We start from the raw sequence: 72,089 nt of genomic DNA on the forward strand, positions 1-72,089 counted from the left end.
AATAGTGGACATCACATTTGGACCTGCTGTTTTCTCACTAACCGGCCCACTATCAACCGCCCCTTTTGTAATCCAACCCAACACCCGATCAACCAACCCTCAATATTCATATGATATTTCTAGTACTCGGTTTGCATTATTGATCAAATAACATGCACTGTCAACTAATATATTCAGCCATCAATTAACAAAAGTGTATACAAGTCATCGATTTATCTCTTCTAACAATTCTGTTTGTGTTATGCAAGTGTATACAAGATTTCTTACCACAAGGTCATACAGAACATTAACCCACATATTATCATATGCAAACCTAAACCACAACAGTCATGTATCGATGCCCTAATCAACCAAATCAAATAATCATCACAATTTCTCATCACAGTTCATGCACATGATCATGTTCTTATTATCGTGACTTCTAACATAAAGAAACCCTGATTCGTTTATAAATTTCAATCATCACAACTTTAAAACAAACCTTACACATCTTATTCATTCATATGTTCACAAACAGATTTTAAAACAATTCACATGCGCACATACATAACATATAATCAACTTGTCTTGTCACGATCTCGCCTAATATTAACAGTAGCTTCATATATAAATCCTATTTCGTACAATTATTCTTAGTCGAGGACGAACCGCAACCGAAACCAAGGCGATGAAATCTTAATTAAAGACTACGGAGAGAATTGTACTAACCGATTACGTTGTGACCTTGGGACCTGACTTCCGTCAACCACAGCGTGAGAGGGAAAAGAGGAGCAGAGTCGAAAGGAGGAGAGCTTCGGGTGCTTCCGGCAACGCCTTCGTGTCTTCGGTGAGTCGTGTTTCATTGCCGACGTGAATAGAGGTGTCATTAAATATTTAAGAGTCAAAGAATGGTTACCGTCGTGATCCTCCGCGTCTCCCGACAACTTCACTTGCTCCGATAATACTCCGGTAACGGGTGGATGATCATGGCGAGGTTGTTAACATGTAATAGGAGAGTGCAAGGTAGTAAGCATGACCAAGGGCTTGAAGAAATTACTGTTGTTGATGGCTGCTACTGATGATGGGATGATGGGGAGGAGGAAACTGCCGCCAATTGCATGAGGAATAGGGTTTCTAAGATTTGGAATATGCTAACAACTAATGGGGATCAGGTCACGCATATGATGTATATGGCTAATTAAAGGGGATCTGGGCTCGGGCTGGGCTAATATAATAGTTGGGCCGATGAGAGTCTCTATACCCGAAATATATATACGGCTAGATGAACATGTATGTTTAATATATTACAACAACAAGTAGGATGTACAACTTACAAAAAAAACCACACCTGCAACCCCATAGACTATTAGATGTTTAATGCAACACATACATGATTAATAAATGATGAAGCATAAAAATGCAAATAAATGCAACATAAAATGTAACGTGCCAACTAGGAGTCGAGGAACCAAGAATTACTAACATTAAAAGTTCGGGTTGTCACATCATCCCCAACTTAAAAGAAATTTCGTCCCGAAATTTGATAAGTAATCCAAAAGTGGCGAGGTGTTAGATCAAGATGACTGTGGATTTTTCTCGGGTGCCACATCATCCCCAACTTGAAAGGAAATTTCATCCCGAAATTCGCCAATGACATCAGGATTTGCTTCTAACGTTTGAACAATCGAAGGTGGTAGAACTTCATCTTATTTTTGCGTTCCCACGTGAACCCCAACCCACGTCTTGAGTTCCAACGAACTCTCACGATTGGAATTCGACGGTGCTTATGAACCTTAACTTCCCGATCCATGATTTTGATGAACTCTTCGACAACCGCCACCTATTGTCAACTTTCAGTTCTTGTAACGGTATTGCAAGTGTTCACAAACACTTCTTTTGGTTGAGACATGAATGACATCGCGAACGTTACCCAATTCGCCAGTTAACTCGAGTTTGTAGGCCATGTTATCGACTTCCTCCAGAGTTTTGAATGGCCCAACATAACGTAAATTTAGCTTGTTACGCTTCCCAAAGCGCACCGCACCCTCCAAGGGTGAGACGTTCAACATGGCACGTTCGCCTGCAGCGAACTCCCGGTGTTTCCTAAGTTTATTGGCTTTTCTGGCGGTCACGCGTTACCGCCTTACGATTCACGTTTTAATCAACCTTCTCATAAGTTTCAAGTACAAGCCCTGGGCTTGTGATTAGGCTGTCATCCACCTCAGCCCGGCAGAGAGATCGGCATTGTCGCCCATGCAATGCCTCAACGGAGCTGTCTGAATACTATCATGGTATCCGCTGCGGTAGGAATCATCCAAAGGTAAGTGTCCCTCCAATCTTTACGAAGGTCATTCACACATATACCCGCAGTATGTCTGCAAGTGTTGGGATGGTTCGTTTACTCATACCGTTTATCCTACGATGATAAGCAATGCTCATGTCTAGACGTGAGTCAAGGGTGTTGTGTATTGCCTGTCATGAATCAGGTATAGTTCAAAATCAGAGGTAACAGGAGTTTGCACCTTGTGCCTAAAAGCCGTCTCTCTCAGAGGAATATTCACAAGCTGTGAAGACTCGTCAGTTTCCCTGATTGCAAGGTGTGCTGGTTACATGAGACAATCAACGATCACCCAGACGATATTGTCTCCGTTTCGAGTTGTAAATAGACTAGTGACAAAATCCATGGCTGTCTGTTCTCATTTCCAAATGGGTGTTTCTGGTTGTTGACACAACTAGAAGGTTTCCAATACTCCACCTTGACTTTCCCCCAAGTCGTACATCATTCACATACATCGCTAGGTGGGCCTTCATGCCCGATCACCAGTACAAGATTTATAGATCCTAATATCTCTCATCAAAACCCAGGCGACTAGAATATCGAGGCTAGAGTGCCTTGCTCAACACAAGTTCCCTATGGTTGTCGTATAGTGAGACCCATATTCGTTCCATAAAGTAGCAAATATTGTCCGACTTGCCCAAAAGTTGTTTCTCCATGCCCCGCATGGACCCAACTTGAAGATTCTCTTACTTCAGTGCTTTCGGTTTGAACAGAGCGAGTCTGATCAGTTAGGTTAGAGTTAATAGTGAGTTGCAAAGCTCGTACACGTTCAGGTTTCACCGTCGTAATCATTCAAAAGTTCCATCCAAAGATGTCACTACACGTTTTAGCTCTTCCGAAACAAAGGTATGCGGGAGGCCCTTGTGATCGGTCTAAGTAGTGTATTTGGTACCGTCCAAGTAATGCCTCCATCTTAAATCCAAAGGCCACGGTTCCCACTGCAGGTTGTGACTCGTGTAATTCCCCTTCGTAAGTCCACTACGTAGGTCATCACCTTCTCGTGTTGCATCGGCGTGTAACTGGGATTCTGATTTCGAACCACCATGGTATACCGCTAGATCACCCGTACCCCTGGGTAAAGACGATACTCAGTGCATTATACAGTTGGATTCCAAAAACTGAAACGGTGTTCACCTATTCTATCTCCCAAGAACATACAGCACCCCTGTTGTGCTAAAGATGTTTAAACTGCGAAATCCTCAAAAATTCTGTGGTGAATCTACGATAGTATCTAGCTAGACCAAGAAACTACTGCATCCCCGATGGACTATTTGGTGCCGATCAATATCTAATGAAATGGACCTTTAGCGAGATCTACATGTATCCCCACTTTGTTGACTACATGACCAAGAAAGTGTACCGCCCAAATCCTGAAGCCACACTTAGGTAGACTTCGCGTGAAGTTGCTCCTCCCCTAGGAGCTCTAGGACAAAATACAGGTGCCGTTCGTGGTGTTCCTTTCCCATGGTAGTGATTCAAAACGTCATCAAAACACGATCGATTCATGTGATCCGTAAAGCTGTTGATGTGTTGATTACCCCAAAGGTCATGGAATACGAAGTCGTATGACCATACTGCGTTTCATATGCCACTTTAGGAACATTCTCCCCTTGGACTTCCACCTGATGATAGCTCGCTCGCTAGTTAACCCTCGAATAGAAGTTCGACCCCCGCAACGGGTCAACAGTTTGTCAATACATGGTCGAGGCGGGTGGTTCTTGACTGCTACCTTGCTGAATTCTCAATAAACAGTACACATACGAAAAGGCTTATCTTCACTGATAAAACTCGGGCTCCGCAACGTGAAAAGAGCTAGGTCCAACAAAACTTTTGTCCAACAACTTCCTGTAGTAGATTTACAGTTCTTGCAACCCTCCTGGTGCAAGATGGTAAGGCGTACAAGTAATCAGGGTTGCCTCTGGCGCGAGATCAAACTGAGATTCTGTCTAACAGTTGTGGAATTAATCCTAGAAGTTCTTCGAGTAGCTCATTGGAAGAATCATAAACAGTTGATGAATTCCCGATCCACTTTTCCTTAACCTTAACATCAATAACAGTTGCCAACATAGCGGGGTAGTCTCTCCGTAGACGCTCCTGGCTTTCATTGCTGAAATAATACTAACCTTTACACCACACTGATGTTTTAGGGCAGACGACGATTCCTCACAAGGTATATTCGTGCATTATCTGGATAACCAATACACACTAACTACTACAACAAAACTATCAAGGGTAGATGTTGAACACTTGCCTCACGAGGCCGAGTTTGCATCCCAACGAATATAGGGGGTTTCCATTGACTTGCCATCAGTCGGTTCCACAACAGGTTTGGTTTCCAGAGGCATCAGCGCTAAACAGAAGAGAGACGAAGCGATTAGCTGCTCATACTAGCTACCATGTTGCTATCATGCCTGGCGTCGCTCATGCCAATCCTAAATGCCCTCCCGTAAGCATCATTTCCAGTGTTGTTGTTTTCGTTGCGAGAATTCCTAGTACTGTCTTTGTTCCCTTGGATGTTGGCACTTTGACTTAACACAGTCAATCCTTGTCGAGGTCATCTTCGTTTCCATACTGTAAGCTATGATTACGGGTTCCTGGATATTGCCGTGACTGTTGCCTCTTCTGTCGTTGCTTGAGCCGAGGCCCTAAAAATCTTTCACAAACTGGGTCCATCTTGTCACATTTCCATGTCACGTCCTAAGGCGTTACTCCTGGTGCGGGCAGCTACACATTCCACCCTATAGTCAGTTGTCATCAATTATGTAGAATGCTCCCGATTAATTCGTAAGTGTTGACTCCCACAAGTTGCTTACTAGGGTTAAGGATTCAACTGAAGCCAACTTGTTGGTGTTCGTTGCCAGAAACCAAGGCCGTTCTAATACTGAAGTCGTTGAGATACTACGATCATCCTTTTGCCCACCGATGCTGCAAGTTGCTTGGGTAATACACGGTCCATTACGAGAGTGTTGTAGAAGTGATCGCACTTCGGAATCTAAGACGTCAATACATTAAGTTTCGGCAAACAGAGAGAAGTGAGGGAGGTATAGGCCAATCATTCGACGTTGTGACATCCAACTCAGGGACGTCCGTACAAGCACCTAGCATTCTACACAGTTCTCTAGACGTTCAGATGGGTGTTCAGGTATATTCGATAGCTTCGAGATTCGCAAGAATTCAGAGTGGAGTGAAAAGATCATGTTCGAGTAGGAGACAATCACTGCTATGACTCCTATAGACTGCTGAGTTCTAACATAACATCAATTAACAGAGCGGAACCCTTTTCACACTTGTCAAGTTTCACTGATACTCACATGCACCCCACATTATTATTATGTGTGCACCCACAATAATAATCCAATTTGCATGTTCATCTCAGCTCCACTCAATTCGTGTTAGAAAGGTTCCCCGAATTCAAGCAATAAAGTAGGTGACACTACAACACAGACCATGAAAGTTCAAGGAAAGTTGCACTCTTAAAACACGTAACGTGGATTATCATCATATAAGTTCATACTGTTGTGCCAAGTGTACATTCACATGTAATGTTATCTAATAGTAAATATTAGAGATAATGTGCAATAGTAAACAAGAGACGAACCTTGCAGTCCGGAGCTGAGTGTCATGGTCGATTTCGGATCAGTTCGGTTATAGTCTGGTTTTATAAAAACGTTTTAAAATCAAGTTCACTATAACCAGTGGCTCTGATACCAAACTGTCACACCCTCAAATTACCACCTAGGGAGTGTCCCTGTTAGGCGTGTGACTACTAGCAATGAGCCACTAATTACATTGAATCACAAGTTGTAATAAAGTTCCATCATTTAAGTTATTCAAAATCACAAGTTCAGCGGAAGCATTAAAGTATCATAAGGTAAATACGAATTCAATCATAATAAATAAGTATTTGACAAATAATCCCGTTGGTATGACCATGACCACTCTTGCTCTCCAGCCAGCAAGCTCCTGTTTCAATCACCTAACGACCTGCGAGCATGTAACAAGTGTATCAGACGAAGCTGGCGAGTCCACAGTTTAAGAAAACGTTTGTTACCAGATGAATGTAAAACAGTTCGATAACCAATGCAAGTAATATTGTTAATATTCCAATTCCGAACAAGACGGCTCCTGAAGTACATGACTGCCCTTTCCCACGTACTCCTATCCAGTACTGGGCCCGACTGGGTCATTAGTTCACATCCGTCCTCTCTAGGAGCGGTGTGAGGGTGCCAAACCTAAGTAGCGCTACCAACTAACACCCGTTACCCTCCAGGTAACATAATAAGGGACTTACAAGAATGATAGGTGAGAATATTAACCAATATACCCGTTTTTACCCAAAAGACTTATCCCTCCACGGGATACCCACTGACTGTCCCCAACCACTGGGACGCATGCTCGAATGTAGTGAACTCACCTTCGGTTTGCTCGGTTAGACTTAGTGCTTGTTTAACAGTTAACCAATCGAATCCTACCAGGTTTACAAAGGCAGTTAGTTCCATGTATTCACGCATGTTCACATGTAAAGTTCAAACGTATTCATGTAACACATATTGACACACACGACATGCAGGTACTCTGATCATAGGCTATTCACAATGCTAATTAATGTATCACACTCACTCCACATTCGGATCATATGTGTTCCACGCTGCCATATTTCCGAATAACACACAATGTGTTATATAGATTCGGTTCATCATATAGCTCCCAAGTCAACCGGCCCAGTCGTTAAACCTGTTCGGTTGGGCCGTTCCATTCATTTAACCCAACTGGTGCACCCGGCCCATTAACCAAATTCAACGGATTCACCAATTGACTTGAATCGGGCCCCAAAACCAACCTACCAGACCCTGTGTGATTACTTATATATGATACAATTTCATGCGGCCCAACTAGCACCCTTATCCATTGTTTTTAATTGATCAAGTAACAACCAAAACCCAATCAACACAATAGTGGACATCACATTTGGACCTGCTGTTTTCTCACTAACCGGCCCACTATCAACCGCCCCTTTTGTAATCCAACCCAGCACCCGATCAACCAACCCTCAATATTCATATGATATTTCTAGTACTCGGTTTGCATTATTGATCAAATAACATGCACTGTCAACTAATATATTCAGCCATCAATTAACAAAAGTGTATACAAGTCATCGATTTATCTCTTCTAACAATTCTGTTTGTGTTATGCAAGTGTATACAAGATTTCTTACCACAAGGTCATACAGAACATTAACCCACATATTATCATATGCAAACCTAAACCACAACAGTCATGTATCGATGCCCTAATCAACCAAATCAAATAATCATCACAATTTCTCATCACAGTTCATGCACATGATCATGTTCTTATTATCGTGACTTCTAACATAAAGAAACCCTGATTCGTTTATAAATTTCAATCATCACAACTTTAAAACAAACCTTACACACCTTATTCATTCATATGTTCACAAACAGATTTTAAAACAATTCACATGCGCACATACATAACATATAATCAACTTGTCTTGTCACGATCTCGCCTAATATTAACAGTAGCTTCATATATAAATCCTATTTCGTACAATTATTCTTAGTCGAGGACGAACCGCAACCGAAACCAAGGCGACGAAATCTTAATTAAAGACTACGGAGAGAATTGTACTAACCGATTACGTTGTGACCTTGGGACCTGACTTCCGTCAACCACAGCGTGAGAGGGAAAAGAGGAGCAGAGTCGAAAGGAGGAGAGCTTCGGGTGCTTCCGGCAACGCCTTCGTGTCTTCGGTGAGTCGTGTTTCATTGCCGACGTGAATAGAGGTGTTATTAAATATTTAAGAGTCAAAGAATGGTTCCCGTCGTGATCCTCCGCGTCTCCCGACAACTTCACTTGCTCCGATAATACTCCGGTAACGGGTGGATGATCATGGCGAGGTTGTTAACATGTAATAGGAGAGTGCAAGGTAGTAAGCATGACCAAGGGCTTGAAGAAATTACTGTTGTTGATGGCTGCTACTGATGATGGGATGATGGGGAGGAGGAAACTGCCGCCAATTGCATGAGGAATAGGGTTTCTAAGATTTGGAATATGCTAACAACTAATGGGGATCAGGTCACGCATATGATGTATATGGCTAATTAAAGGGGATCTGGGCTCGGGCTGGGCTAATATAATAGTTGGGCCGATGAGAGTCTCTATACCCGAAATATATATACGGCTAGATGAACATGTATGTTTAATATATTACAACAACAAGTAGGATGTACAACTTACAAAAAAAACCACACCTGCAACCCCATAGACTATTAGATGTTTAATGCAACACATACATGATTAATAAATGATGAAGCATAAAAATGCAAATAAATGCAACATAAAATGTAACGTGCCAACTAGGAGTCGAGGAACCAAGAATTACTAACATTAAAAGTTCGGGTTGTCACAACGTTTACCTCGTCTGACACTGATCATGAGTCTGAGTTAATCAAAAAGGTGGTCGATCAGGTGTTGGATACTGATGAGGAGTCTGAGTCAAAGTCTGAGTCTGAAGGGTCAAATTCATCAGTCAACAGTCCAAAGTCGTCGGTTAAACGGTCTTACAGTAATGAATTTTTATTATCAAAGGCAAATTTGGATGATGAAACATTTGAAGTCGCATACACTTTAAATGATTCTGACAAATTATACTCTGACAAAGAGTTTCCAATAAGAAGTGTTTGTTTTGACATGATCGAAAAGGTTTTCAAAATGACAGAAATTAATATTTCTAAAATAAAAGATTTACATCTTACTGAAAAACCTAAAAAATACACTTCAAGAGTTCAACAACGTTTAAACAAGAAAAAGGGTTACAATTCTGGTTCTGGTTTTCAAAGGAAACCAAACCAAAATCGTAGCTACATAAAGAAATATTTAGGATTTATTCCACCAGAAAATCATAAAAATATGAAAAAATCTAAAACAAAAACAGAATTTGTGTCAGGTGGAAGTGCAGAAGAGGAACAGAAGAAACCGTTCTGGAGATAGACAAACCGGGAGTTTCTTGCTGAAAAGAAGAAGAATGGAACTGCAATATCTCATCCAAAGGAAACTCGAACCTGTTACAAGTGCAATGAAGCTGGTCACATTGCATGGAATTGTCCGAAAAATGCCAGATCAAAACAGGGAGTTTCTAAGAAATTGAAAGAAAAAGTTGTTGACGTTGAACCACCAACCGAAAAATTTAAAGCTTTTGAAAACTCAACTTATGAGGTTGGTGAGTGTTCTAAAAAGAATTTTGACAAAAAGAAAGACAACCAAGTGTGGGTTGTTAAGAAGGTTGAAGAGAAAGTCGGCGATGAATCTGGTTCCACAAAGCCAGAAGAGCCACAGGTTGAGGTGAAAATTTCAGTAAATGATGATGAATTTCCATCACTGAAATTTGAACAGGTTAAACAAAAGGTTGGAAAGGTTGAAATCTCGAATCAGTTTTATACCGAGAAAACTAAGTTTGATGTCGAGAAAACATTCAATGGGAATGTAAAGAAATTTTTTGGGAAAATGCTGAATGGGAAAGCAAAGGGGGTTAAAGATTTTTATGCAACTAAAAAAGCAACGTACAACCCCACTGCGCAAGAATTGAAAACCATCAAGTCTGAGAAGACTTGGATGGAAGTTTGTTTCCTTGAAGTCTTAGGACTATGCCAGAGATCCCAAGTTTATATCGTGGATCAGGAATCGGTATCATTCATGTTTTATGAGAGTTGAATGAATTTGAAAATGTTTAAATTTTACAGGTGAAGGACTACGCCGGAGCTTCCAGGTTGGTAAGTGTGAAGCAGGAATCGGCATCCTGATTGGTAAAACGATTCATGTAGACGTAACATTCCTACAATTGGTATTGTTTGGTTATACCTACAAGTGGTATTGTTTGTGATCTTACAATTGTATAGAGGTTGCTTGAATGAAAAACGGTAAATCAGGGACATTAATTTGTACTTGATTTATTACACAAGATTAAAAATAGACAAGATGATGAACCATATCCCCGATTTTAACAAGTGGTTAATCTACAAGTGATAAACACAAACTCATTTTCCGAAAAAATCATTTTGATTAAAACAAACTTAAGTGTTTTGAAATCTAAATGAGAAAATGGTTTGTGAAAGGGGAGTTCAGATTGTTTATGCCTTAGTGGATGGCGAATTGATGCAATTCGATGTCAGTTGTCAAGTTTTTGTACAGTTTGGTTTTACAATTGGGTCAAAAGCTTAGTTGTTTTCAAATTTATCTTTAATGTGTTTGCATTTTAGGGGGAGTAGAAAATTTTTCAGAAAATCCAAAAACATTAGAAAATTTGAAAAAGCCAAAAACATGATAATATCCAAAAATGAGTTTTGCTGTGAAAAAGAGGAAATGATAGTACATCTGTAGACTGTCACAACATGCTAAGGAATTGTAATATGAAAAATGTGATAAACAATCTCACTGAGGATATGCCAGTAGGTTTTTACACACTTAGTAAATTGTGACGAGATATAAACCTAAAATTTCAAACTTGCTTGTTATGTGGGTTAACAACTTCTTGGATATATAGGTAACCCCTGAAATCTTGTTTGAAAGGTCCCTTATTCTGAGATACTAGGTCTTTATGCTCAGTGATATCTGGGGTATTATCCCGGGACTTCTGCTGTATGGAAGTACTGACCTAGTCCCCGGATAATGCTTTCTGCAAAAGCTTTGAAATATAAGCTCGCCCTCAGCAAGCTGACGAAACAATAAAATTGATAGTCGCTGCTGTTGTAACCAAAAGATCCTCTAAAGGGGACATACCGAAAAGTCGAAGCCGTCATCTCTTTGCGTATACGGAAGTATCGACCTGAGTTCTCACGGCCCTCGCATTTATCCCCTGACAGATATCATCTGTGGTGTACTCACCTGTAAGACTGAATATTGGGATCTGGATATGGGAGTATATCCAAGTTAGTAGGACACACGGATAAGTTCAAGTAATTAAAACATTAACATCGTATCTCGGATCAATTGAAATTTGTGTGAAAATTTATATGAACAAATATGCTGTCAATCTAGGTGAATTGTGTAGAACTTAAAATGTAATGCAGCTTAACGGTGTTAGTGACATGTCTCATAAACTGATATGATTCTCTTACACAAACTCACAAAAATATTGTTTGTAAATATTTCATTTCTGCATTTTGTTGATTTTACAAGTGGTGTCATTTACTTTCTTTCAGAAAAATCCAAAAAGATTTTGTGTGTGTTTTAGCATAAACTTTTGAAAAAGACAAAAAGATTTTCGACAACTGATGTTGGAAAGTTGATTTTCAAAATTCCAAGTGCTAAACATGATGACATTGTTGTGAGGGGGAGTGTGCTTTGAATGGCAAAATGTTTGTTTTAAACCAACAAGTGGTTCATCAAAGAGAAGTTATTTTTGAGGGGGGGTCAGTGTTGGTGCATGCATTTATATTCTGAGAAAGAGTGTATGTTGATGCATATGTTTATACTCAAATTGTTAAATGTGTAAAACTTACTTTGAGGTAGACTTTTTGCAGGATAAGATGAGCCAGGTTATTCGATCCTGATATCCAAGCTAGATGAAAGCCAGGTTACGATACCTGAGGACTCTGATTGAAGAAAGCCAAGTTTCGATTCTGTGATGAAAGTTAAAGCCAGGCAACCATCTTGGACTTGTGAAAGCCAGACAATGATCCTGAAGTAGATATTGCTGAAGAACAAAGGAATGCCAGCAAATCGAGAGGGGGAGTCTGAAGATATTCAAGTAGATATTGTTAAAGGGGAGTCTGTTGATGAAGGTAGAGAGAGAGAAAAGCCCAGAGACTGATCAAGACTGAAGAAGTGAAGACATGATATTGTCGTGACTCGATAGTCGACTCATCAACATCTGAGGGGGAGTCTGTTGGTGCATGCATCTGTCGACTTCGTCTTGTATCGAGTCTTAGATTGCATTGAATAAGATTAGGGCACGTTTTACGAGAAAATGAGAAAATGTATGTATTTTAGTGGCTGATTTCGCTCATAGGGTATTAGGTAGTGATTTCGCTTTTGTGGTCATGTTCTGATTTCGCTCTTGTGGCCCTGTGTCTCTTGGGGCGAAATCTCAACACTATATATAGGTGTCATGAGCGAAATCACATTAAGAATTGTACGATTTCCATACCGAAGTGCTGCCGGTGTGAAGACTGCTTGTATTTGCTTTCAGATCAATACAATCAGTAGTTAAAGTGAAGAATCAGTTGTTTCTAGCTTTGTTTCTTGTTATTCCACACCTGAAACAGAGTAGAACACCTCTGAACGACTCATTCGGGTCAGGTCACCGATCCTACACATCTTCGTTGGGTTGAACTCTTAAATGACTGCGACTGTGTAATCAAGTATCATCCATGCAAAGCTAATGTTGTAGCAGATGCCCCCAGTCATAAGGAAACCAAACCTAGACTCGTTCGAGCTTTACAGCTTACTATTCATTCTAATCTTCCTGACCATATCCGTTCTACCCAAACTAAAGCATTAAAGGCCTAGAACCTTCAAGCTGAATCCATGTGGGGCATGGAGAAGCAACTCGTAACCAAGTCTGACTATATTCACTTTTTCATGGAGCGAATATGGGTCCCTTTGTACGGAAATCTAAGAGAGCTTATGTTGTACGAAGCACACAAGTCTCGCTACTCCATTCATCCAGGTTTTGATAAGATGTATCAGGATTTGAAAGTCTTATACTGGTGGCCAAACATGAAAGCTAACATAGCGACGTATGTGAGCAAATGTTTGATCTGCGCGAAAGTCAAGGTGGAATACCAAAAACCGTCTGGTTTGCTTCAGCAACCAGAACTGCCTATGTGGAAATGGGAACTGATTTCCATAGATTTCATCACCAGCTTACCCAAACTCAAAACGGAAATGATACCATTAGGGTGATCATTGACCGTCTGACCAAGTCCGCGCACTTCCTTGCGATCAAGGAAACCGATAAGTTTACCAAACTTGCTAGCATCTAATTGAAGGAAGTATTTTCTAAGCACGGGGTGCCAAACTCCATCATCTCCGATCGTGACCCACATTTCACGTCCGATTTGTGGCAAGCTATGCACAAATCATTCGACTCATGTCTAGACATGAGCACCGCTTATCATCCTCAAACGGATGGTCAAAGTGAACAAACCATCGACTTTGGTAACGGTTGGGAAAGAAATCTGCCTTTAGTGGAGTTTTCCTACAACAATAGTTACCACTTTAGCATTCAGGCAGCCCCGTTCGAGGCGTTGTACGGATTGAAGATCTCCTCTTTGTTGGGTTGAGGTTGGGGACAGCCAAATCACGGCTCCAGAACTCATACTCGAAACTTCTGAAAAGATTGTTTAAATCAGAAATCGTATGGCAACAGCTCGTGATCGCCAGAAAAACTATGCCGACAAGCGTAGGAAACCCTTGGAATTCGCCGTGGGCGACCGTGTTTTATTGAAAGTCTCACCCTGGAAGGGTGTGGTTCGTTTTGGGAAACGAGGCAAGCTTAATCCATGTCATGTTGGGCCATTCAAGATTGTAGAAAGAATCGGTAAGGTGGCTTATAGACTTGAGTTGCCTGAGGAACTCAGTAGCAGACATAATGTTTTTCACGTCTCTAACTTAAAGAAGTGTTTTTCTGATGAAACACTTGTGGTTCCTTTCAAAGAACTAAAAATCGATGACAAGTTGCAATTTATCGAGGAACCTGTCGAAATCATGGACCGGGAAGTCAAAATCCGTAAACACAGTCGAATACCAATCGTGAGAGTTCGTTGGAACTCAAAGCGTGGATTGGAGTTCATGGGGGAATGCGAGGATCAGATGATGCTCAAGTATCCTGAAGAAACACTTGATAAATGACCGGAATCAAATTATCCAGGGGGTTAGGTTCTGCATAAAAGGGTGGTTCTCTCTCGTTTGATTCAAAGGGACGGATCTTCTTCTCCGATGAATACTGCAAAACAGAACACCGTTAGCCTCGTCACGGGGAGAAGGGAGGTTCTCTCCGTAACCAGACTCCGGCGTGAGAATAAGTATGTGTTTATGAAGAAGAAGACGTGTTACTGAAGTGAGTGTAACTTGAAGTTCATACCTGAATTACTCTCATATTTATAGCCGGGAGTTTGGGCGGGAAAACTCGTTGTTGAAATAGTAACGGAAGATGCTAACTTCGTAAGCGGTTATTTTCCCTCCGTTAACTCTCTTGATCGGTGTGAGAGCACACGGATCGCGATCTTAATTAAAGGCTGGGGAGTTGCCACGTGGAAAGTGGGCAAGTGGAGGTTTCTCTCCAATTCCATGCCATCATCATGATTTCAGGGTTGCCTGGGATGATGACACGTGTCCCAGACGGTTATAACCGTCTGGTGGTGCATGATTGAGTCTTCTAGAAGATTATTGCCACAATCTGGTGTGACTCCTTATCGTATGGTATCAGTTTGGTAAATAATATCCAAGTTTGGGTATTATTTTAAGCGGGAGTATTTGCTGGGATTTTTATCCCTTTGTTATGGAGAATTGGCGCAAGGACTTATGAATTTCCTTTTAGCACGCAGGTGTTGTCTGCTGTCTTTCTTCTAAACTCTTTGTAGGACTAGTGCGTGGCCGCACAAGGTCTAAAGAGGGTTAAAAGACGAGGTTGTGGTAAGGTCCAAAGTACTTGATATTAGGTTTTTGGGACCTTACCCCTTCAAGTCCCCCCAGTCTAGTGTTGCTCTTATGCAAATAAGTGGAGCACTGGACTATATGAGAGAAATGCTTGTAAGTTTTTTGGGCGCGAAAGTGGGGAATCTTTTATGAGAAGATACACTTTGCTTATTATGCTGATGTTTGAAGATCTTTGATTTTGAGTAAAGATGGAAAGTTTGTGAGGAAAGATACTTATACCTTTGTTTATTCTGAAGTGTTATTATCTTGGGCGAAGAGTTTGTGTAATTATGAGCTGACGATTGCTTACGTCATTTCTATAGCTTGTGCTGACCCTTCGTCTTCTGGTTAACTGTAGTTTCTGGGAATGCGTGTGGACCCTGTCAGAGGGTTTTAAATGGGATGTGACGTTTGCAGTGGCAACGTCGTTGTTTAGTCAGGTGATTTGATACTTAATCATCACAGTTCTCTTCTCGATGCTGACACTAATCTTTTCTGATCTATATATTCGTATTGGGTGTGACATTCTTTTCCTAATTTTGGAAAAATGGACAATAGGCGACCGATTCGGTGGAGAAGACTTTCTGAGGTATTGAAGGTTCTTGAAGCTGCAGACGCTTTGCTTTTGCTTTCCAATCCGTTGACTGATCTTATTGTTAGAGATGAAGGTGTTAATGATGCAAACCGCTGGGATGCTTTGGAGGATCGAATCTGTCTTCGTCTTGCAGATGACAACAACGGTGGGGTTACCAGGCTGTCTGCACATACAGTGACTCGCTTATTTCTGGCTGACCGGAGGGGGGGGGGTTATTCGAATGTCTACTAGTGACGTCCCCGTGTTGTTCCTCCGGCTACGATATCTGGAGATGGTGAAGATGTTAACCCTTGGATTGTTGATCCCCGCCCCTTGTCGGAGTACGGTGAGGTCCTCCATACTCCGTATGGGGTTTTAGATATGCTTTCCTAGTTTGTAACTAGTACTTTTTACTTTTTTTTTTTTTGAAGAAACACTGTTGTGGTTCTTGTAAATGGTTTGTTAAAGTGCTTTTGCTGCACTAATGATATTTTTTGGTGCACTGCTGTGCATATCTGCCTTGGTAATTTACAAGTTTGTGTTTGGATTACAATATGTTGCATATGCATAATTACTTTGTTTAGGTAGAGCGAATGAGAATGGTGTTGTGCCCAGGTTTGAACATAGGTCTAAAAATGTGCGCGGTGTTGTGCTTACTTAGACTGTTCATGAGGCGTACAATGTTCACCATATTGTTTTCGCGTAAACCAAAAGAATTGTATGCAATTTGTAACAAACAATAACATGTGTAAGGATAACTTTTGCATTAATAAGGCGCAGAGCCGATAATACAAAGTAAAATAGAAAGATACATTGCCTGTATAAATCTGATTTGTTGAACAGCTCCGCTATATATAACACTTGCGCAACTGCTGTGTGTTCCAAGTGCGGGGAACGGATGTCCCATCGATTCTTTCTAGGGTATATGCCCCTTTGCCTAGAACCTTGTTGATAATGTATGGCCCTTCCCATTTTGGCGCTAGCTTGCCCGGTTTTTCTGTATTGGAAGCTTCGTTGTCGCGTAAGACGAAGTCTCCTGGAACGAAAGTACACATGCATACACGCGCGTTGTAGTACTTTTCCAGTTTGGATTTGTATCTCGCTTCTCCGATGGCATCGTTCTCGCGCCTTTCTTCGAGAAGGTCTAAATCCATTCTTTGCTCTTTCTCATTGTTTTGCTTCTCCATGGCAAGCATACGCGGCGATGGAAGGCCAATTTCGGCTGGGATTACCGCCTCTGATCCGTACACAAGGCTGAACGGGGTTTCTCCCGTATTGGTTTTTGGCATGGTACGATGAGCCCATAGTATGCTAGGGAGCTCATCGACCCATCCTCTACGCGCCGTCCTGAGTCTTGCCTTTATGCCGTCAACTATTTGTTTGTTGACACTTTCAACTTGCCCATTTGCCTGTGGATGCGCCAAAGAGGCAACGTTGTTTTCAATTTTCATTTCCTTGAACCACTTCTGAAGATCTTCGGGGCGAAGTTGGTGCCGTTGTCGGAAATGATGCACAATGGTAATCTGAATCTGCAAATAATATGTTCCCATATAAATTTGCGGATCACCATTGCTGTGGTTGAAGCTAACGCTTTGGCCTCAACCCACTTTGTGAAATAGTCTACTGCCACAATAATGAACTTCACCGCGCCAGGTGCGTCAGGGAATGGCCCAACAAGATCGATGCCCCATTGCTGAAAAGGCCAGGCGGATGTGACCGGTACGAGTGGATTCTTTGTACGGGGGGTTTTTGGCGCGTGGCGCTGACAAGCTGCGCATTTTCGTAATAACTCTACCGCGTCCACGTGCATCCTCGGCCAATAGTAGCCTGCGCTCATGATCTTTGCTACTACCATTCGTGGTCCAGCGTGTATCCCATATAAGCCTTCATGGATTTCCCTGACTAAGTATTGCGCATCTGTTCTGTCAACGCAGCGTAGGAGTGGTCCCATAAATGACTTTCAGTACAGAATTCCATCTGCCATTTCGTAATTTATCGCTTTGTTTTGGATCTTCCTGGCTTCCGCTTTCCCTTCTGGAAGTTTTCCATGTTGAAGGTACATGATGATCGGGGACATCCAGGATGGGTTGCCGACCTCAATGATGTTTACTTGCTTAAGAGGAACAGAAGGATTGGATAATACCTCGATGCGCACCTCTTTTGCTAGATGCCTGAAGCTGGTGGCAGCCAATTTGCTTAGTGAATCCGCATGCTTGTTTTCGCTTCTGTTTATGTGATTTATTTTGAACATTTGGAATTGGCTGATTAGCATCCGCGCTTGTTCCAGATATAACGCCATAGCTTCACCTTTCGCATCATAGTGCCCATTAACTTGCTCGGCCACCAGTTTTGAATCAACGTTAGCTTCAAGATTTTTCGCTCCCATTTTAAGCGCTAAACGGAGGCCTACTAGAAACGCTTCATATTCCGCCTCGTTGTTTGTGCTTCGGAAATCCAAGCGTATCGCATATGTAAGCTCGTGATCGTCTGGGCTAACCAATCGGAGGCCTACGCCTGCTCCATCGTCATTAGAAGCCCCGTCTGTGTGCAGAGTCTAGACCCTGTCGTCATAAACGGGAACAGGGTTTTGGATTGTTTCACATTCATGCACTTTGTCTATGGGAACTTCTGTGGCGAAGTCTGCTAAAACTTGCCCTTTGATTGCTGGCCGCGGTCTATACAGGATATTGTATCCTCCCAGTTCTATGGCCCACTTAGCCAGTCTCCCCGCGACATCGGGTTTGGATAAAATTTTCCCCAAGTGATAGTTAGTGAGAACTGTAATAACATGACCTGAGAAGTACCGGCGAAGTCATCGAGATGCATGTACTAGTGCGAGGACCAGTTTCTCTATCATTGAGTAGCGTGTCTCTGGGCCAGTGAGCATCTTGCTAATGTAGTAGATTGGGGTCTGGACTTTTTCTCTTTCTACCATTAATATTGCGCCGACCGCTACCTCCGCCGCGGATAAATACAAGATTAGCGGTTCTTTTTCTCACGGCGTTGTTAGTGTTGGCAGCTGAATTAAACACTCCTTCATTTGCTTGAAGGTCGTTTCTGCTTCTGGTGTCCACTGGAAGTGGCTTTTCTTGGCACAATTGCTCAGTGTGCTAATGAACGGGTAAGACTTTGCAGCATGATTTGCCAAGAATCTGTTCAAGGCTGTTAATCGTCCCGCGAGTCTTTGCATTTCTTTTACTGTTGCAGGTGACGACATCAGCTGGATGGCTTGCACCTTCTCCGGGTTAACTTTAAAGCCGTCTCTTGTTACTATAAAACCCAAAAATTTTCCTTCTTCCATCCCAAAGGAGCACTTTGTTGGGTTAAGTTTCAGGTTGACGCTGCACAAAGAATCTAATGTAAGCTGAATGTTTGCAAGCATGGTTTCCTCTTCGTGGCTCATGATGACGAGGTCATCCATATATACTTCGATTGTCTTACCGATGTCTTCCCCGAAGACTGTATCCATTAAGCGCTGGTAAGTAGCTCCCGCGTTACGGAGACCAAAGGGCATTTTTGTATAGCAGAAAATTCCCTTGTCTGTGCAGAAGGCAGTCTTGTCTTCATCCTCCTCTTTCATTTGGACCCGATGATAGCCCTTATATCAGTCAAGAAAGCACTTCCAGCGAAAAGATGCTAGAGAGTCAACTTTTTTGTCTATTTCTGGTAGCGCGTAGCAATCTTTTGGGCAGGCTTTATTGAGGTCTTTGAGGTCGACGCACATTCGCCATCCACCGTTGTGTTTTTGGACCATTACTGGGTTAGCGACCCAGGTATGGTATTGTACTTCGTGCAATATCCCGGCGTTGAGTAACTCTGTTACCTGTTCGTTCATTGCTTCCGCCTTTTCTGCGCTGAGAATGCGTCGCCCTTGCGCGACAGGCTCTGCTGAGGGACGAATGTTCAAGCAATGTTGTGCTATATCCCGCGGAACTCCAGTTATGTCTGCTGGGCACCAGGCGAATATGTCTTTATTGTTTGAAAGTAACTCTTTCAATTGTATGCGTACTGCTGGCGAAAAAGCGTGTCCCAGTGAGATTGTTTGCTCAGGATATTCTTCGTTAAGAACTCACTTTTCTTGTTCGTTTGATGTTGAAGGTTTAGCAACCTCTGCTGGTGGTTCATCATCTACGTACATAAGTTCCTTGCTGGAATACAGGATTGCTACTCCAGTTTTTGTTGGAAACCCGCACGCAACATGTGGAATAGAAGTAATCATGCTGAATTCTCTTTGTGATCTTCTTCCTAGCAAGACATCGTGGCGCGATGTTGCTGGCATGACCATGAAATTTACTGTGACTGTGCGCGAATGCTCGCGATCTGATAGAGTCACATGAAATGCAATTTGTCCTAATGGAAACACGGCTTCGTTGCAAAAACCGGTGAGAGGAAAATCGACCGGCTCTAGACGTGTTTTGTCTTCTGGGTCAAGCTGTTTGAAACACTGTTCATAGATTATATCCATCGAGCTTCCTGGATCTATGAACATGTAATCGGTTCTGTAATGGCCGAAGATACCAGTGATAATTACTGGCCGTTCTTCCTGAGGTCCTCCAGGAACAACAGGAAATACGACTTGTTGTTCTCTCCTATGTTGATTATGGCTCCGTTTGTTGGCCTTCGTGAGGGGCCTCCTTGCACCATGTTTATCTGCTTGGATCCGGCTTCTTTGGTATCTTCTGATTTTCGAATTATCTTGTCATGACTCCTAGATTGGATGTACCACTGATTAGGTGTCTGTGGGTCCAATATTGTAGTGTCAAATTTCTCTTTACCTTCTTTCAGAATATCAGATCTGACACTTGGTAACTCAGATCTGATGTTTTGTGTGAAAATTTGGTTCATAGCGATCTGGAATCTGTTGAACCAGTATTCCAGAGTTCTTTCCAAGAGTTGATCTGAACAATTATGAACTCTTGTTTGTACTATGGAGTTATTTCCTTCTGAATAATTGTTGTTGTATTCTTTAATTCCCATGATTCCGTCGATCTGGGCATCTTGGGCTGTAAAACCCTTGAATTCAGATCGAGGACTTGATGAGTGGAATGATGAATTCTCTGCCATATGAAAACAGAGAATGACGGAAAACAAATCGAAACGAGACAAAACATATGAAACAGAGAAATCGGTGGGTGCCAATGAAGAAACACTGGATAAATGACCGGAATCAAATTATCCAGGGGGTTAGGTTCTGCATAAAAGGGTGGTTCTCTCTCGTTTGATTCGAAGGGACGGATCTTCTTCTCCGATGAATACTGCAAAACAGAACACCGTTAGCCTCGTCACGGGGAGAAGAGAGGTTCTCTCTGTAACCAGACTCCGGCGTGTGAATAAGTATGTGTTTATGAAGAAGAAGAAGTGTTAATGAAGTAAGTGTGACTTGAAGTTCATACCTGAATTACTCTCATATTTATAGCCGGGAGTTTGGGCGGGAAAACTCGTTGTTGAAATATTAACGGAAGATGCTAACTCCGTAAGCGGTTATTTTCCCTCCGTTAACTCTCTTGATCGGATTGTGAGAGCACATGGATTGCGATCTTAATCAAAGGCTGGGGAGTTGCCACGTGGAAAGTGGGCACGTGGAGGTTTCTCTCCAATTCCATGCCATCATCATGATTTCAGGGTTGCCTGGGATGATGACACGTGTCCCAACCGTCTGGTGGTGCACGATTGAGTCTTCTAGAAGATTATTGCCACAATCCGGTGTGACTCCTTATCGTGTGGTATCAGTTTGGTAAATAATATATAAGTTTGGGTATTATTTTAAGCGGGAGTATTTGCTGGGATTTTTATCCCTTTGTTATGGAGAATTGGCGCAAGGACTTATGAATTTCCTTTTAGCGCGCAGGTGTTGTCTGCTGTTTTTCTTCTAAACTCTTTGTTGGACCAGTGCGCAGCCGCGTAAGGTCTAAAGAGGGTTAAAAGACGAGGTTGTGGTAAGGTCCCAAGTACTTGATATGAGGTTTATGGGACCTTACCCCTTCATATCCTCACTTATTCAAAACCGATGAACCTGACACTGATAAGGCTAGCGAATTTCAGGACGAAATTCCCTTTTAACTTGGGGATGATGTGACTGCTTACCAAAAAAAAAACAAAAGTTTCAAATCCAAATATTCAAAACAACAACCAAAAAACCAAAGTACCAAAGTCTTAAAAGCATTCAACCATCGGACTCGTCATTAACTTCAAACACGATAGGATCCCCACCTTCGTTCATTAGGTCTTCATCGATCAACCTTTTTTTTCTTAGACGCATTTGATGTTGTAGCTTTTGAGAATGTTGCTCTTGTTCTTCTTTCCTCACCCGCCCCGATAGCTTCCCCAACAAGTGTCCATGTCAAATTCCAATCATCATCAAAGACTCTATCTTGATCCATCTCCCCGGTTAGCCATTCGTTGCTGTCATCAATTTCATCCAATGCAATTGGGTCATAAGCAACATTTGCATCTCTTCGAAGTTTAAGCATCTTGTTATACTTGACAAAAACAAGATCATGCAACTTTTGATGTTCTAACTGGTTCCTTTTTTTTGAATGGATCTATTAAAAAAGACTTACATAAGACAATGAAAAATTAAACTTGATAACAAGATTTAAATAGTATGACGTTTTACATGCTCGAAAGTGCTCCAATTCCGCTCACAACCAGACGAGCAACATGTCAAACTTAGAACCTTAATAGCTATCTGTTGCAGATTAGGAGTTCCCTTCTCGTACAGTTTCCACCATTCAGCTATTACATATCATCAAAATTAATACGTAATACTTATATATACATAAACTTAATAAATAAACTAAGACAACATACTGGGAGCAATTTTACCACGTTGTACCTTTGGTACTTCTAATCCAAAAAACCCAGCTTGATTCACCCATTGTATCATCTCAGTCATGATCAATTCTTGTCTCACTTTGCATGGGACAAGCCTAGAAATGCATGCATGCAACCCCTCCGATACTTCTCTATCATTCTCGATTTCCTCATCGACATAATAGAATTCAGGATTGAAATAATAACCAGCTGCATGCCATGGTGTAGTGTACAATCCCATCTTTTATCGATTATGGCGGACATAAAAATGTACTCATCACTATCTTTTCGAAAGGCTGCTTTAATCGTAAGTTTCGCTCATTCCATTGCTCCGTAACCCATTGCAGGTTTCTTTTCATTGTCAACTATTCTAAGTACTTGAACAAGCGGCCCCATGACTTTAAGAATAAAATTCACGTTGATCCAAAAGCCAGGTGTAAAAACGATGTCGTTTGCTCTTTTTCCTTTTTGTTCTTCCGCCCATTTACCATTTGACCATTTCTCACTAGCAAACATGTTTCTTAAATCCGACTTTTGCTTGTGCAAACTTTTTAAAGTGAGAAATGTTGTTGCGAACCTAGTTACTCCGGCTTTTGTTAACTCATTATTGTTTGTAAATTCTCTCGTAATGTTTAAAACAACGGTATGGTTATAAATATAGCCAACCAAAAAAATACCCTTCTGAATTGTTTTTTTAACTATGTCAATCTTACCGATGTCTTCTAGCATAAGATCCAAGCAATGGGCTGCACAAGGCGTCCAAAATAAATTTGGTCTCTTTGTCGTCAACTTTTTGCCTAAAACATTACGTAAAAGCTTAATTAAAACATGGATTGTTTTAAAACTTAAACATAAAAAATCATAAAGTAAATAAACATACATGCTGCCTTGAAGTTACTGCCATTGTCTGTTATGATCTGCATAACATTTTCCTCGCCAACTCGTTGAACAAAGTTATCAAGAAGCTCAAACACTTTGTCACCTATTTTCGTATAAGAACTTGCATCGACAGACTCCAAAAACACGGTGCCCTTAGGACTATTGACATGAAAATTAATGAGCGTTCGTTGTCTCCTATCAGTCCATCCGTCCAACATAATTGAACACCCAAACTTAGACCATCTAGAATTATGGCCTTCAACCCATTGTTGCACAGATTGTACCTCATTTCTTAGCAGTGGAACACGTAGCTCTTGGTAGCTTGGAGGCTTAAGGTGCGGGCCATAGCTTCCAACAGCAGTAATCATCTCTTTGAAACAGTCCATGTTAGCAACATTGAAGGTGATTCGAGCCTGATAAAAAACATGTGGCAATAGCTTGTATTGTTCTGCCTCTAATCTCCTTATCACAAGCATCATGTATGCTTGTTTGAACTTTCTTTCCTTTACCTATGAACAACAAACATAAATCTAGTAAGCGCCAAAAATTATGACAATGAACTAACCAAAAACAGAAAAGTCACATACCTTTATTCATATATAAATCCACCAGTCCCTTCACACTGATCTTTTTCCTCTTGTTTTGAGGATTGGGTATATCAAGTACATCCTCATTTTCAAATTCCTCAACCACTTCTGCTAATTCATGTAAGCCCTCAACTCATCCTGGACTTCTTTTGGACACAAGTTACAAGCTCTTACATTACGGTTGCCTCTAATCTGATGTGCCTTAGCTCTATAGATCCCACCGTTTGTAACTTTCTTGCAAAATTTGCATGTTATAGAATTTTTGTCTTTCGGGTCAACAAGGTAGTTGTACTTCCAACCCGAATCAGATTTCCGGTGTTCGGACAGTCCCGCCTCATTTTGAGAAGACATGTTACTGTGAGATGTAGATATTAAATAACAGATTAGGATCAAGATGAACGAATTTACATACATGAACGAATAGAAGATTATTTGCATACATGAACAAACAAAACATTATTTGCATACATGAATGAACAGAAGATTATTTGCATACATGAACGAACAAAAGATTATTTACATACATGAACGAACATAAGATTATTTGCATACATGAGCGAACCTGAAGATTATTGGCGGTTGTTGTTTGAGAATCGATCAGTGAATCTTTTAGATAGAGGCTGTTGAATCTTTAAATAGAGACTGCTGAATCTTTAAAAACAGAAGATCAGTAAATTCGTATTGTTTGATGGGAACTTGGGAGTATGAAAGGTCTCTTATAGATAGAGGCTACTGAATCTTTAAAAAAAAATAATAATCCTTACTTACAGCTACGCGCATTAAATGCCTCGGAACCCTAAGCGCAGTTTTCCCGCCCAACGCATTACTTGCGCCTAGGCACGCCTAGGCGACCGCATTAACAACTATGGTTTGAACTAGTTATATCAAGCAAACAATAGGAATGAAAATAGTAATTTTCTCTGATGGTTTGAATGAAAATAGTAATTTGCTCTAATGGTTTATACTAGTTATCTCGAACAAACAATAGGAATGAAAATAGTAATTTGCTCTAACTTGAAATGCTTAAGTATTTTAAAAAATAGTTTGAAAAAATAAAAAAAGAAATCGCCAACTTTTATAATTCAAACACATTTGTATTATATAGATTTGTATTTTTTGTTGTAAATGTATAAAAATGTCAGATTAGTATACCGTGTTCGTATCAGTCATTACATGTTCAGGTTCAAACGTGTAACACAAATTTGGGTTTGAGTCTATTGAAATATATAAATACTTCAATTCAGTATCAACCATATATGTATATGATTTCTATTTCTAACAATAATATCGGTTATTCTTGCATGTTAAATATGTCATTGGGCTGAATTGTTCTTATTGGGCCAAGGAGTGTTTATGGGCTTGTAGCTGCATATGTAAGCTAAGAGGATAATGTGGGAAGGTTGATTTATTTGGTGTCAATATCCTAAGGATATGAAGCAATCTTCCAAGTCTCTTATAATAGTGACTCTTCATTGTAAAATGATTTCTCTTTGCATATTCTCAATCATCAATTATCAATTAACCGATCATTATCGTTTATACGTTCATTTGTCTTGATCTTGGTATTAGTTTTGATAATAAATCATCGACTAAGTCCAGGGCGGTTCTTAGAAGAAGGCTGGCAGGGCCACGGCCCGGACAAGTTTTTCGGCCGTAGTGCTAATTTTCCGCATTTTGATTGAAATTTTTATATATATTATGTGCTTTTTTAGTGCCCGTGTCTTTCGGCCCTGGCACGTTCAACGGGCAAGATCCGCCACTGACTAAGTCTACAACCGACTGTATTCGTTTGATTATTCAGTTTTGTCTTCTTTTGCTTGGTATTACTTTGTTCGTCCAACTAATTCAGATATTCTTGTATGTTCTTGAAATCAATCAATAAAATCGATAGTTTTTTAGTGTTTGATTCACATAAAAAATTTCAAGTTTGTGTCACCCACACAACACCACTAGGTTTAACACGCATAAATCTTAAAAACACACCTCGTATGTTGAATCAACTTTGTAGTATAATATATTTGAATCATTATATTTAAAAGATCAAAATAAACCTTTTTCTAATTACTATTTCTTTTTCGATTTTACAATAAACGAAGTTTATTTTTTTATTTTATTATTATTATTTTTTTGTAACCTAGAGAAGCATTCTACAATGACATGTACGGAAAATTGAGAACCAAAAACATAAATTATGCTTTTAATAAAAAAAAAAAACCATTTTTTTGGTGGGTTTAGATAAATTGATAAGTCAGCTCTCCTCCTCTTGCATCCTTTCTAGTTTTTATGATAGATAAGAATAATAATTAAGTATAGTTTAATTCATATAGCAACTTATTAAACAAACAACTTATTAAATAATTATATTTTTCTATTTATTTTCTTTTTTAAACATTCATTCTCAGTTTATTTGTAAATCAAAAGTAACCTAATTTTTGAAAAGGAATATGTAAATGATATTGCAATTCAAATGGATGTGGTTATATAAGAAATTAAGAATAATCATATTAGAGAGATTTGTGTATCATTTGATTCTTTATTTTTTCCAGTTTAAAAAGTTACCCTTTCTAACTTTTAGGGAGGACGGTATGAGCTTGGGTTCAGTGCAATCAACCCCGATCGGGAACACAACCCCCCTTCTTGGCTTCTAATTTCACCAAAGCAAAATGGGGATCAGTCACCGATCAAATGGGCCTAATTTAATCTTGTTGAACTAAGTCCTTGTGTTCCGAGAATAAAATGCTCCTTCATAACCAACCGGTACAACCAACATGAAAACTATCACAAGTCATAATACGACATAAAGGCGAGGTAGAGTAAAAGGTTTAGGAAGGGCATTATCATAAGGAAATGAAAGATAGGCGTATCTTTCCAAATGATACACTTATTCACCACTTGAGAAGACAATACCTTACTACACTCTTTGGTACCACCAGGCTACAAACCATTTGGTTCTTCATAGTTATGTGTAGTTTTTAATTTAAGATGCATTATGATTCATGAGTACTTAGCTGAAATATACAATCCTAGTTCATCATCATACTTCTACATCTTCTTTCTCATGACATTTGAATGATTATGAGGACGACTCTAAAGACGAATCTAAATTTATGCTACTAACATTGATGGGATCAAGAGTCGCATTGGTGGGATCACAAGCGTCGTCTGGAGGCAAGAGGGTGTTTGTGTTGAGGGCGGTATAGACCATTAGAACAATTGACACCATAACCGAAAGTGCCGAAAGAAGAAGCATAAGCAAATGAGCAAAGCTACTCTTCGTGTCTTGCGCATATTCTGTCGCAGCCAATGCCAAAACTGTTAATGGATATGAATATGCCCACCATACCACATTGAATTTCTTCATTGAACTTTTGAACAAGTTTGGTCTTGTTACCTATATATTTAAACATAACAAAGGTACTTAGTTTCATAAAAGAGTTGACATGTTTACCTCAATTTCTCCAATAGGTCTATAATAATGGGTATGTGCGAATCGACTAATAAGTTATTTTTATGTTATAATAGGAGTGTTATCGGGTATGGTAAGCTGGTTTCAGGTTTGTCAGGTTTTGGGGTTTCAAAATTGTAACCGATTAGCGACCCAAATAAGCTCAGTTTAGTCGGTATTTGGGTTAGTCAGGTATTCACATTAATAATTTGACAACTTTAAGAATTATTGAGTTAGTGGACAATTGAGCTTCTAAGCGCTGCTTGTTGCCCGTTTACCATCTATCTCAATGTAAATTCATAACATGTGAAATTATAAAGTATGATATTTTTTTGTTAAAAAGATTGCTTTTTTCTTCGTCAACTTCAATTTGACAATGTTTAAGCCATATGTAATCCAAAAATGAACCACACACACACACACACACACACATATATATATATATATATATATATATATATATATATATATATATATATATCCAAATACTAAAGGTTGTGTTCGGGTGTATACCCGGGTTCGATGATTTGGGTTACGCGTTAATCGGATTTGGATTAATGTTATTCTTTTTTTTTTTTGAATGATTAAACTTGCATTGCATACCATGAGGATTGAACTCATGATCTCCACTTATTCTACACCTTATCTAACTCAACAACACCATTGGGCTATTCCCAACGGATGATTAATGTTATTCGGGTTTGGGTTTCGGTTAAAAATCCTACCCCTATGTTATATTGTATTTAGAGTAAATTACTTTTTAAGTCCTTGTGTTTTAGTGGTTTTAACCATTTAAGTCCAAAATCAAAAAGTTTAACGCCCTGAGTCTCTAGCCATTTATTTTATAACGTTTTGAGTCCAATTTTGTTCATTTTATAACGATTTGAGTCTAAAAATTGGACTCAAAAGGTTAAAATTTGGACTCATAAGGACTTAAATGGTTAATGAAAATGCTTATAGGGACTCAGGTCGTTAAACTTTTTGCTTTTGGACTCAACTAGTTAAAACTACTAAAACACAGGGACTCAAAAAGTAATTTACCCTTGTATTTAATACTTCTTACATCGGATTAGTTTCGAAAACTGAAAAAAAAAATCTGCATCATAATCATAAATTCATAATGAATAAAAACATAACTGATTTAATTGAAAGAAACCATAGTGCTTGTATTAGTTGACATGAATCTAAGATAATAGAATTTAATGAAATTGAAATTGGATATTAAAGACTTTATTAAATTCTATATATGTTTATTGGTATAATTATTAATAGAATTGGAGTGTAAAACATGTAAAATGACATAATAACCTTTTATATATTTAGATTCAATTCGAACTTCTTCTATTGTTGAAACGAACAACATAAAGAATGAAATCTACATTCTAATTCTATTCAGAATCTATTTAATTATGTGAAACAAACACTACCAACTTCTCCTAAACCTCTTGTTAGTGAATATCTTGTTGAAATATGCGACTAAGTACGTTTAAACGTACAAATTACCAATTTCTCTCACAAAACATATTATTTATATTCAATATTTTATGACATAGATTTTTTTTTATTGATTTTTACATATGTCCTATCTATTTTACTTTTAACAATAGATATTACTTAGTTATGGAATAACATAAATTCACAAAAGTGACACAACCTTTTCATTTTGACATATCTATAGGTTTAATGCCATATAATCATCACACTTTCACATTTTGCATAAATAAACTATTCAACTTTTTTTAATATATTAAAGTCTCATAATATATTTGAACTTGCATGTATTTGTGAAAAAATATATATATGACATGAATTTCACATACATAAATCATTGACATGAATTCCTTTTCAACTGCTTACATGAATAAAAGAGTACATAGTATTCAAGTTGAGAAAGAAATCATCTAGGTAGCCTCCAGAAATGTAATCGCCCTCTAACCCCCATTTATCATTAGTTTCATGAATATGCACATTATTAATTATAAATAAGTTCGTGAAATATAATATACCACATTGGTTTAGTGATTAAAAAAAAAAAAACTAAAAAAGGTATGTTTGTTATGAATAAGCCTAATAGCAAGAAGATGAGAAGAGATAATTGGGAGAGAAAAGATGTTTATTATTAATGGGTGTGTCATACACAATAGAATACATGGACTATATATAGGGGTAATAAACTTGGAGAACAAGTTGGTTTATATTAGGAGTTGATAATCAATATATATTCTTTATAATACTCCCCCTGATTATCAACTTCATACGCTTAATGCTGCCTCATTAAAAACCTTGTCAGGAAAACCCAATGGGACAAAACCTTGACTAAGGGAAAAAGAGTGCAGCGCGTATTATCTCCCCCTGATGATGGTCACTTAAGCTCCTTGAGTCGACGCATCCCGATCCCATGAACTAACTTCTTGAATGTTGAGGTCGGCAATGATTTAGTGAACAAGTCTGCTAAATTTTCGCTGGAACGAATTTGTTGAACAATAATATCTCCATTCTTTTGTAGATCATGTGTAAAAAAGAACTTTGGCAAAATGTGCTTTGTTCTATCACCTTTGATGTATCCTTCCTTAAGTTGAGCAATGCATGCTGCGTTGTCTTCATGTAAGATCGTCGGTCCCTCATCTCCCGAAGAAATACCACAAGATCCACGAATGTGTTGCATTACAGTTCTCAACCAAATGCATTCTCGACTAGCTTCATGTATCGCCAATATTTCTGCATGATTAGATGATGTGGCTGTGATTGTTTGCTTTACCGAACGCCATGAAATTGCAGTACCTCCACTTGTAAATAAATATCCAGTTTGAGATCGCCCAGTGTGAGGATCAGACAAATACCCTGCATCTGCAAAACCAACCAAACCTGTTTTCGATTGATTTGTAAAATACAAACCCATATCTTTTGTACCTTGAAGGTATCTAAATATTTGTTTTACCCCATTCCAATGCCTCTTTGTTGGGCATGAACTATATCTTGCCAACAAATTTAAAGAAAATGATATATCAGGCCGTGTATGGCTAGCAAGAAACATTAATGCACCAATTGCACTTAAATATGGTACTTCTGGACCAAGGATTTCCTCTCCATCTTTAGGAGGTCGGAATGGATCTTTTTCCACATCAAGTGGCCTTACAACCATTGGGGTACTCAATGGATGTGATTTTTCCATATAAAATCTTTTTAATAGTTTCTCTATGTAAGTTTCTTGATGCACAAGGATTCCACCCTTAAGGTGTTCAATTTGTAACCCAAGACAAAACTTTGTCTTTCCAAGGTCTTTCATTTCAAATTCTCTTTTCAAGTATTCAACTGCCTTTTGAAGCTCCCCTGGAGTTCCAATTATATTCATGTCATCAACATATACAGCAATTATAACATATTCAGATCCTGACCTTTTTATAAAAATACATGGGCATACAGAATCATTTTTATAGCCTTCTTTCGACAAATATTCACTAAGGCGATTATACCACATACGCCCAGATTGTTTTAGCCCATATAATGATTTGTTTAATTTGATTGAAAGATGTTCTCGAGAACTAGATTTACATGAGTTTGGCAATTTGAATCCTTCAGGAAGTTTCATGTAAATATCAGTATCAAGTGAGCCATAAAGGTAGGCTGTCACAACATCCATTAGACGCAGATCGATTCCTTCTTGTATTACCAGACTAATAAGATAACGAAAAGTTGTCGCATCCACCACTGGAGAATATGTCTCCTCATAGTCAATTCCAGGTCTTTGCGAAAATCCTTGTGCTACTAATCTTGCCTTGTATCGGACAATTTCATTTTTCTCATTACGTTTTCGCACAAAGACCCATCTATATCCAACAGGCTTTACACCTTCAGGTGTATGACCCACAGGTCCAAAAACTTCTCGTTTATTTAGGGAATTCAATTCTGCCTCTATCGCTTCTTTCCAATTTGGCCAATCATTTCTTTGTTTACATTCCTCAACTGATTTTGGTTCTTGATCCTCATTGTTTTCCATTACTTGTAGCGCTACATTATATGAAAAACTATCATCGACGTCGATTTCGCTTCGGTTCCATACATTTCTAGACATGATATAATTAATTGAGATCTCTTCGTTTTCAGGTACCTGAGGTTCTTCTAGAACCATCATGTCTAGTGTCTCTTTTGGAGACTCCTTTTCTTGCGTTATTGTTACCTCGACTTGACCATCTACATTATTTGCTCCCTTTTTCTTTCGAGGATTTTTATCTTTTGAACCGATTGGTCTACCACGTTTTAAGCGTGCATTAGACTCATTACCAACATGTGGTTGTCCTTGTGGGACACTTATTTTTACCGGAGCATTAACAGCTGGTATATGTGACTTAGTCACTCTCTTTGGGTCAGTGAATGCGTCTGGTAATTGATTTGCTAATCCTTGTAAATGAATTATCCTTTGAACTTCTAGTTCACATTGTTTAGTTCGAGGATCAAGATGAGATAATGATAATTCATTCCAAATAATACTATTATCCAGCTGTTTTTTGTCTCCCCCTAATGTTGGGAATGTTGATTCAACAAAATGACAATCACTAAATCTAGCTGTAAATAAATCACCCGTTGTAGGTTCTAAATACTTAATGATCGATGGTGATTCATACCCAACATATATTCCTAACCTCCTTTGAGGCCCCATCTGTGTGCGTTGTGGTGGAGCGATTGGAACATATACAGCACAACCAAAAATCCTTAGATGGGAAATATTTGGTTCCTGACCAAGAACCAACTTTAATGGGGAGGATGTATGATAACTCGTTGGCCTGATGCGAATTAGTGTTGCTGCATGTAGAATTGCATGTCCCCAAGCAGATGCTGGTAGTTTTGATTTCATAATCATTGGTCTTGCAACCATTTTAAGTCGCTTGATAAGCGATTCAGCAAGCCCATTTTGTGTATGTACATGAGGTACAGGATGCTCTACATTTATCCCAATAGACATGCAATAATCATTAAATGTTTGGGATGTAAATTCACCAGCATTGTCTAATCGAATATTCTTGATGGGGTAATCAGGAAAATGTGCCCTTAGCCTTATTAATTGAGCAAGTAGTCGTGCAAATGCCATATTACGACTTGATAGTAGGCACACGTGTGACCATCTAGTTGATGCATCAATTAAGACCATAAAGTATCTAAATGGTCCACTAGGAGGATGTATAGGTCCACAAATATCCCCATGTATTCTTTCCAAAAAAACCAGGGATTCAGTCCCCACCTTCATTGGTGATGGGCGAGTAATCAACTTCCCTTGTGAACATGCAACACATGTAATATCCTTGGACTGAAGAATCTTTTGGTTCTTCAAAGAATGCCCAACTGAATTTTCTATAATTTTTCGCATCATTGTTGATCCGGGATGGCCTAACCGGTCATGCCATATGATAAAATTTTCTTGGTCGATAAACTTCTTGTTTATGACTGCATTTGATTCGATTGCATTAATTTTAGTATAATACAAACCAGAGGCAAGTGCGGGCAACTTTTCTAACACATGCTTTTTACCCGAACTTATATTTGTGATATGAAGGTACTCATCATGTCCCTCAGATGTAGTCTCAAGATGATATCCGTTTAAACGAACATCTTTAAAACTTATTAGATTTCTTTGAGACATTGGGGAAAATAACGCATTGGTTATTTTAAAAGGTGTTCCACCTGGCAACATTACATAAGCTTCTCCAAAACCTTCAATTAATTTTGATTTACCAGATATAGTACCAACATTTGCCTTTTTCATGGTTAAAGTAGAGAAATAACTCTTTTTCTTAAGAATCGTATGCGTTGATGCACTGTCTATTAGACATATATCTTCTCCACTAATAGGGATCTTAGTTAAACACTCCATATGCTTCAAAACAAAACAAAATCATATAAATAAAATGTCTAACATGCTTCAAACATAACAAATCCCAAAACAAAACTCAAACAAAATGTCTTAAAGAAATGAAGGAAATAACATCACTTGAAAACTAATAATTCGTATGTAAGGAAAATTGCAAGCATCCAACTGGGTTGTATCAGCCACAATATCACCAGAATCCAAGTTAGTTGGCTCAATAAGGAAATCATCATAATCCAAATTAGTTGCATCATTATGGTCTTTATCAACATTTGCAACCTCATATGTAAAATTTGTCTCTATTTCTTTTGCTTTGTCTTTGATGGATTGTTGATAAAGTTCCACCAAGTGTTTGGCCGTACGACAAGTCTTCGACCAATGATTGTTACTTCCACATCGATAACATGCATTCGATGAAGATCCCACCTTCTTTTTATTTTTTTCTTCATTGGATTTATGTTCATTATTATGCCACTTTTGGTGGGTCCCTTTGTTTTTAAACTGAACACTATGATAATTTCCTCGGCCACGTCCACGACCTTGACCACGACCACGGCCATGACCACGACCACGACCACGATGATAACCTCGACCACGTCCATAACTTTCACTTTGGCCATTATATGTTGCCACATTAGCTTCAGGGATTGGGGTTGCTCCAACCGGACGAGTCTCATGATTTTTCATTAAGAGCTCATTGTTTTGCTCGGCCACAAGCAAACATGATATTAACTCACTATATTTGGTGAAACCCCTTTCACGATATTGTTGTTGTAGTATCACATTTGAGGGGTGAAAGGTTAAAAATGTTTTTTCCAACATTTCCTTATCAGTAATATTTTCACCACATAGAATCAATTGTGATGTGATTCTAAACATTGCCGAGTTGTACTCGCTTATAGACTTAAAGTCTTGCAATCTTAAATTAATCCACTCGTAACGAGCTCTTGGTAATATTACCGTTTTCTGGTGGTCATACCTTTCTTTCAGGTTGGTCCAAAGGACAAGTGGATCCTTGATAGTGAGATACTCACTTTTCAAAGCCTCATGAATATGATGGCGTAAAAAGATCATGGCTTTTGCCTTATCTTGGGTGTTTGCTTTATTTCCTTCTTTAATTGTTTCACCCAGATTATTGGCATTCAAATGTATTTCAGCATCCAATACCCATGACAGATAGTTTTTCCCAGTAATATCTAAAGCCATGAACTCAAGTTTTGCAAGATTTGTCATGATGAACTGTATTAAAAAGATACATGTGAATTTAAACTGTAAATAACATTGATTGCAATATAATAAGATAACAGATAGATTATATATAACTGTTTAATATCTAATACAGTTTTTTTTTAGTGATATATTGGTTTTGAGAAACTAGCAATTACCTTTGCATGTTCAATAATTATGTTATTTAAAGAAATTGTGTTTTGGGGCTTTTAGTTTGACATACGAGTTCGATCAAGATGGCAACCAAAAATAAATTAGCCAAAACAAAACCGACTAAAGCCGGGTTCCTTGGCCATTAACATGTGACATGAACGATATACCATAAGTAATTTCATACTTAGACATTTTCCTAACATCAAATAAAACCAAAAGTGGATGAATGATTAAATAAAATAAATGAAAGATAACTACCCAATAATCTAATATATGTATTGATTTATAATTATCTAAAACTCACCACTGAAAAAACATTTACTGATGAAACAATTAAAGATGTTTTATTTTTAAAATATATTATTAGCCATTTAAATCTATAACGGTTGACTAAGAGATATTATCAGTTAGTCTAAAATATATTTTAAATCTATATATACCCATCTAGATATAATTTTGAATATCTCAACATTAATGTTATTCTTTAATATCATTAATATCATCGTATTTGAATAATATATTCTTTAAAATACAAGTTAAATATTTAATATAATATCATTAATATAGATTTTAACAGTAAAGATCGTTATATATATATTACCCAGATTCAACTCCATCAAAGTAAACCCAAAAGGTTTAAAATCAACTCCCCCAAAGCAACAGAATTAAGAACAATTATTTTTAAAATATATACCTTATGCTGCTAAATCGTTATTAATATAGCATTCGGTAAATGGTTGTAAGCATTGATGAAAGTAAAATAATGAATATGATATACCTTATGATTGTGTGATCCAAAGCAATCGTGCTGATAACGTGTTATGAATAAGCCTAATAGCAAGAAGATGAGAAGAGATAATTGGGAGAGAAAAGATGTTTATTATTAATGGGTGTGTCATACACAATAGAATACATGGACTATATATAGGGGTAATAAACTTGGAGAACAAGTTGGTTTATATTAGGAGTTGATAATCAATATATATTCTTTATAATAATGTTGAGTTTTTATGATATTAACTTTTGGTGTGTAGATGCAAAATTGGTTAAAGTTACCTTCGTAATTTATAACTTGTATTATATCGATTATTAACTTGATTTTTGGCTTCTCAGTTAGATTTGTTTTAAATTAAAACAAGTTATAATATATGTTATATATTTTTGCATATCTTAAAATATGGTTAAGATCAAATAAAAAGTTTATATCTAAGTAGGATGACAAGGAATTTCAACATTTCTTTTTTTAAATCAATGGTTAAGATCAATAAAATTAAAGATAAGGGTGGGTATTTTGAAAAATCATATTTATTGATATTGTCTCTCCACATGCAAAACACATACATATATCACCCATATTTTTTAAACGTTCATAACTTTTTATACGATATTATTTTTCATTAAAATTTTACCATAAAATCGAGCGTATTTTTATCTTTAATTTGAGCACTCTATTCCTATATAAAATATGACAACTAAAAAAACCCAAAAAAATGTGTTGTATTTCTATATTGTATAGCATTTTATGTGTTGGATTTTTGTATTACATTTTTGTGTTATTTTTTTTTTTTTTTGTGCTAGATTTTTTGTACTATATTTTTTACTAGGTTTGTTTGTACTATATTTTTTTGTACTGGATTTTTTTGTACTGGATTTTTTATTGTATTTTTATAAAACAAATGTTTTAGGACCAAAATGTCCTTTCTTTCTACTTGTAAGAAGTGTCACTAGTCATCATCACAATTCTTCTTAGGCTACTTAGACAAAAACCCATTTTTTAGTGGATATTCCCCTCTTAAAGTAATCTTGTTTAATCATATCTTTTCAAAATTGACATCTTGATATTAATTAACAAACGAATTAGTTATTTCCGAAAGAGGTTAGTTCTCGTAGAAATTAAGACAATTTTTACTTAAAACATAGGAAATCATGAGAAGGAAACACATGTAAATGAGTGCCTTTGATGCATGACGGGTATTGGCGCCCCTTTATGTACCCTTGTTTACAACCATGGACACACTCGCATCATATTTATGTGTTGGTCATATATTTGTATAGAGATGAACATTTGGTATCAGTTATTGGTATCGGTTATCATTTTTCTTGTTTTTCGATACCGGTGTATTCGGTACCAGTACTTTTGGTATCGGTACCAGTTCAGTACCAAACGGATACGTGCTCAACCCTCCATCTGTACCGTGTAAAATGAGATAATCGCATCGTCTAACGTGGATAACAACACTATGTGTTGCATACTTGCATAGTTCTTCAACTTTAAAGAATGTTGTTTTTATAGCAAAAAATATATTGAAATATTATAATCATATTTATGAAAACAAAAATCTTGATTTATGTTATATTTATTTAAAACAATAATAGATAACAAAAGTTTATTGAGTTTTAAGACATTGATGCAAGTAATGAGTTTAAAAAATTCAAAAAATTACAGTTTCCCTATTTTTACCATACTTCTATCCTTCAGTAACTTATAATTGATTGTGAGATTATCACTGCATCAATCATAATTTTTAAATTCATTTTATCAAAGTCCTCAAATCCTTCCTGTATGTTTTAGAAAAAAACGATTTTGTATTTGATCCACTTTTTCGAAAATGTTTTACAAACAAAATAACAAAAAAGGTTATGAAAAAGGAAAGAAATTTGTGTTAACCATTATTCATAACTAGTTAATCTTAATAATAAAACAAATAATTAATTTCTATCAACTTAATAATAAAAAAAAGACAACAAGTTAAATACGTATTATAAACTTAATATTCCAAATGGCACGTTAATTTTCATTTTTTTTCTCCCAATAAAAGTCAATATATTGCAGTTTTTAATAGTAGATATTCTATTTATTTAGCTTCAAACTGATTTACTTTATTTTTTTAAGTAAATTAAGTTTTTAAGTACCTAATATTCGAATTCGATAAGTAGCCCTAAAATTCACTTGCTATTAGAAAATTGACTTTTAACGGATCCTTCGGTGAACATCAATGAATTACTGACAAACAAATAAAAAAACTAAATGTACAATAAGCATCACTGATGGATTACCGACATGCACTACATTCACTTACAGATAAAAAGAATAATTTTCACCAGCAGTAGGATTTGTCGGAGATCATTGACGAATTACCTACAAATTAATCAAAATAAAAAGACTAAAAGCATAGTAATCATCACTGATGAGTTACTAACTAATGCTATTTTTACTTATGTGTCAATCTGTCTAAATAATTAAATTGAATGTTGTATAGAAATAAAAGTTAAAAACAAGGCATTACAACATCATGGTATTAAATATACAATTTGACATTTTTGCTAATCAGAACCCTGATCAAATGGTCAAATGTTATGGTTAATATTCTCTGTTTTTCTAAACAACATTCTTTCTTTAAGGTCCAATTCCACTATTATTCATTCTGTAACTAACATTTTGTAAAGCAATGTTTTAAAAACCGGTTCAAACCGGTCGGTTGTACCGGTTGAGCCGTCTGGTAAAACCGGTTAAACCATCCGGTACATCCTATTGAACCGTCTGATACACCCGGTTAAACCGTTTCTAAGTCAAATTCAGTACGATATAAAACCGGATTTTAAAACATTGCTGTAAAGGATTCTATAAACAAAATGAGTAAGAAATATAATTCAGGCTTTACAGTTACAGAATTATCACGAACCAAATTTCCCTTGGATTTCTTTCACTAAAAGCAAATTATCTTTACCTTTAGCGCAAATATAATAAACATGTTTATACAAACATAAAATACGTTAATTATTACTACGAAATAAAATTTTAGTTGACTTACGAAAATCATTTGTGATTGCTAATTTTAGTCAAATCCAAAGGTTTTTTTTTTTTTTTTTTTTATATATACTCAAGTTTTTACACCTTCATTCCATGGATAAGAATATATGATGACTTTATGATGTATAAATTTTAAATTTATTGTCTATACAAAAAAAAAACGTTTTCTATATAATTACAATGTAAACATCATATTTTCAGTTATATTATCAGTTTTGAGGTTTTCAGTACAATCATTTTATATCTCTTTTTTTTTCTTTTGCCGACCAAATAAACATGTTTATTTGTATTAAGATTCCTAACTTTTTAACCGGTGATGATGACACATAACTTTTTAAATAACAACGCTAATCTTTTTATATGTGACAATGTGACCGGTAATAAAGATCTTAACTTATAATAACCTAAACTTTAATGAAAACAGACAAATTTTAGGTGGCATATTAATAATTAATAATAATATTTAAAGAAAAAACAAAAAGAATACATTAAACAAATTCAAAACCTTCTGTATCGTTTTAGAGGGTAAAGAATGGCACAAAGATATACTAAATCGTAAAATATAACACAATCCCGAAAAATATAATACGGTTTTAAGAAAAAAAGACAATACAAATAAATAAAACTCTTAAATACGTTTTCACAAAAATCGCTGATGATCACTTTTATTATATAGTTTTCATAATGCTATTTAAATTTATAAGCTATCAAAAAAATATTATCAGATTAATTAACAAGCAAACTTTTAACACGCTTAAAAAACTTTGTCACTCGACGATATGGTTTCTCGAGAAAACACCTAAACCAAACTCTGAAACCAGTGTAGGCCCGGTTAAGACAACATAGTCTGACCGGAATGGAACAACGGGGCTCTCCAATTTAAGAAATGCGACGACCTAACATAAGAAAGTTGTCGTTTCAAAAAAAATAAATAAATAAAAAAATAACTCGAGTCAAATCAACATAACTAATTAAACTCAAACTTCTTACCAACCTAATCACTTCTCACTTACTAACCCAAAGATTCGCAAACAAACAAATAAAATTAGGCATGGGTATAAAAATCTCAACTAGCTGCCGATTAATCGCCGATTATTTACAATTAATCCCCGACTAATCCCAGCTAATTGCTAGTCCATACTCTACGACTAACGACTAACGACTACTACAACAATGATATTAGGTCAAAAAAGGAAATCTTACCAGGCACAAGAACAGAAACATAGAGAGATAAAAAAGCATCTTTGACGAAAAGTCAAAGGTCCCAGAAATCTCATCCCAAGCCAAACTAGCCATACTCGGAGCAGCAATAAACAAAAACATAACCGGTCGGAGCACCGTCGGTAAACAAGTATTTCCCGACAGTCTTTGATAAAGCGTCACAAAAACCACCATATAATGCACCATCCCTAACGTAAACAACACCATAGCACTCTCTTTCCACCCCATCTGCGCCGCCGCCCTAGCTCCGACGAAGTTTCCCACCACCGACAGCTGGCTCGCCGGATTAGCCACCCTGGATAATATCCTCTTACCCTTAGTAAACCACTGACCATATATTTTCACATCAAGAACAAATATAGGAACCACAAAAAGCCACCAAAGTAGAAGATAATAAACAGTTTTTGGTGTCAAAAACGGTGCCGTTTGGAGTAGCAAAAGCCATGATATCCACGGGGCAAAAAGGTAATTTACCCCTATATGGTTTAGGTATTCGGTTTTTACCATGTTGGAAAATAATGCGCATCTTAAGATGTATAGGATAGAGAGGGTGGTTAAGATGAGGAGAGAGAGGGACCATAAGAGGAGGAAGGCGGTGGACGGGAAGAGGCCGAGGATTCGACGATAGGCGTGCGCGTTTTCAGGCGGGTCTTTGAGGGTTTTCCATAAGAGGGTTTGGCAGCAGAGGGAGAGGGTGATACGGAAGTAGCCTGCATGGCAACGTGTTATTATGGGGATAATTAGGGTTTTGATTATGATTAAAGTGCCTGTATGGTCGTTGGAGTGGATGGATGTTGATGGGACGGTTAACGTTATTTGTGGTGGTGTTGGTGTTGGTGTTGGTGGTGGTTGTTGTACGATGGTTGTCATGTTTGATTTGAAACTAGTGGTGGTTTGTGGTTGTGTGTGTGATTTTGCTACTTGGTAGGTGTGGTGGAGTGGTGGTATTTATAGAAGTAGTGAGAGGTAGGTTAGGTTTGTAATGCACGTGTGGATTGTGGGGAGGCTTTTGACTATATCAAAGCTAGCGTATGGTATTTTGTTACATACACTTCTTTGGATCATTTTGAAGTGATTAGTGACATGTAATGTTTATTGTACTATGTATGTGATGCATTTTTTAGACATTTATTTTATAGAATACTTTTGTGTGTGTATATATATATAAGGTAGGGTTCTTGAGTGATCACTAGGTTGAAAATGAACTATGTAAATTAATTTGGGTTATTGGATTACATCATCTAGAGATTTTTTAAATAATTGCAAGATTGGAATTATAATATTGTAACTTCCTTTTGAAATAAATAACTGACAGAAGGGTATTTGCGTCTTTTGTAAATTGCATTTTATTAAACAATATAATTAAAATCTCAAGCCCCAAACCCAAGCCCCACTCCCAGTAATCTTAGACCAAACCCGATACACCATATTTGCTGGTGCATTTAGCTGACATTTTATCAACAATCAAAAAGTTTGCATTGGAGATTTGGAGCAATGTTGAATTTGAAGAAGCGCACTTCGTACACGTTTGCATTTGGTATAAAAGGCGGGGGCCACATGATACTAAATAGAAAATGTTACATAGAGAATATTAAAAATAAATTTTCTAGTTTTATTATTCTTTCTAAAAAACAAAAGGAATTTATTTTTAGAATAATGTTTTCATATTCATTCTCAAACCGTAAGAAGGTAAAGAGATTACTTTTTTTCTAGGTTGCCCAATCTTTTGTTTGGAACTTTTAGTTCTTTAAGTTTAATTTTTAATTTTGGTTATGCTTTAATTATCTTTATTATATTTAGTTTATCTATTATCATTATTCCATATATAAGTTTGCAACTTTTTTGTGCATTATCAATTGTACATTGTGTATTGGGGCTTTTTCAAAAAAAAAAACATGATTTTTTAGTTTTAAACCAAAGGTTTCTACTTTTTACAATTTTAACCCTACATAATTTGTTTTTTTAACTTTAACCCAAAACTTTTCATTATTTGCAATTTAGCTTCACAACTTTTGTCACTTATACTTTTCATCTTTCGCAAATTTTCGTTTTACGTATAGTTCTAAATTTTTCGAGTTAATACGACGCAACGTGCATGTGTGGTTCAACATTTTTACCTCTATTTTTTCATGTTTGACAGGTTCGTCGCAACACGCATATCCTAGGTCGAGTCAGTGTTGGTGGTCGATGACGATTGTGTGATATTAGTATTATTTGACACCGTTTTACGCCCCGTCGCAATGCGGGGTGTGCTTTGAGGGGTTTTCAAAGAAAAATGGTTATGCATATGGTTGTTGTAACGTTGGCTTTAGGGGTTTTCCAAAATAATTGATTTTTTTTTTACTTTTCACCCAAAAGTATTTCATAAATTACTTTTAACTCAAAATTATTTGTTTTTTTTTACTTTTAACCCAAAACTTTTTATCTTTTGCAATCTATACTCATAACTTTTTTTACTTTCAACTTTGGTCCTTTATAGTTTTCATTTTAGGGAAATTTTTCGCTTTATGGTTGGTTCTAAATTTTGTGACTTAACACATTGCAACGTGCGTATTTGGTTTAACGTTTTTACGTTTCGTTCTAAATTTTGCGAGTTAACACGACGCAACGTGCGTGTGTGGGTGAACGTTTTTACATCGTCTATTTTTTCCCCGTTTAACGTGCGGGTCCTAGATTGACTTAGTTATAACTAAAGAATCTCGCCGCATTGCGGCGGGTCGCAATCCTAGTTTTTAATAATATGCAAATAGAAAACTGATTAGTTATTAAAAGAATTTGTGGATTAAAACTATAATGTAAAAGGTGGTGATGACGTGAAAATATAAGTATACATAAAAATGTTTGTAGGGTTTGTGCACTTATGAAAATCTGATGTGTCAGCTGACTGAACATGTTTATGTTTGTAAGCGTATTTAGCACATTACATTGATGACTAGACATATTATAATATTCTGGTTAATAACCGAAAAATATATTACACAAGGCCTCCAAAACTAGCCTTGACTTAAAATAATATGTATATAAGAAAAAACAAAAAGAAATCGTGGCGTGCCAGTAGAGTAAATAAGATCAAAAAATTGGGCATTTATTGTTCAGTTCCAAAGAATGGACGGTAATTGTTTTTTTTTTACAACAAATTTGGATAACTAACGGACTATTAGAGTATTATCATACCACGAATGAAACCATCCGATCATATCCATCTACACTTGGCATAACGTCTATACATGAGTAAACCTAATAAATTCAAGAAAAACCCTTGTTAGAATCAAACGCAGGACCTAATATTTCTAAGCATTATCCCACCTATAAAATGTCACTAGCCTATAACGCCATAGGCATACAAAGTAACATCACACTTTATAAAAAAATTATATTTTCTTTTAATATTCTGTCGTTTTCTATAAAGTCTAAATGATTTTTTTGGTACTTTCTGAATGAAGATATTATATGTGTTTCCTATATATGAATACTGGCCCTCAGGGGTGTAGCTCAGTGGTCCCTGGCATGGTTCAGTTCCACACAAATACGGGTTTGATTTTTGGGTCGCTACGTCTTGGCCTACTGAGTTAGCTCCTGTTCTCTCACTCCTAAATCTTAGTCTCTGACCCGGGGGGGGGGGGGGGGGGGGGGACCTACGGGGGATGCCTCCACAATCATCGGGGCGATGGTGGAGCTTGACCAAAAGTTTCGAGGGGGCGTAAAGTGATGGGACCCAAATTTTTTTTCCTATCGTTATGTTTCGGGTCGGGTCGGCTATCGATTCGGATCAGGTCAAATAATAATAGTTCCAAATAAAACTAAAAAATCTCATTCATTCAAAAGACCCGTTCTTACACATAAAAACTTGCGATTAAGTTTATTGTGGGTGGGCAATCTAGGATTAAACAAACAAGAGTTAAAATATATTTACAAAAGTACTCATCACTTATATACAAAGTGGTAACAAACTTTACTTTAATTTATATATTGTATAAATATTTAGGATATACAAAGTGGTAACAAACTTTACTTTAATTTATATATTGTATAAATATTTAGGAAAAATAATTGGGGGGGAGGGGGGGGGGGGAATGCGATCCTATATAATTTTTAAAATTTCCGGACGAAAAATCGAAACCTATACACTTCTAAACGAAACATTGGGGTGGGCGGGTGCACCCCCGGACACCAACTAACCTTCGCCCGTGGGTGGTGGGCCGGTTAGCATGTCCGGGAATACACGTTTTTTCCACACATATATGAATACTGATAAAGGCTGTTAAGAAAAAAGAACACTGATAAGGACTGACTCATTAGATCGGCTAACTTTATTGGACTAACGTACGTACGGGCTGTCTCTTTTCATCCGTTCATTTTACAGCTAGATTGATGTAGACATGGGACCAAGTGCTTGAATTCTGCTTTATCAGTTTCAACAAGGAGTCGGGTATTACTTCGCCTTTGACCATCTGTTTTGAACTTGCACCATGCCAGAATTGGTGTTGAAAATGACATTTTTTTGTATGCAAAAGTTGGCTAACAAGTTTCGATTTGGATAGTGTACTCTTCGAATAGTTTTAGTCTTATACGTGATTATAAAACCATACTTACATGATTTAAGTTACATCTCGCCTTCATTCATATGAAGTAACATCATGGATTTCCTCACGGTTATCAGGAATCCCTGTTATTCTTTAATATGCTATCACCTGATAACATACTCGTCTCAAGCCAGCGTAAATAGAATCATTCCCATTCCCGCCTCTTCGTTTTTGATGGTCCAATGATATAAAACTTCGTATGTTGATATACTCATACAAATTGCTGCAGATAGGTGATAAGTTGAAACTTTCTGTTGGTGGTTGACAAATTGAAGCCAAGAACTTGATGTTGATAGCAAGATCATGTTGATGGTGATTTGTTGATTATATGGAAAACGTTGATTAGTAGCGATAGTAATGATAATACTTGTAAAGAGTGTTTTTACTAAACTCTTACTAGGGGGGACGGGGCACTACAGGGTAGAGGAATCTAGGGTACTTACTCATGCCAGAACACCGTCGTCACCCTCAAGGGTAGGCAAGGCGGGTTCGGTTAGCCAGTATGTTTACCCGCATGAGTACTAGCGAAACTTGAGATTTCAGACCGAGGGGGCACAAGTTACCCGACCTAAAAATTTCTATAAAACTGGGGGTCGAAAACGTATATACCCAAAAATTTCTGTATGAAAACTACGTACTCTTCACAAGTTCGGGGGGTCGGCCACCCCTTCCCGCCCGTTAAAAGCTTCGCCATGCGCATGAGAAAGGTGTTTGTTCAAGATGGGTGTTAACTTTGAGATTTGTTGGTGGCTTGTGATTGATTGGGGTATTTGATTTTATTAATGTTAAAAATACATATAGTTTATGGTACGAGTGAGATGCCGCCACTACTTACAAGCTAATGGGTAATTTGTATGAAATTTGACATATCGGATGTTGATTGGTTGAGACTAAGGTAAATACTCTTGAATGTCGCTTCCTTAATGCATGACTTATGGTAGTGTTAATGCTAGACAGATAACTTCATACAAATATTTGTAATTAAAACATCATATATTTTCTAGGCAAAAGATGATATATTTTCTAGGCAAAAGATCAAATACAAATAATCTTAACATACTAAACATACAAATTGAAGGAAAACCCAAAAAGACAAGGTGGCATTTTTGTAATTACCACCAACTATCAAAGTTACAACCAAAAATACCTAAAAAAACATAAATTTTTTTTTAACATTTTTTATTAAAAAATCGCTACATTTCGTTAGCAAAAAAAAAAAAAAAAAAAAAAAAAAAAAAAAAAAAAAAAATTGCTGCTACTAAAAGTAGCGATTTTTTAATAAAAAATGTTAAAAAAATAAAATAAAATAATTTGTGTGTTTTTTTTTTTACTTTTTTAGATTTTTTTAGGTTTTTTGGGGGGGTTTAGTTTTTAGCATTTTAGCTGGGGTGGGGGGTGGGGGGGTTAGGTTTTTGGGGGTTGGGGGGGGGGTTAGGTTTTTTTAGGTTTTTGGGGGTGGGGGGGGGTAGGTTTTTTTTAGGTTTTGGGGGGGGGGGGGGGTGGGGTTTAGGTTTTTTATGGGGGTGGGGGGAGTGGTTAGGTTTTTTTAGGTATATTTGTAGAGTAACTTTGATAGTTATTGATAATTACAAAAATGGCACCTTGTCTTTTTGAGTTTTCCTTCAATTTGTATGTTTAGTATGTTAAGATTATTTGTACAAGAACTTTACCCATATTTTCTAACCGTATATTTATATCTAATTTGATGTGATGTATCGGTGATAAAGTAAGTTTTATTTTTTAAATGATTTTAAAACATCATATATTTTCTAACCGTAGATTTATATCTAATTTGATGTGATGTATCGGTGATAAAGTAAATTTTATTTTTGGATAAATTACACTTTTCGTCTTTTATGTTTGTATCAGATTGCAATAGATAGCTTTTAACTTCAATAATTACAATCACAATCCTTTATTTGAAAACCCGTTACACTTACGTCCTTTAGTACTAACGGGATTAAAGTTTTCAATTTAGTTTATTCACTTAAGGGTATTTTGGTTAATTCATGTTTATATTTAAATGTTTAATAAATAAAACAAAAAAAACATTGCATATACCCTTCTCTTGCCCAATTTCTTAACCCTAAACCTTAACCATCACATCTTGCCACCACCACCGCCACCACTCCGGCCACACCCACCGTCCCTAACTGTTTTGGATTCTCCTAATCGAAAACCAATTGTATGAAACGACACCCGTTTTGCTCTTTAGCAAACATATATATGTACACTTTAACATCAGCTAAAGTGTTACATTTCATAGGTGATGAAAAAGATTTACATCCCTTTGAAAATCTACCATATTCACAAGCACCAATGATCCGCGAATGATTACCCTTCTTATTTTGCCCTTTAAAACCTCCATTTCACACATGATGTACACTTTCACCTTGAATGATCGAACCATCATCACTACCTTCTAACACTCCATTTCGTCGCGCGCGATTAAAATTACTAGAAACAGATAAATCTGAAGCTGGATTCAGACTCGGGTAACTTACGGATATAGAACATTTGACACATTCTCGGGAATTTGGACATCAGGGAAGCCATAACCATGTGGTAACCCGAAAATCGGACTCGTTTTACCGTTAAAAACAAGATTTCTAGAACAACTTGACTGAATTACACCACAATCAGAAAATGGTTTGCTGAAATTGCTTAAATTTTAAACCCATGAATGTAAAAAACATAGAATCAGTAGGCTCACAAGAAGATCGCAGCCTTAAGTAAAACCCCAAAATACAGGGAGAAAAACAGAGGCCGCCACTAACCTCCGATCAAAAAACCTCCAAGCATCATCAGAAGTCGCCACTAACCTCCGATCAAAAAACCTCTAGGCAACGGCGGAGATAGACGAATGAGATCGATCTGTATACAGAGGTAACCATGATTTCCGATTGAGAAATTTCAGAAAATCTAGGGCTCCGATTGAGCATATTTTAGAGAGAGGGGGTGTAGCTCCGATGATGTTGGTGGTGATGTCACAGGTGGTGCTGGCGGTGTTTGTAGATCTAGAAAATCTAGGGTTCCGATGATGGTGGTGGTAGATGTAATCTCCGGCGGTGGTGTTCTGATTTAGAGAGAGAGAGAGAGAGAGAAAGAGAGAGTGGTGGTCGTGTAACTCCGATGATGGTGGTGGTGATGTTACAGGCGGTGGCGGTGGCGCTGGTGGGCTTAGGCGGTGGTTGAGTGATTGTTTTATCAGAGAGAAAGAGACTGTGGCTGAATGTGGATTAAATAAGTTGTAGTTTGTATATATGTTATTTTTTAATTTTATTTACTATTAACATTTAAATAGAAACATGAAAGGACCATAATACCCTCATGTGACTAGATTTAACTCAAAATTTTAACCTGGTTAGCGCTAAAGGACGAAAGGTGTAACGAGTTTTTCAAATAAATGATTGTGTCCGTAATTATTGAAGTTAAAGGTTATGCACTGCAATCCGATACAAACATAAAGGACGAAAAGTGTAATTTACCCTTTATTTTTTAATGATTTTAAAAAATCTTTAAGATGTGATGTTGATTATGATTTATTTAATTCAATGTAGATGTGATGTTGATTATGATTTTTTTTAATTCAATGTATTTTGATTTTATCGATAGTTTCTTTCCACTCTTTGAGAAAAGACATAAACCAGATCTCTTTAGGTACACTTTTTAATTCAATGTATATTTGATTTTAACTTTACATTTATTGTTTAATACTTTGAATTCATGCATGTTACTCTTAGTGAATTCATACACACATAGCTGACTTTCCAAAGATTGTGATAATTAGGCACTTGGGCACTTTTATAATGTCTGATGTCGATCATAGTTATTAGCTGGTTGAAATACATCCTGACTCAAAGCTCGTTTTAAAATGCTCACTCAAAATTGACTTGTTTTGTAAACAAATCGAGCTTGAACTAGTCGTGGTTCGGCTCTTAGCTTGCTCATATAATCTTTCTAAGTTCAATGCTTAATTATTGTATCTAGTGGTGTATATAACACCAACCTTCTCTTAGGACAGTTGGTAAGAAACATTATTAGAAACCTAGTGGTTCGAATATCTTTTTTTAAGGCAAACTTTATAAAATCACACCCTCGGCTAGCAAATCACTAGCCCAGAATAAATAACAAACCAATTACATGAAAAGGAGTGAATTTTTCATCTATTAGTCCAACTAATTTTTAGTTTACTATACCGACTAGAACACCAAAAAAACAACACAGAGATAAACGAATCAAACATCAAGACTTTAAATATAAGTCCCAAATCGCTTGGCTTACAAAAATTAAACTACATCCATCTCTCTTTGGGCCACATGAACTTGGGTCAACACAACAACCCAGTCAAATCGAATCAAACCGGGCTAACTCGGTTTAAAACCGACCCAAGTTTGAGCGCTCATATTTAGTGTGGTTTGTAAATTCGAGTTAAGTGGCTTGGTTCGACTTTTGAACAATGATAGTAGTTCTAAGCTAGAGTTAATAGTGGGATCGACAACATTATCGATCAATTATGATTTTCTTTAATTTGAAGTCAATTTGTGATTTGTTAATAGTTAGTGTTTTATTGTCTTCATGTACTAGACAGAATCCAATAAAATCAATAGTTAACTGTATGTTAAATATATATTACACTTTAAACGTCTTAATTAAGATTGTTTTCTAGCTGTTATTATAATTTCATTACCATATGTAATAAGTTACGTGTTTAAATGGTACTTTTCGGACACTTGGATCTTTTAATTATATAAATACAAAAAACAAAAAAAAATATATTTTTTATTTTATTATATATAATAAAAAAATACACACACGGTGGACCACACACCAATCGAAATTGTAGACGCAAGACTGGAATTTAATTCTAAATGTTGATTTGAATGCTTAGATTGTGCATTAATATTAGGATTTTAAGGGAATCAAGAAAATGTGTTGCCCTCAGCTATGAAACCTCCCCTGACCATCAATTTGAAATCTTAGAAGTCAAACGCTTGTTGTAGTCCAATGCTTTTTAATAAATGATTTGTCTAAACCCTTGATAAATAAAAATTTTGTTGAACACATAGACGCCTTAACATCACAAAAGGAACTTTGGCCTAGTAGTAGTATTTAGGTGTGTAGAATGACATCCTTCTCTACCAAATTGAGGGGTGGAGATAAAATAGGAAATTTATTTCGCTAGGAATGATAGGAAGCAATCATAACCGTCCAATTGCAAAATCTACGGTCTAGATCAAAATCAAATTAAAAACTGTCATTTAAACACGCTCTCCGGGGTTTCAGGGGTATTATCGTCAAAATCCAAAATAACCGCCGTTGAATATACACAGAAACTCTTCGAAAAAAAGTGCATTACGTTTTACACTTCCATTGAACGATCAAACTCATACAGAAATTTCAGAAAATCATACTCCATTGAAGTTCATGGCGTCGTCGAGAGATAATTTGAAGGTTTACATTCGAGTTACTCAAAAGAAATCCATCTCTGAAAACCCTAAATCATCAAAGAAGCAAAAAACATCATCAGCAGAAGAGAACATAGATGAACAAGAAAATATTAGCCGAAAATCAACAATGAAACAACAAAGAACTAGAAAACGCAAAGATATTTCAGACAACGGTAATTTTATCTACTTTTGCTCTTTAACTGAATTCAAGTTACGTTTTATGAAGTACAGTAGACCTAATATATCATATCCGTTCTGAAAAATAGTTAATGAGTTATATCTTCCCCTTTTTTAACATTTTTGTTAGTAGAGACTACATTACGTTTTATGTTAAAACTATGATCTAAGATGCTAATGCTTCTAATGGGATTTATATATTGTGAATTAATGCGTTTTACCTTAATAAAGTTGCAGAAACAAAGAGATTATTATTATTATTATCATAATTGTAATCGAATTTTAGAACATTGCGTTTTATCTTTGAATTTGCTGAGATACATGTGTTGTTAACTATTGCCTGTTAAATAATATGATGTAAATTATTGCGTTTTATCTTAAACTTGTTAATTACTGCTTTTTATCTTTAGAGTGTTAACTAATTCGTTTTATCATAAATTTGTTAATTGAGATTGTTTCATTATTCTATTTAAAGTTAAAAAACAAGAGGAAAAACAAAAAAAGAGAAGAAAGAAAGTGGTGATCGAATCATCAGAAGAGACAGTTTCTGATTCCAATGATAAAAAATCTAGTCGAGTTATTGTTCTGCATACTTCCGAACAACAAGTAAATTCAGGTAACATAAAACGCATTTAACAAATTTCATGAAAAAAATATATGTTTTTAACACAATTCAATGTATCAGATGATGATTTTGTTGATCCACAACCAAGAGTTAACCCGACAAAAAATCAAAAGAAGGAAAAGGCAGAATCAAAACCAAAGAGATCACTGAGGAAAGATAAAACAAAAGAACAACCAGAACAACAACCATATTATGATTACGACAGAAAAAAATCAACATAAGATGTGCAGTCAATAATCTAAAAGATTATATTGAAGGTTTGTCAAAAGAGCAAAGGAATGCTGTTAGAGAAATAGGGTTTGAGAGCATACTAAAATTCAATCTGCATTCAGTTCCACGCAAATTCGGATATTGGCTGGTAAAAAACTTTGATGCTGAAAATGATGAGATAAATACCGGAGATGAAAAGATTAAGATCACAGCTGAATTTATCCAAAAGGTACTTCAAATACCAAATGGAAAAACAGAGATTGAGGAAAAACTGAGACCAAAAGACACTGATCTTATAATTAAATTCTGGCGCGGTCAATTCAGCAAAGATATATTGAAGAGAATGTATGCGCACAACTTGATTAGTTATTTAAAATCAAGAAATGAGCTTGGAAGATTGTTCAAACTAAATTTCTTGGTTATATTTTTACGATCGTGGCGAAGGCAATGCAAAGTAGTAATGTTAATCAAAGATTCTTGCCATCAATGAAAAGTGACAAAAAAACCCAGGATTTTAATTGGTGTGAATATATTCTGTCGGTTTTAAGGCGTACAAGAAGACAATGGCCTGGAAATGAGAAGCTCTTCAATGGACCTATTGCATTGTTAGCGGTATGAAATCTGATCCTTCACTATTGCTACATATTTGCTTAATGCTTGTTTAGGCTGCTTGTTTATATTCTTTGTTTGTTTAAAACTATACTTTATAAAACGCAATGTATATTATAAAACACAATGATCTTTCATTTTTGTTTCTTTATATTCTTTGTTTGTTAAAACTTCTTTGCTAGTGTAAAACGCAATATATTTAAAGTTACAAAACATTAGTTTTGTAAGTTGTTTACAATGATTTATATTTTAAAACGCATCAAAATTTGAATTGATTATATTTCTAAAACGCAATGATTCATACAGATACTATATGCTTACAAAAAACAAGGATTTGACGATGCTGAAAACACTGAAGAGTTCTCTCTTGATAAAATTGACTCTACAACATTACAAGAATTTGAAGATGAATTGGAAATTGCTGCACAAAATGAGGGGAGATGTCTTGTAATGGATAAAAAGAAAAAAGTCAGAAAGAATAAACAAAAAAAGAAAGATGAAAAGGATGAATTTTATGTTTATCCAATTGAATCCGAGAATGAAAACGAAGAAATTTTTGAAAATGAATCTGAAGAAAATGATGAAGACGATGCTGAAGAACAACCAATCACCTTACTTAAAGCTGCAACAGACTGGATTGACCAAGAGAATCAAGAAAATGTTCAAAACAACCCAATTAAAACCAATGAAACTGAGAAAACACCAACAGAAAGTGGAGGATCATGGGGGCAATTCTTCATTAAACCATCAATAGGAAATAAAGATAAAATGTGGGTAGACAGTCAAAGCCGACTGCGTAATTTCATGCTATCACAAAATCAAAGTGAAGGACTTTCTGACATTCATTCAACAAAAACTGGCAATGAAAATATGAAGAACATTGAAGATAAAAAATCACATGAAGAATATCTTGTGACTGTTTTGGATGATCATTTAAAAGGATTTGAAGAAATTTTCGAAAACATCCAATCACGTATAGATGAGATTGTCGAAGAATATCCAAACAATGAGGCTCTTCATAACAAAGTAAACGAATGGGTGTCATTGATTGAAAAATTAAACCATCAAGCAAAAAAGCACAAGAAAGTTAATATTGATTCAACTATAATGGAAACACCATCAAGATTTCTAAATTTGAGCCAAAATGAAGACACTGAAAATCAAATCATTTCAACTCCATTGATTATAAAACGCAATGATGATGATGACGCAAAACGCAATGAGGATAACACAGCTGTAGTCCAGTCCTCCAATCCAGAAAAAATCAGTAACAATGACCCTGCATCTATTCTGCAAACACACATTGAAAAACCTTCAATGGAACAATCATCATTTAGCGAAGAAACTCCATCATTAATGTTGGAGATGATCAAAAAGACAGATGAAGAAGAAAAAAAATCAAATCAAAAGAAAATTCAAGATAATGAGGTACCATCCTTTGATTTGAAAATTTCTCAGTTGTCTTCAAATGTTGATGAAAATGAAGTTGAAGTTGATGCTACTCCTCACGCTGCACAAACCGAAATTCAAGCGGAATCTGAAAATAGATCAATCGAAAAAGATGTTCAAATTACTGGAATCCAAACAATGTTTGATAGAACTGAAGAACAGGATAATACTGAAAAGCAAATCAGTGATCTAATTCAAAACACACCATTCCTCAACCCACAAGAAGATCCGTATAAAACACCTGCAAAATCAGTTCATCAAGAACAACCAACAACTAATATAAGCAAAACATAAGAAATAATCACAAGGATGGTACGACCTGATCGAGAGAAAAATTTACCAGAAGTATTTTGCTCACCGTACTATCTAAGACAAGTAGCAATGAAGGAAGCAAGAACGGCACACGAAAACAACATATCGGGATATGCTTTCCATGCAGAAGGAGAAATGATGTAAAAATTCATTTATATACACAGGGATACTCTCTTTGAAATTATAATTTAATTATTATTTTTTTTTTTTTGCAGGGATACTCCCTTTGAAATTAAAAATCATGTATTTCTATATAGATATGCTGCTGAAACAATGAGGCCAGGATTGGAAATCGCAGGCGAAGTAACCAATTGTTGGTCATATATTTTGAATGAAGAAGAAAAAAGAAGATCAAAAGACAACAAAACTCCAAGATTTTTCTGTACTATTCGAATGCTGGTATGATATATAAAACTCAATTTTTCTGTATTCATATAATGATGTATTTTGAAGTTTGATTGAATGAAGTTTTATAAAACGCAATTGCAGTTTTATTTCTATAATAAAACGCAATCCTTACTTTGTTTGAATGAGTTTTATAAAACGCAGCTGTATGTTTTATTACCTTCATAAAACGCAGCTGTATGTTTTATTAACTTCATAAAACGCAATAATATGTTAATTTGTTTAATTTTACGCAGGCTTTTCCATTGAATGATAAGGAAGAAACTGAAAATAAAGAAAAGATGATAGAAGCATTCACAATGAACATAGAAAAAATTCTTCAAGGTGCAAAGCTAAAAAGCATAAAGGATTTTAAAATTATCCTAGTCCTGATTCTCTATTCACAGCATTTCTTTGTGATCTCCTTCAATCTTGAAGAGAAACAAATATTCATCATTGACAACAGTGCCAAAGAAGAAACAAATGAAGCTAAATATGGGAATGTGCCTGAAAATACAGTAAGTATTCTTACTTATGCTTTTAAAACACAAATATAAACCACCTAATCTTTTTGTTTGATTTTTTTTTTTTTCTGTAGAGGAATGCTTTGGCAGCTTACCTTAAATCTGTTGGACATGAAAAAGCAGATGATATAAAGGGAATAACCCCTGTTAGAATGCAGATGAAATGGAGGACACAATATAATGGCATTGACTGTGGTATATTCAGTATGCGTCATATGGAATGTTATCATGGAGAACCGGTCGAAAAATGGGATTGTGGGTTTAACGTGGAGTATGAAGAACCTGCAAGGGGTAAAAACAAAAAACCAGTCAACAAGCAGACCACACAACTTGAAGATTTAAGAAGAAAGTTCATTGCGAAGATATTATTGCACGAAATCAACGAACAAAGAGATTATGTTATTCAGGACTCAAAGAAGTTTCGAGACCTCAGTGCGAAACTTAAAAAACAATCCTATGACACTAGTTTAGATAGGATTAAAGACATGCTTTCTCTTGCTGGTTTACTTTGATTTTGAAATGCTACTTATTATAAAACGCAATGTTTTTTCATTTAACATGTTTTTAATATAACTCATTATTTTCTTGATCTTGCTAGTTACTTTGATTTAGAAATGCTACTTATTATAAAACGTAATGTTTTTTCATATAACGCAATATTTTGATGATATTTTTAAAATGCACTTATTTGTTTGTTATTTTAAAACGCAATATGTATCCTTTAAAATTATTTAAACATTATTTTGAAAAAAATTTATAAAATATATATACAATTTATAAAACGCATCATTTTAATTTTATGCTATAACTCAACATTGTCAATTTTAATTATTAATATGTTTTGAATATAAAACGCAATGTTTTTTCTAATTATTTATTTCCAAACATATACCTCAATATAATTTATAACGCAATGAAATTTTTTTTTACAATTTTTATAACACAAAAAAAAAATTTAAAACATAATTACAATAAGGACAATCATAAAAATAATATATTATAATCTTCTAAAACGAAATGTTATAAAAAAATAAAATAATATACAATATATGAATACTGTATGATAGAAATTTATACAGTTGATTAGACCAAAAGACTTAAAAAGCCTTAAAAAGCCTTTTGGATTCCTGATACCAAATACTGTATGATTGAACAATCAATTCAAAGAAAAAAATAAAAAATAATCATTTTTATTATTAAAACAGTTGATTCAAATTCCTCTACCAATATATAAGAACAGAAACCGTAAACTATTTTCAGATTGCTCTCATCATACACCAAAAATACACCAAAATACCTAACACACACAAACCCTAAAATGGCTAATCAACAACTATCAGTTTGGTGGGTTAAAAGAGGCAATTTCGTTCTTCAATTCCTTGATGGAAAAAAATAAAATACCATTTCGTTGCTTCTGTTCTTCAAAACTGCAATGAAAATGTTTTGAAAAGGATGAACGAAATAGGTATACCACCTTCTTGTTACACAAATCAAACAGCCGCACTGTTCAGAATTCTACACAAGAGATATGGTAATCCGAATCAAACTGAAACTTAAGATACCCAGGTTACATCTTGGGAGTTCATTAAGGAAACTTTCAAAGTTTCAGTCAGTTGGGACGATGGTGAAGTGGAGATGTATGACCCAAAGGACATATCTAACAGTGAGGATCTAAAGTTTTTGAAGCAGTTATCTGAAATACCAATCATCAACAACTCTGGTAGCAAATTTGCAGAGAAGCTCCAAAACGCAGTAGTCTCTCAGGTTGAACTTTGGGTTGAATCTGAAAGTGATGAGGAAATCCCTGATGGAAGCTTAGGGTTCTCATCCGATGAAGAAACAAACTTTGATCCATGAAGCTGATTATGCTAGTAATTTTTCTTTAATTTTGTAGTTTGAAAACATCATGTTTGTTTAAAAACTATCATCATCTATATAACGCAATGTTTATTATATCCAATTGCATTTCTTGTTTAATTTTATGTATGATCTGTGTGATAATAAAACGCAATAATCAACAAATACCATTTAAAGTATATTGTATTGTTCTAATTATAAAACGGAATAACCAAAAAAAGTTGATATGTGACTTGGAAATCCCTGATGGAAGCTTAAGGTTCTCATCATTTCTTGTTTAATTTGATATATGATCTGTGTTACAATAAAAAGCAATAATCAAAAAAATACAATTTAAAATATATTGTTCTATGTATAAAACGCAATGTTTATGATATCCACTTGCATTTCTTGTTTAATTTGATCTATGATCTGTGTTACAATAAAACGCAATAATCAAAAAATACCAGTTAAAGTAATTGTTCTATGTATAAAACGCAATAACAATATATTGTTGTTATCATAAAACGCAATTAACCAAAACAAACTGATATTTATGAAGGATATCTCAAAACGTAGTAACAAAAAGAGATGAAATCCATACATCATAAAACGCAATGACAATTTTTTTTACTTATTGATATCTAATTTTGACAGAATTTGTATACATAATTACACTCCATTGCTAGAACCTATAGCATTAGAAGAAACCTTATCTTTACATGTGCGACTGTTATGTCCTTTTCCACCACATACACGACACGATTTCTGGATCTTTGATGATTTCTGAATTGCAATCTCACGATTAGACTTGATCCTTTTTTGAACACCGCATCCTTTGGTCCTTATTTTTATCGGGACACGAATCATAGAATCTGATTTTTCTAAGTTCCCTCCAATATCAGCAAATCTTTCTTTGCGACTAGGAGGCGGCGCAGCAACCATAACCTCATCCACTTTATCAATATAACTTTTAATATGATCCCTGTAACGACACAGTTCATCTAAATCGCCAACCAGCCTATTAACCACATACTCATTTGCAACAACAATTTCTCTATAAACTTTATCAATTTCACTATTCCTACCAATTTCATCAAACCGAATATTGGAATGATTTGATCCAACTGAAACAACATCTCTCATCCATCTTCTATGAACATATCTTCTAGGAAACTCACTTATATCTTCATACCGTAATACGTAAAATATATGGCGCCACAATATACCAAATTGTTCAAACCGTTTGCAAGAACAACTTATACTTAAACCATCTTCTTGTTTGCTGTATTGCACCTGTAAAAAAGATTAAAAAGCTATATAAAATTAGTGAAATGTAATATAAAACGCAATGAATAATAAATATAATACAGATACAACCATATGATAATATAATGATAAAACGCAATAAAAGATGAAAAATAAAAAGCAATAGATATTTAAACAATATAAATTTAAAAAAATACCTTGAAAAAGGATGTGCATGGCTGTCTGAAATCCTTTATTTCAAAATATTGAACATCACCCACAGTATCAACAGACTTTGACAGACACTTTGTAATGGCAGCATCAATTTCAATCTGAATATCCTTAAAAATTGTTTGGGTATATATTTCTGATGCTTGTTTCTCCAATACAAAGTCACTCCAGGGTTTACACTCAATATACCTTGTATCATGATCATTCCTCCTATGCTCATGCCTTTGAATATCCATTGCAGTCTCAAAATGAGTGAAAAATTCAACAAGTGTACATCTTGGATTGCAAATCTGACCAAAGAAGTAATTCTCGCTTTCACATCTTGACGTAGTACGCATAAGTCCAGCCAAATCCTCTCCATGGTAATAAGCAGGAATCCAATCAAATCGAAGATCGTACATATCTTTTAACCACTCATGATTTTCCAATCCAAAAGTAAACATTATTGAATGCCACTCAGTTTCAAAATCTTCTAGAATAATAGTATCATTCCAAACAACATGAGTCATTCTTGTATTAAAATCAGTGTTTGCTGACAAAACAGGACCAACCTGAATAAAAAGTTATAAAATTATTAAACATAAAACGCAATAATTTAAAAACCAATATATTGAAAATGATAAACAGAATGCATTGATGGTAAAACGCAATTGTTTTGTAATTCTATTGATAAAAATGTTAGGGGATCTTATTGTATAATACATAAAACGCAATAATAAAAACAATATATAATTGCAGTTTGTTATATCATAAAACGCAGTTAATACCTTTGTCTTCAATTTCTCCCATATATGCCACATACATAACCTATGCCTACTTCTTGAAAGTACATCCTTAATAGCTCTCTTCATTGCAGCATCTTGATCGGTAACAACAACTTTAGGCTCACTTCCAAAAGCATTAACAAAGCACCTTAAAAGCCATCTATAAGAATCTGCAGTCTCCGAACCAAGTAATGCACCACCAAATGTGACATTCCTAAAATGATTATCAATACCAGTAAATGGTACAAAAACCAAATCATACCTGAATAAAAAACAAATTAAAAAAGCATTAGAAAAATTAGAACAGGATATATAACGCAATAGAATATATAACACAATAAATCAAAAAAAACTTACATGTTTGATTTATAAGTAGCATCAAAACCAAATATGTCACCAAACACTGTATAATTTTTTTGATTGCTCATCAGCCCAGAAAAGCCCTTTCAATCTTCTATCTTCACCAATAACATAATCACATGTGAAACCAGGACAACATTCTTTCTTCCTAATAAGACGCCTAACTACCATTTCAGCATCATACTCTCCGATGTAAAGATTCAAATCCCTTCTATAATTCTTACAATCAACTTTACTAGCACCAACTTCACCAAAACCACCATACATTGTTTTCATAATATTGAATGCTTTAACAGGTCCAATATTGATTGCAGACAATCCAGATATAAAACTTTCTTTCACATAATCGATACTTCTGGCAGCCGACAAGAAATGATTATCTTCATCTTCAACAAAGATATGATTATGTTCTTCTTCAAAGTAGTAGATTTTAAACATATTATTGTTCTCTAATATTAGTTTCACATGAGCATTGCATCCAACTCTTTTTGAACCTCTATTACGTCTAACAATCTTTTTACTATTCTCAACTGAACCAGAATCTATTTCTTTGCTAAAATGAAATCCTTCTTTTGAACAGACAATATATCTTATTTTCACTAAACCACCAACATTTTTCCAAGAGGTATTTTTTTCTTGCAGAAAAACCTGCAGCACGTGCATATCTCTGATAAAATGCAAAAGCCTCATCAAATGACTTAAAAAACATTCCAACAGCAGGTGTAATAGATCCACTGACTTTAGGTTTGAAAAACTTTCTTCCACTGTTTGTGCATACACGTTCCTCCCACTTGGAAATGTTATCTGAAACAATTAAAAAAACTATAAAACGCAATACCTCTTAGAGAATAATGTTTTTAGTGATAAACCTAAAAATATATTAATAAAAATTTAAAAAATACAAACCTTTAAAGTTTATAAAAGCATAAAAAGCAATACGTTCAGTAAAACGCATCATGTGATCTGAAACACTTAACAAAAAATCATAAAAAGCAATACAACCTATATAGTAATGTGTTTACTGTTAAATCTCAAAATATGTTAATAATAATTTAGAAATACAGACATTTAAGGTTTGTATATCAACTATTATGGATAAAAGCATAAAACGCAATACATTCAGTAAAACGCATCCAATGATGAACAAACAAAAATTATACAACAATAACAGTTATAGCTTTATAATTACATAAATCTTAAACTAAAAGTTTGTATGCATATAATTTAAGTAATAACATAAAACGCAACTATTCACTAAAACGCAATAAATGATGAAGAAACAAACAAACAAATTATGTTAAATTATACAACAATAACAATTAAACTTATGAAAAATCAAATATTAATTATAGAAACACGAATTATAAAACGTAAAACAATGAAATTTGGACAAAATAACAAAAAATTACTCAAAATTGAAGCTCAACATACCAGCAGAGTCTGACGAAGACATTGAAGTTATCGAATTGACAAACGAAAGAAGATTAATGTTTGAAAAGAGGTGAATTTGCGATCGATGGCGATTTAGGGTTATTGAATCTTCAATTCTGTTATGAGAGTGATGAACTAAGAAAAGAAGTAACAGAATCTATAAATTAGAACGAAGATATGATGATGTAAAAAGACGAAAAAGCCCACGCGTGCAAAAATTTAAAAAAAGATGATGAACGGCTGAGATTGCTTCCTATACTTCCTAGCCAAAATAAACTTCCTATTTGATCTTTACGCCCAAATTGAGAGTGATAATGATGTAACTTTAGGAATAGAAGTTGCTAAAGAAAATAATATCCATCCATACTAGAATAGGAAATGTTGTGAGATTATTCAATCTATCTATCATGATAATTATCATGATGATGATAATAATAATTTTAATATTAAAAGTAATAATAGTGATAATAATATAGTTAATTTTGTTGTTAATGTTTAGACTGGGTAGTGTGAGTTAGCATGTCTGGTTACGTTAGCTGGATGGCGCCTCCAATACCGTCTTTTATTAAACTATGGAAAATTGAAGTTGGAAGGGGAAGAAAGGTTTCGGGAAAAATAACTTATAAGCTTAGTTGCGCTTACCGAAAGGTTGAACTTCCAGCTTTACCGTCTTCCAATTATCTAAATCTATTTAAAAGCTTGTACTCTAGAAGCAAGTATTCTTGAAAAACATTCGCCACTACAATTCCATGTTTTCTCTTACTTCAATGGTGGAAAGGTAGATTCCAAAATTAATAGAGGTAATGCACCCTTTTGTATTTAAACATATTGGTCAAAATTATCATACGTTGGGAAGTCTTTTACCAGAGGATGGGCCTAATAATCGCACATAAGAAGACTTATACTCCCCTAACGTTCTTAATGGTCTCAAAAGCCATAATTTTGTATTAAAGGTGGGTGTCCCGGTAATGCTACTTCGTAACATCGATCACAAAGGCCTTTGTAATGGTACTAGACTACATGTTACATCACTTGGTATTTTGGTAAACACGTTATTGAGGCGGGAATAATTTCTGCAGGAAATATCGGTATGCGGACATAAGTCCCATGCATCAATTTGATACCTTATAACAATAAAATTCCATTCAAGTTTCAATGTTGACAATTTTCATTATCAATACATTTTGCAATGACAATAAACAAAAGCCAAGGATAATCTTTATCTAAAGTTGGGTTGTATTTGAAATACACAATCTTCACTCATGGCCAATTATATGTCACTATGTCAAAGGTAAAAAACCAAGGCCGGTTTAAAGTTGTTAATAATAGATAAGGATGACAATGTTCCGAATAAAACTTATAGTGTTATGTACAAAGAAGCTTTTAGAGGTTTATGAAAAATTCATGTATCGATTGTATTTATATTTCCCTTTACTGTTAAAAAGCAGTTAATGATGTTTGTTATTCATTTGTCATTTACAAGATGTTCACTTGCTAAGGGTATGTTTGACAAAAGTAGCTGGAAGCTGTAGCTGGTAGCTAGTAGCTGTAGCTTTTTAGATATATGGGTATGTTTGACAAAAGTAGCTGGTGGCTGGTAGCTAGTAGCTGTAGCTTTTTAGATATATTTGGTATTTGGTAGAGTAGCTGGAGCTTTTAATAAAATGTATAAAATGACCAAAATGGACATAACTAAAAAGTTAGAAAGTTGGTGCATTAAAAAGTTCCTTATTTTTAGTGGTTAAAATAGTCATTTTTTCCCTAAAAGCTTGTAGCTCCTTCTAAACGCTACTAGTAGTAGCGTTTAACCAAAAGTTTCAAGCTCCTAACCTAAAAGCTTAAAGCTCCTTCAACCAAACAAGACTTTTCATTGAGTATGAGTTTTTTCTTAAAAGTTTAAAGCTAGAAGCTCCTAAAAGCTCTATGCCAAACATACTCATATTTGGTGTTTGGTAGAGTAGCTGAAGCTTTTAATAAAATGTATAAAATGACCAAAATGGACATAACTAAAAATTTAGAAGGTTGGTGCATTAAAAGGTTCCTTATTTTTAGTGGTTAAAATAGTCATTTTTCCCAAAAAGCTTGTAGCTCCTTCTAAACGCTACTAGTAGTAGCGTTCAACCAAAAGCTTGAAGCTCCTAACCTAAAAGATTAAAGCCCCTTCAATCAAACAAGACCTTTTATTGAGGAGGAGCTTTTTTTTTAAAAGCTTAAAGCTAGAAGATCCTAAAAGCTTCTAAAAGCTCCATGCCAAACATATCCTAAGTCTTTCAAACAACAATTACACTTTAATCCCCTCATCTTAATTACACTTAATTCCTCATCTTTAATAAAAGTATATATAATTAGTTAGTAGTTTCATTTTATCCCCTTATAAAAAATTAACTACCCCCATGATTTTAAAACGTTCATAACTTTTTTTAATTAAAAAAATTGATATGTTACGTGATTAACAGTGTCTAAATGTGAGTAATAACTGAATCGTTAACCCAAACCGAAACGAAAACAATTGAAACCCAACAGAAATCAAACAAAAACTGAATTAACTGAAAACCAATTAACCGAAACCCGAATACTTTAACCAAAACTGGTTATATATTTTTTTTGTATCACTGTTTAACCAAAATTAACCAGAATTGAACCATTCATATTTCATATATTTCTAGTGTTTATGCATTCAATTCATGTATTTCATATTTATACCTCTATTTTACGTATTTATACTTCCATTTCATGTATTTATACATCCATTTTATATATTTATACCTCAATTTTATCTATTTCTAAGCAAAAATTTAGCCAAAGTTTGGTTTTGGCTATTAACCAAAACTAAACGAATTAAACCAAAAACCGTCAATGTAACCGAATAAACCAAACCAATTAACTGAAAACCAATTCGTTAATAAAATAGAATAATCGATAACTTTGGTTTTGGTTGAGGATAATAACCGAGTCAACCGAACAAGGCACACCGTTGAAGTTTTTATGTTTCCCGCCGCATGAAGCGGGCACCCTTCACGGTTTGTACCTACACAACCAACTTAATTGGTTGTCAAAGATTCTTAGTGAGGCTACGACTACGTACCCCTTTTGGTGGATAGAGTCGATATACTATTAAGATATATTAACTATGATGCATGTTAGTAGTGTAACTCCAAGCTTTGGCAACTGGCAAGACTAGCGGCGGCTCAACACAACTTGAAGACAAATCCGAAGAAGATATTTATGCTTTCAACATAGAAGTGATTGTTATACATGTTATTTACAAAAGGTGATATTGTATTATAAATTCATTTCTTTTGTTCCATTATAAGTGATGACAAAACCATATTATCATATTCACACTTGTGCATGGTAAATGGTATCATCAAGAACAACTCAGAATTCTACGATAAATATTAAATATGAGTAATTAAAAAAAAATTGAGTAGGTTTCAACTTTTGGTTCTGGAATTCTGGACTTCTTTCTTCTATATTAAGCATTGAATGCCACCAGTTGTCATTCATTATCGGCAATTAGGTTTTTAGTGTTTGAATTAAAAATAGTGATTGACAACACAGAAAACTACGATAGTTTGACTCAAGAAATTAGGGAGGTTGAGATTTTTTAAACTTTTTAGGGTGTTAGGAGTGGAGTCGGCTTAGGAGTGGAGTCGGCAAAGGTGTCGGCAAATGGGGTTGTCGCGCGGCAAACACCGCCGCCAACCTTTGCCGATGCCGAAAATCAAGGGAATAGGTGGGTGCATGCCGACGCGGGGAAGAGAGGAAGGAGAGAGAGGGGGTAGTGTGGGGTGGGGTCCATTTCAATCTCAACCAATCACATTTTTTTTTTTTTTAAGTTTACCACTTCACCAAATGTCTAAATCATTGCCAACACTTTTCACCAAAGTTTAAACACTTTTCACTGATTGATGTGACACACTCTCATTGGTTGATTTTTTAGTTTGTCACTCTCAAGTGTTTAACCACTCCTAACACCCTTATAATGATTATAAAAAAATGTTTTTTTTCTCTAGTCTAAATGTATAGTTTAGTAATCAGGTAAACGTAGATTAATTGTTCTTGGAGGTTTAGAGATGATATTGTTTTTTTATAAATAATAATATCAGTCGGGAGTTTGTCTTTGATTTGATTTGATTGTTATTGTCGCGATTTTATGGTTTTCTAGTAGAAAGTTTAAATTTAAAGTTATCTGGACCTAGTGGTTAAGAAACGCATAATTTGTTTTGATTGTACCCTGACTTGCTTTTCCTAGTGGTGAGATAGTTTATACATTTTTGACGATTGATTTAATTTTCTTGAAACTATTATATATGATTCTAAGATTCATAATTTAACTGTGTGTTGGATGTCAATGTCTCATGTCCAAGGTATATGAATGTAAACTCTTTAGAGCATTGACATCTTCTTTATCAACTTCTATCCTATAACTTAACTAATTATTATTTATATAATTTACTAGTCTAAGTTCCCGTGTGTTATACGGGTGGCTAATAAGAAAAATAACTATTTTAACATGTTGACGTAAATATTTTAATTATATATACGTTGAAATATTAACGGAAATGAGAGAGAGTACACCAAATAATTAAAATGCATGAATACAACCAAAAATTACAACTCATTGAATATCTCTTTATAAACAACATTATTTGTTTTATTCGTAGGTTCGCCGCCGTTGTCAAGTATTAGTAGTTTGACTCAATCTCGTGTTTTAACCTTTGATAAAGCTACATACAACTGACCATGTGTGAAAACGGTTGTCTCAAGTACAACCCAACTTTTGATAGCGACTGGCCCTGGCTTTTGTTGATCGTCATCGCGAAACATACGGCTATTAGAAATTGGCTCCTTTGAAACGCGAAAGGAATCTTTTTATCCGAAGGAGTTAAATTAATTCTAGGTATGAATGTGCGAGTACCAATATTTCAACCCAAAATTATCTTTGCTTCAATTACACGGCTGTACAATTTTGTAACATGTAGCCTTGTACCGTTGCATAAACCATTTTGTTGGTCTATATTTCGTAATAGCATTATTGGAACCCCAACTTTAAGCACTGACCTATGATTTGGTAAGCCAGATACTTTAAACAATCAAAATCCTACAAAAGATCCAACCTTTTTCAAAGATTTTATTGATAGCATGTAAATAATTAAAAGTAAAGGAACATATGGGTCAAACGGGCCACCTATGTAATTATACATGATTAAGAAAAAAAAGGTACCTTAGCTCTTAAGGCTTCCAACTCTAACTTAAGCACTCGGTTGTTCGTTGAAGCATCACTGAATTGATGGTTCACATTTTGTGAATTGGTTGAACACATATGGTTATATGGGTATTCTACTTATAGTAGTTCCACCTAAAACACATGTTTAGTTCACAAAAATAGTAACAAAACATATATTTTATTTAATTTTTTTTAATTTTATGTCTAAACTATGTTGCACTAATATTTATTTTATGTGTTAAACCATTATTTATATTTATACGTATTCTGCAAGCCCACCTTCACAATCTAGAAAGACCACCAAAACTGGGCCACTACCCTTCTTTTAACCATCAAAACATAAGACTAAGTTTAAAAAAATCTCGAAAATTCAACAGCAAATATATAAGTAAACATATGGTATTTCAAGGTTTCAGGTAGAAGCCACTTATCTTTAACCATAGGACAACTTTTTGACTAAACATCCTTGTTGATTCTTTGACCTATTAAATCAAACCAAGTTCATAGTAGGAATGAGCCAAAGCTATCAACCCGGTTCGAAACCGGTACCGGTACCGAATTTCCCGATAGTTTACTCCATAGCAAAGTACATAGGTGGGCAATCATATTAAGCAAATTTAATCAACATGTGAATTATGATTCAACCCAAGTTCAATAGTTTTTGCACAGGCATTTCATCGAGCACCTTCTACGCATAAATTAAACAAAACGAAACAATGGGATATGTGTCTCAATCCAGCCCCACACTCATAAAGATCAATAAACAAAAGTGGGAAAAAATAAGCAATACCAGAGCAGAAACAGTTTTAGCAAACTTGTGTTTACCTGTTGTCCCTTGATTCTTGTTCTTTGAAAATGATGACCTGAACCAAATATAGATGACGACCGCAAAACCACCTTAAATCGCATGTTATAAGCCTTGAGTCAACAATCAGGTAACCCTTGTATGCTTCTAGCAACCTACGATCCTTATCAGTTAGTTTGTCCAAACAACCTAAACAAACACCCTTGAATTACACCTGGAAAAAGACCACAAACAGTAACTGACCATCTAATATGCTTAATTTTGGGTTAATCTTGAATCCCCAAAACCCAAAAAATAAATGTGAAAAATAATAATATCAGTTGTTTGCTAAAAAACCCTAATAGTTTAAAATCAACAATCTTTAGGAATAAAATAACAACATAACATGATGGAATAGAAAGATAATCGATATGCCTGAATGTTGAATCAATAGCTTAATTCAAGAACATAATTAGTGATGTGTAAAAAATGATATACCGGATTCTTAAGGATTAACAAAGTGAAATCGATACACCGGATTCTTAAGGATTAACAAAGTGAAATCGAGAACTAATAGTGAAAATAAAAAAACTGAAGAACATCGAAATGAATTTGGAAATTAGTGCGAGTGAATACCTTTAAATCCCCATTACTAATGCCGCACTCTAATTAGTAGGAATCGTCCACTCAAAACTCATATACATGAAGTAGGAAAGTAAAAACAGTTGCAAAATCGCAACATCTCATCTTGTATAAAATGAAGGAATATGCAATCACAATACAGATGTGAAGCACAACCAAGACATACGTACATACAACAAAAAAAAAAACATTGAAAGTAATAGATTACTAAAATAGTGCACAGTTATTACTAACTTCCATCATAAATTGTAATTTGTAAATGACAAACTGAGACATAAAATCGAACTTGTTCCAGGTCTGGGGGCTGAAAGAACTGCAATACCACCCTCCTAGAAATTCCAACTGCATTCATTTGCAGGTAGAAGTATCACATCACCCTTCTCGAATTCCATCTGCATTCATACCAACATACCATCTAAAAGGAACACGAGCTTTGCTTCTACAGCTCACCTACACAAACAAAGTAGAATATGTATATAGAGTTGAGGCATTTTCGCTCATATCCATGAACTAAAATAGAATTCTATGATTCTCTATCATTCATAAAAGAAAACACCAGAAACAAATATATTGGAGTGCGTGAGTACGTTTATCCTCTTTCAGGATTTCTTTCCATTTAACAGCAATTTAAGTAAAGAAACACCAGAAACAAAATAGTGGCTAGCACGCTGCTAGAAGCACCTTACATCGGGTAAATTAATAAAATTATTTAAAATGGTTGAACGGGAAAATTAATAGAATTATTTAAAATGTAAACCAATTTCTCGAGTCAAACGGTCAAAAGTCACTCAAAGTGTATTATTTAGTAATGTCACTTTTCTTATCATAGTAAAACATGAACTATTAACAAAATTCTAGTTAAAAAATACAAATTGTTACTCTTAGCGTGTCAGCTTGACATATGATGACCAGCACTAAAGTTTACCCGTTTTGACAACCACCAATGTTACCACCACTAATACCAAACACATACAACATACGACAAAAATATAGTGCATTGTGGTATACCTCAAACCAAAAACCAGGGTTACAAAATCAACATGTAAACTTGGTTTTAAAATGTGCTCCGATGCATTTTGGTTGCAGAATCCAATGCACAATGTGTGCGCACCACGTATGTGATGCGTGTGTTATATAAAAACTAATACCAACAGTAGTGTCTAAAACTAAAACTGTAAACACATAATGTATAGGTTATAATTTACCATATGTTAAATATGATTAATAGTAAAAAAGTTACAAAAATGAACTAAAATTAACCTGCAACAGCAACTTCACCATCTAACGTCCGACCTTCCTCACAACACCTCTTGTAACATGCAACTGGGCCCTTCTCAAAGACGTGTCTTGTTGAATGACTGGCATGAATGCTTCAATCTTTCAACTTCCACCTTAGCCTGGAGAAGACAACTCAAAACATCAATAATTTATAATATTTATTCTACATATGGCAAGATTCTTGTCAAATTTCATGTTCCATTTTCTCTTAAAGATTCTTGTCCATTTATTCTACATATGTAAAGTAAAATGTTCAAAATATGAATATCCTTCATATCGAAATAAAAGGAGTATTAAATAGAGGACATACAATGCTTCCTTGTATGGACATCCCTTTTGCTTTTAAGCTCAAAAATGCACTCCGAATGTTGGCGATCGATGTAAGAATTTCAAAACAAAGGTTGTTGCAGAAAATTCACCATTGTACATTTAATTGTTGAGATACTTTGTAAACACAATCTTGCTTTGCTCCCTTCTAGTATTAGAAGTAGGCAAGAAGAACATGCCGACTGCGTATTCACCGGGAGGCGGAAGCTCAAACCCCTCATCCTTTGCTACCTGGTGAAGTAAAGTAACTGAGTTTTATTATTGTTGTTGTTGTTGTTGAACACATGGCACTGACTCTCATGGCCCCAACTTTGGTTTTTAATATCTATATGTAATTCATAATTGAACCCCTAATAACTGAAACCATATGACCACGAAAACTGAACCGTTTAGAACACAAAACCAGCCCATTCGCTTCAATTTACTTCCACCCCCTGTTTATTTCATTGATTAAAATTGTTGTAATTGCAATAGCTAACTTCTATGGAAATAGTCCTCTTCCTGTACCACTTTTTTTGTAATAAGGGTTAGAGTCAACATCTCCTGTAACATATCAACAACTATTCGTTAATCCAACCTTATAATTTCGTATAAAACTTTTGGCCTTTTTCTTCTCAAAAATATTTTGACCCATTAGCTTATGCATAGCTCAATTAAGGTTACTCTTATAAAAAAATATATTATCAGCAAATCAAAAAAAAATTGTAACATTATTAAAAAATAATTTTAATAAAATCAAAGAAAAATTGCTTCAAGTCAATCCAACCATACTAAAATTGACACTTGTCTAGCACCCTCACACATTTTAGAACCGTTAGGACTTAGAATCTTAACTTTGTAATTAAATCTTATAAATGAAGGGGTTCTCCGTCATTGGCCTCAAATGCCTTGTTTGTCAGAATCCTATTATGAAGTCCAAGGTCATGTTAATAAAAAATAAAAAAAATAATAATAATAATTACATGATTAATTAGATTAATCCTACTGTAAAATGTAAAACACCATGTTCATCAATTTACCATGTCTGATAGTCTTGTATGCAGCTTGTCTAAGCAATCCAGTATATAGGCCTGCTAAAAAAATGCACTTAATATATCATTAAAGTATATAATGAAGGTAACAATATAAGTATTAAAAAGAAACAAAAAAAAATAAAGGAATAATATGGTTTAGAAGGAGAAAAAGAGCATCGACAATACAAAAAAAACCAAAAAAGCAAGCATGTGTAAAATGTAAAAGGTGTTAGTTAATGAAAATGTGTCAACTTCCATAAGAGTTTTATCAATTCTTGACTGAAAAAGTCAAGAATTACTTAATCGCTATCCCCCTATCTATCCAAGTTTTAAGCATCAAAGAAGCAACAGCATGATAGAGTATTAGTATGTATTCATGAGCAATCCCATTATTACATATGTAGGTTTCATCTTCTTTTCCTTTCATTATTTCTCAAATATTTTTCATTTCTTGCGAAAATGATGCGAGAACATACAAATGTATCAAAAAGTTAAAGCCAATAAGACATGTCATACCTTAATTAAGATATGTAATAATCTGATAACTATGTGTCCCAGATGAAATGGACCATCTTTAGAATAGTTGGGAATCAAGTTTTTTGCTTCTTTAGAAATTTTAAACAATATGATAATGATGTTTTTAAGGTTAAAATTCCTTAGGAGATACGTCTCTAGAAGAATGGAACCGATTATGAATAGAAAATCTCACAAAATCACCTGAATCCAGTTGACACTTTGAATTATCAAAGCTATGTGTTTAATTTTTGCAGCTCCATATAAAGCAAGAATAATGCCCGTACGTTAAAGAAGCGATAAGATTTGCATTGATTTGATTTCATTATTTATAACTTACGTCTAGTTTAAACGATATAATAACAATGTTTAAGCATTACCTATAGCATAATCAGTCGCATGTGCTCTTCATGAACAGAAACATGCAGGTCTCTTTCTAGAATCATGCCAAATTAAACAAAGTGGTGATACAGACCAAACTTCCTCATAAAGATTAAGTCACTACATGTAAATTAAACAAATCAGATGCTTATTGAAATCTACTTCCATGTAAATAGAAAAACTGACCTCGGCAGAAGCTTATTTTATTTTAAAAGCTCCAAATTTTCACTCACAATCTACATATATTTCTGCATTGTTAGAGCACAAAACAGAAAATCTAAAAGATCGTTACACACATCATGCAGTAGATAAGACGGTAGCCCTTCACCGATGATCCCAAAACATAGTTTTTTTGCTTAATCTTCGTCTGTCTTAAGAAAACTAACAGAACAAATCATTTCAAATTTCTTTGCATTTTCAGGTTCTAATCATTTCAAATTTCACACTATATGACAACAAAGCCCTACAATTGGATTTTAAAAGCCCAACCTTTTTTAGTTTGCATATTTATTACTGGCCACAACCAATCAAACACGCCAATAACCACCAGTACACATCAATTATTCAAACCAAAAAGTCACCCTATAGTAGCAGTGTTTATGCTTTATTTATTTTACGTACAGTTTAGAAAAAATTGAAAATATTCAGAACATAAACCCTAAATCCCAATCGTTTCCATCAAAATTGAACCACTTACTACATGCTGAACCATCAAAATCGTCATGACATCACCAGCGGAACCTACACCCGCAGCCGTCATGGTCACAGAGAAACCCTAGACCACCAGCATCAAAGAATAAGAAGAAAAAATAAGGAAACCTCATCTCCATCATCTACAACAATCCTCCTAGAACCCTTAACGTGACCCTAACCGTCTTAAAATATACCCAGTATACAAGAAACGGGCCTAGAATACTTTAATATTTATAAAAAACAAATAAAAACAAAAATACCTTTGCTCGCGGGCCGCGACTCAGACACCGGAGTCTGTCGCGGGGCGCGAGGACCTTTGCTTGCTCGACACTGCATTGCGCCACGTGTCCGGTGACTCAACAAAGCTAGGCCAATGACTGGCCAAGGCTAGTGCCTAGCCAGTCTACCTCGCGGGCCGCGACTCGCTGTCCAACCAGCCTATAAATAGAGGCTTCAAGCCTCATTTCTCAACGTTCAAAATTCCGAAATCTCTCTCAATTCTCTAGGCAATTATAATACTCGGGAATAATACCCCTATAAAGCGAAGCTCTGCCTCGTTGTAAGTATTATAACCCTATTAGTTACCCTACACGATCGATCTAGGGCTCCGTAACGCATGTCAAGGCTCTGCCTGAGTCAGTCGTTAGAGTTCTGTCTCGTGTTACACCCGATTGATCTAGGACTCCGTAATGCATGTCAAGGCTCTGCCTGACTCAATCATTGGAGTTCTGTCTCGAGTTGTTCGGTTAATGTGATTTGGGTTATTTTACTAACACGTGTGCATTGTTTAATTTTAATAGATAATAACCAGGAGATTCACCAGGAAGCTTTAGTTTTACCTAAGTAAACAATGTGAGTACATCTGCTTTTTGCCATCTTTTTTTGTAAATCTTTTTGTGAGTCAAAATGTTTTACCGAAACCTTAAATGTTTTAAATTACACTTAACAGTAATTGAGTATTTGTAATTCTACCATTACTGCCGATATGTTGGGGTTTTGTATACATTACTTGAAAATCGTTACTATTGCGAATAGTAGCATGACCACAAGTCAGGATTGACAGTACCAAAGGGGTAATTGGATAGATATAAACAATGTAAATGTGGATGCTCTCAATTACTGTAAAGATTATAAAACTATTTGATTAAACTGGGATGCACTCGCCAGTATTTCTTGCTGATAAAACCTTTTTAAAACGCGTTTCAGGTAACTTAATGTGAAGCTAATAGAAGCCAACTGAAGAGCACTGAAGGCTTGGAAAAGTGACTATAAAAGTTACCTAAATAAAAAGGAGTTTTGTTTTCAATAAAACTAGGCTTTATCCCTATAAACATATTGTAATGGAAACTTGGGTTTTATCCCATTTATTTATTATAAAAAGTTTGGTGTTTTAACTCTGATAAAATATTTCCTAACTACGGTCCTGATGTCTCATTTCCGCTGCCAAATTAATAAACACTGATACCACCCGCTCTGCGTGCCGCG

At 35.6% G+C, this 72,089-nt stretch overlaps 4 protein-coding genes across 7 annotated transcripts; all 4 read right to left on the bottom strand.

The window, feature by feature from the left end:
* Positions 1–21,781: 21,781 nt before the first annotated feature.
* Positions 21,782–22,608, bottom strand: LOC110932065. The gene is made up of 3 exons (XM_022175426.1): positions 22,365–22,608; positions 22,231–22,289; positions 21,782–22,096 (listed from the first exon to the last, which is right to left on the bottom strand). Exons 1-3 carry the CDS (start codon positions 22,606–22,608, stop codon positions 21,782–21,784), a joined length of 618 nt encoding a protein of 205 aa, XP_022031118.1.
* Positions 22,609–22,685: 77 nt separating this feature from the next.
* On the bottom strand, positions 22,686–24,184 carry LOC110932064. The gene is made up of 3 exons (XM_022175425.1): positions 24,008–24,184; positions 23,248–23,755; positions 22,686–23,164 (listed from the first exon to the last, which is right to left on the bottom strand). The coding sequence occupies exons 1-3, from the start codon at positions 24,182–24,184 to the stop codon at positions 22,686–22,688; spliced, it is 1,164 nt and encodes a 387-aa protein (XP_022031117.1).
* Positions 24,185–26,829: 2,645 nt separating this feature from the next.
* On the bottom strand, positions 26,830–40,550 carry LOC110929696 (S-type anion channel SLAH1). Of its 4 annotated transcripts, none has more exons than XM_022172875.2 (2): positions 39,533–40,550; positions 26,830–27,224 (listed from the first exon to the last, which is right to left on the bottom strand). In XM_022172875.2, the coding sequence occupies exons 1-2, from the start codon at positions 40,418–40,420 to the stop codon at positions 26,907–26,909; spliced, it is 1,206 nt and encodes a 401-aa protein (XP_022028567.1). In that variant the 5' UTR covers positions 40,421–40,550; the 3' UTR covers positions 26,830–26,906. The 4 variants fall into 4 exon arrangements, with proteins under 4 accessions (XP_022028567.1, XP_035843802.1, XP_022028568.1 ...); XM_035987909.1 differs by lacking the exon at positions 26,830–27,224 and adding an exon at positions 33,169–34,377; XM_022172876.2 differs by lacking the exons at positions 26,830–27,224; positions 39,533–40,550 and adding exons at positions 33,169–34,377; positions 35,297–36,058.
* Positions 40,551–56,381: 15,831 nt separating this feature from the next.
* LOC110932063 (protein FAR1-RELATED SEQUENCE 5-like) lies at positions 56,382–59,765 on the bottom strand. Its single transcript, XM_022175424.2, has 7 exons — positions 59,744–59,765; positions 59,219–59,275; positions 58,961–59,116; positions 58,350–58,878; positions 57,956–58,214; positions 57,176–57,739; positions 56,382–57,005 (listed from the first exon to the last, which is right to left on the bottom strand). Exons 1-7 carry the CDS (start codon positions 59,763–59,765, stop codon positions 56,382–56,384), a joined length of 2,211 nt encoding a protein of 736 aa, XP_022031116.2.
* Between the last annotated feature and the right edge of the window lie 12,324 nt (positions 59,766–72,089).

This window comes from Helianthus annuus, chromosome 3, assembly GCF_002127325.2.
Source record: "Helianthus annuus cultivar XRQ/B chromosome 3, HanXRQr2.0-SUNRISE, whole genome shotgun sequence".
Classification (NCBI taxonomy): Eukaryota; Viridiplantae; Streptophyta; class Magnoliopsida; order Asterales; family Asteraceae; genus Helianthus; species Helianthus annuus.

Coding starts and splice junctions, on each gene's coding strand:
- LOC110932063 (XM_022175424.2), bottom strand. CDS start 59,765: ATGTCTTCGTCAGACTCTGCTG. Junction 59,276..59,743: donor GTCTTCGTCAGACTCTGCTG/GTATGTTGAGCT, acceptor TAAGTGTTTCAG/ATCACATGATGCGTTTTACT. Junction 58,215..58,349: donor AAAAAATTATACAGTGTTTG/GTGACATATTTG, acceptor TTTTTTATTCAG/GTATGATTTGGTTTTTGTAC.
- LOC110932064 (XM_022175425.1), bottom strand. CDS start 24,184: ATGTCTTCTCAAAATGAGGCGGGACTGTCCGAACACCGGAAATCTGAT. Junction 23,756..24,007: donor AGATTAGAGGCAACCGTAAT/GTAAGAGCTTGT, acceptor TGTTGTTCATAG/GTAAAGGAAAGAAAGTTCAA. Junction 23,165..23,247: donor CAGTAACTTCAAGGCAGCAT/GTATGTTTATTT, acceptor GTAATGTTTTAG/GCAAAAAGTTGACGACAAAG.
- LOC110929696 (XM_035987909.1), bottom strand. CDS start 40,420: ATGACAACCATCGTACAACAACCACCACCAACACCAACACCAACACCA. Junction 34,378..39,532: donor TGTTTCTGTTCTTGTGCCTG/GTAAGATTTCCT, acceptor TTTTTAATACAG/TTCATCATGACAAATCTTGC.
- LOC110932065 (XM_022175426.1), bottom strand. CDS start 22,608: ATGGGATTGTACACTACACCATGGCATGCAGCTGGTTATTATTTCAAT. Junction 22,290..22,364: donor ACGTGGTAAAATTGCTCCCA/GTATGTTGTCTT, acceptor GATATGTAATAG/CTGAATGGTGGAAACTGTAC. Junction 22,097..22,230: donor TGCAACAGATAGCTATTAAG/GTTCTAAGTTTG, acceptor CTTTTTTAATAG/ATCCATTCAAAAAAAAGGAA.